Source organism: Musca vetustissima, unplaced genomic scaffold, assembly GCF_032173495.1.
Source record: "Musca vetustissima isolate MV318-11 ecotype Yass unplaced genomic scaffold, APGP_CSIRO_Mvet_v1 utg8489, whole genome shotgun sequence".
NCBI classification, from domain to species: domain Eukaryota; kingdom Metazoa; phylum Arthropoda; class Insecta; order Diptera; family Muscidae; genus Musca; species Musca vetustissima.
In genome coordinates, this window is record NW_026876674.1 from 12967 (window position 1) to 85055 (window position 72089).

General features: G+C 35.8%; 3 protein-coding genes across 3 annotated transcripts; 1 reads left to right on the forward strand and 2 right to left on the reverse strand.

Annotated features, from left to right (window-relative positions):
• Nucleotides 1–12428: 12428 nt before the first annotated feature.
• LOC133321242 (probable cytochrome P450 28d1) lies at nt 12429–18198 on the reverse strand. Its single transcript, XM_061530330.1, has 8 exons — nt 18005–18198; nt 15145–15283; nt 14973–15080; nt 13757–13861; nt 13644–13670; nt 13070–13193; nt 12682–12951; nt 12429–12595 (listed from the first exon to the last, which is right to left on the reverse strand). The coding sequence occupies exons 1-8, from the start codon at nt 18196–18198 to the stop codon at nt 12429–12431; spliced, it is 1134 nt and encodes a 377-aa protein (XP_061386314.1).
• Nucleotides 18199–27941: 9743 nt separating this feature from the next.
• On the forward strand, nt 27942–40053 carry LOC133321245 (probable cytochrome P450 28d1). The gene is made up of 7 exons (XM_061530332.1): nt 27942–28129; nt 28280–28418; nt 33052–33252; nt 33304–33714; nt 39297–39420; nt 39551–39826; nt 39887–40053. The coding sequence occupies exons 1-7, from the start codon at nt 27942–27944 to the stop codon at nt 40051–40053; spliced, it is 1506 nt and encodes a 501-aa protein (XP_061386316.1).
• A 13322-nt stretch (nt 40054–53375) lies between these two features.
• Nucleotides 53376–58189, reverse strand: LOC133321246 (uncharacterized). The gene is made up of 4 exons (XM_061530333.1): nt 58185–58189; nt 57918–58107; nt 55118–57815; nt 53376–53743 (listed from the first exon to the last, which is right to left on the reverse strand). Exons 1-4 carry the CDS (start codon nt 58187–58189, stop codon nt 53376–53378), a joined length of 3261 nt encoding a protein of 1086 aa, XP_061386317.1.
• Between the last annotated feature and the right edge of the window lie 13900 nt (nt 58190–72089).

The window sequence follows — 72089 nt, forward strand, 5'->3', positions numbered from 1 at the left end:
TGGAGTGCCATTATATGGAGGCTTTTCCGAAGCTTGCACAATTTTTTAAGGAACATTTTCTGCTCAATGATCATGTAATATATAAAATTAAATGAAGGGATTACCTGGATACTTGCCAATATTGATAATTTTAAGTACAGATATTCTGTTGTAAACCGTGCCCAAGATCTTCAAAATATGGAATGTTTATTGCTACCGTTATATGGGCAGTACTCTGAAATATGTGCCAATATTGATAATATTTGGTACGGATATTTTCTGTTCAATTACAACCCATTCTGTTGAAAAATCGTCAAAACTTCTCATATTGCGAGGTACGGTTATATGGCTACCCTAAATAGTGAACCTAGGAGTAGTAGCAATGTATGTGCAAATTTCAGAGCACTATCTCAAATCGTGGAGGGTAGAAAAAGCTAACTTATTATTGGCCTATCGTTATGTGAATAATACATCAACAATATTGCTATGCAAGACAACGTTTGCCGGGCCCGCTAGTATATATATATATTTTTTTTTTTTTTTTTTGTCCGATTTAAAGTAAGTGGTGAACCAATGTCCCTATATATCATTCTATTTAAACGAAATTTGGCATACCGTACTGGCAGAAGTCTAGAATGATGTGTGTTAAGTTTCGTGAAAATTGGCTCAGATTTAGATATAGCTTCTATATATATATTCTTCCGATATTTTATAAATTGTGCACTAAAGACTCAGCGTTTTTCCGATTAGCACAATTTTTTTGCAATGTACTGCTATAAATCGATTTACTCAAATTTGTCCCATTGTACACAAACGACTCTAAGTCTGCCCGAATGAAATGAAATATAACATAGGTTGCAGAAAGGCATGTGTATGGATTGATGAAAGTCGGTTCACGTATATCCCTACGGTCAATAACCGGGTACATTTGTACCTTTTTTCGAATAAAATGCTGTAAAATGTTCAATAGTGGAGACATTTGGATCAAATTTTGAGGAATCATTGTTGAGGTATTTTCACCCATAATTGAAGAAAAAAAATGTAAATATTTTCCATATATATAATTTTTTTAAAGTTATTACCTACGTAGATCAATAACCGTGCCATATTTGTACCCACCTAAAGATAACGCTGTAATTTATTAATAATCGCTTGTCGTGGGGTTTTTATACCCTTCACCACACTGTGGTACAGGGTATTATGCCATTGTCCATATGTTTGTAACAGGCAATATTTGCTTTTGAGAATATGCATAGAATCGCTTTCTGAGTCGATTTATGCATGTCCGTCCGTCCGTTGGTGTTAAATTGTAAACAAAGTACAGGTCGCAATTATAATCCGATTTGGATGAAATTTGGCACAGCTCATTTGTTTGGCCCAAGGACGAACCCTATTGAAATTGGGAAAAATCGGTTCAGATTTAGATATAGCTCCCATATATATTTTCGTCCAATTTTATGTAAATGGTGCACCAAAGTCCCTATATATCTTTCGATTTGCACGAAATTTGGCATAACGTACTGAATTGAGCTTAGAGTGATGTCTGCTAAGTTTCGTGAAAATCGGCCCAGATTTAGATATAGCTCCCATACATATTTTCGTCCGATTTTAGGTAAATGATGCACCAAAGTCCCTATATATCTTTCGATTTGCCTAGAGTGCTTTATGGCAAGTGTCGTAAAAATCGGACCAGATTTAGATATAGTTTCTATATACAGTTTCGTCCGATTTTATGTTAAATATTCACCAAAGTCCCTATAAATCTTTCGATTTGTACGAAATTTTTAATGGCATACTGGATTGAGCCTGGAATGATGTGTGCAGAGTTTCGTAAACATCGGTTCAGATTAAGATATATAGGGGAGAGGGGGGCACCTTTGAACTGCGCTCTTAGAATCTCGGTTTAAAATTGAACACTTCGACTTCGTCCATTAAAAGAGTAATAAAATATATTTATCAAGCTTAAAGTATGTTATATGTATATTCATTTTAAAGGCTACATATGTACCTATTAGTTAAAATTTATAAGAAAGCAAAAATTATGAAATAAAAAATTTTATAAGGCTTGAAAGAAAAAAGTGTTCAAAGGTACCCCCCTCTCCACTAGATATATATTTTTCCGTCAGATTTAAGTAAATAACGTACCAAAGTTCAAATATTGCATAGATCGACTGATTTTATGTAATTGACGCACCAAGGAACCAATATATGGTTGATAGGAACAAAACGTACTGAAATTAGAAATTGAAATCGTTTTCGTCCGATTTTAAGTAAACGGTGCAAATGCTGTTTGTCAGATTGACATTAAATTTTGTACAACGTACAAAATTGAGCATAGAATAACGTAGTTGCGTTTTATAGAAGTACAGACATAGCCCAACAGCCCAACATTTGTCCCATTGTAACAAACGAATGACATTGATTCACATTTAGATAAATATCACATATTTTATTTCATCCAACTTCATGTTAGTAGTCCTGTTTAATATACCCATAGTGGTCAAGGGTATCATATAGTCGGCCCCGTCCGACTTTACTACTTTCCTTACTGGTTTTTTATTGGTGCAGATGCAAACATAGCTTCCATATATATTTCAAACGGGTGTCTGATTGAGATTAAATTTTGAACATTTCGGCATTCCGAATAGCGTGTATCAAGTGTGCTATAAATCGATTTACATAAATTTGTCCCATTGTAGGCAAACGAATCTAAATCTCCGCGAGTGAAATTATATTTAGCATAGGTTGCAAGAAAGCATGTGTATGGATTGACGTAATTCGGTCCACTTATAGATAAAAATTACATATTTAACACTAGATTGCCGAAGGCAGTCATTTTGACCGTTTTTCAGTTTCAAGTACAAACATTATTGTGTATATTATGACCCAGATTTTTAAAATTTGTGCTATACCTATATTGCCTAAAAGCGGTCATTTTGACCTTTTGTGAAATATTAAATAATCAAACTACTTTTATTATTGTATAAAGTAAATTTCTTATACGACCAGATCAGTACAACAACATCGAAACCCGTTTTCTACTCTAGAAATACAAACGAACGCACAAATCGGGAACAACAAATTGTATATTCCCAGTCGATATCACTCATAGAGTAAAGACTTCCTCTTTTTCGAACATTTTGTCCGCGCTCTTATTTTTTAAAAGGGGAAACTCGAGAGCCCTACCACCGAAAACAAATAATAACAATGTTTTGTATGATTGTAAATAATGTAAAAACTATTAAAAAATTAGTTTAAAAAATTTCTTTACACAATAAAAATTCTTTCAGAATGAGGCCATTTTGACCGATTTTAGGCAATATAGGTATATACAAAATTCCCGTCTTTCTAGTGTTAAATTCATTAAATTGCATGTCAATGTTCCATGGAAGGAAAATTGACATGAAATTTTTAGGATACATATGTAATATATACCCATAGTGGTGAAGGTATCATATTGTCGGCCCAGCCCGACTGTACTACTTTCCTTACTGGTTTAATTAGTGTGATACATTATATATCTTATATATAGGTTGTATTATATTATATAGTCGTCTTCGACCGAATTTTATCCTTTCCATTCTGGTTTTATTTGACAGATAAAAATCCTTTCTATCCAACATTTGTGGAAGTTAGCCTGCCAATGGACGATTTTACCACACATAAAAGAGTATTATTACAAAATTAGTATTGTGGAATAATTTATTTCATTATTATTTAATTAATTATAATAATTCTTATAACAACTAAAAATTCTTTCCCTCTTTGCAAGTTCTTGCATTCACTTTCACACGGCAATTTCTTACATTATTTACAATAGCTGCGTTAGCATGGGTATGAGCAAAACGGATTCCTTTACGAAAACAAACATTACATTAATAAAATCGATCATTTAAAGTTATATGAGAAAATACTTACGCATACCAATTCGTGGTCTATCACCAACACCTACATATTTTCCTTCTTCTCTAAATTTTTTTTACTCCACCCTTTTCCGGTAAAAATTTCTATGGTTATAAAAACAATTTCACCCTTGAGACAGTTTATCGTTTAACATAGGAACGTGTATTCCCAAGACACAAGCATTTACCACTTCTGTGGTTTAACATACAAGAAGCTGTTGGAGAAAATGTGATGAAAAATTCACCTTGTACAATTGTCGTTTAATTCGAACAGGCTGAACTGTTCAGTGCGACACCACTCCAGTGCGTCTTTCCTTCCATACCTCTTCCTTTAAGATGACAGAGTTATTTGCAACAATTGCATCGGATTTTTCATTAAACTAATTAATGGGAAAAAATCAATAACATACATTTTCTTGTGGATCTTTATAATAATTACCGTATCACCAATGGCCTTGTCATGAAAATGTTTAAAATCATTATCACGAATTCGATGCACAAGCTCTGGATCCAATACAAACAATTGAGGTTCTCTACCATTGTAGATACCAAGAAATTTATTAGTTTTGCGATATTTTCTAAAGAAAAAAATTAAATAAGAATTTCTTTCAATTAGTACATTCAACTGAAATTTAATATATATTTAAAAAAAGCCCGAAAATGGAGCGGCAGGTATTAAAACCAACGGAGCAGTATATTCGAACGGAGCCGACCATATAATACGCTACACAACAACCTCAGAAGTCTAACTTTCTGGGGAGCTATATTCCGAGCGTGGGAATATTTCTCGATATTTGCACCCTTTTGACAGATTAGAGGTCATTAGTTATTCTTCCTTATCCTGGCATATGTTCATGTATTGTTTTTACTGAATATTATGAAAACAGCTCTTTAAATTAGTTGGACAGATTCATGCGTTATGTTGTAATGTTTCGTCCCTTTTATTTGATCTCCACCGAACCTCTAAACGTCATCCTTGACCATAACCGGAATTTAATATAAAGTTTCTCAACAGTGAAAAGAGTCATTCTTATTCTCCATATAAAATTTGTTGATGTTCGGGTCATAATTGTGGCTTCTAATGCGCCCAGAAATACAAGTACCTTGAAGAGTTTTATGTGAGTACCTGCCAATAGGCCTACCTCACAGTGGCTAAGCCACAGGCGGAAAAGCGCCCACCAGCGCACCAGCACCGAAGCACTGTACCAATTGGAGAGCATGCAGAAGGCACACTCTCCCCCTTGGTGAGGGGCGAAAACACAACCCCCGCGAAGCTCCCCAGGGGGCCACACCAACTGACACCCGCGGTACGGAAAACCTCCGCTCAGGCTCGAGACCGAAGGCTCTCCCAATTTGACGCACGTCCGGGCTGGTATCCCAAAACAACAATAAGAAACGGCAATAACCGCAAGTGGCAAGGAAAAACCTGGCCACAAGCAGTGACAAATACACAAATCACAAACAATTAACATACTGTCCTCACGGACTGCACAAAGGGCCCAAAGGACCGCGGCAACGGACATCACAACACAAACAATGAACAAAACTGTCCTCACGGACAGCCTACACTACATCCACACGACGAATGAATCACATGAAGTGGAAACCACGAACCACCCACGATGCACAGACAACCGCAGGAAGCACGTACACCACCTACAACTGCCAACAACCGCCGATAGCCGCACCAAGACCAGCACCGCCACCCGGTGCACCTACCCACCACCACCCGGTGCAACCGACCAAACCCAACTGCAAGGGGGCTATGTACGAGGGTCACCTCCACTAAGTACTGTCCTTCTCCTAAATGCTTCACGAGCAAAACTACTTAAACAACTAAAGGTCAGACCGTCTTCAAGTGCCCTACTGAAATCCCACCCCGCCCCTCCATTCGATATACCCATACTTGCTAAATCTCTAATGTCATCATAGTAACAGCCGAGATATTTAACAGTACACGAATACCTTATGCCGCGTTCACCAGCTCGAATGCAGGGAGGACGACTGCCTGCCAATCTGCCTTTCAGCAGCATCAGCACCGTATTCTCGGTAGCCACCTCCACTCCAACTCGGTCACTCCAAGCCTTCACAATCTGCATAGCTTGCTCACCACGATTTTCCAGTTCAAGGCGACTACGGACATCCGCATACGGACAGACCTTGAAGGAGGCAGCTAGCTCCTGCAATAGGGGATATATCATAAGATTCCATATGCATGGACCACAAATGGAACCTTGTGAGCAAACCCCGCTGCACATCCCTCCAGACCGAAGCACTGGCTCCCACGACACAAGCCTTCCTATCCCGAAAATAACTTGCCCAAAGAGCGATCTCCCTACACCCAACCTCTGACAACCACGCTATCCCATAAAAGGAAGTCAAATGCGCCTTTAAAGTCCACGAATATGCCAAGGACATATTTGAAATTTGACCCGCTCAGGCTATCTTGCACATGCCGCCACGCCTCCACAGTACCTCTACCCTCGGTAAAACCGAACTGATACAAGGACGTACCTTCACGGCAGCAATCCTTAAGCCGTGCCACCATAATCCTCTCCAGCACTTTTCCAAGCACTGGAAGAAGACTTATGCCCCGATACGAGCGAGGATCACTCCTAACCCGATCAGGCGACTTAAGCAAGACCACAACTCGGACACACTTCCAAGTACGCGGGAAGTATCCATGACGAATGCAGCTGGGGAAAACGGACTCGATATATTCCGGCATAACCTTCCATATGGCTTTCACCATCCTTCCAGTCATACCATCAATACCTGGCGAAATACAGATAATTTTTGTCCGTTTCATCTTCTAAATATTAGCCGATCATTACCAAAAATAGCCAGAACCTTTCCTACATGCAAAATTTCGTTCCGATTGGTACATAACTGTGGCCTGTGTATTGTTTACAAATTATAATGGAAAAACGGACGGATACACATGGCTAGATCGATTCAGCTAGTCGAGATATGACGATCGGTATATTAAAAGGTGAGTCCAGGAGCAATATTTTGCAGCGATACAAATCTATATGATACCCTGACAACATAGTTCATAAATATATCCCCCACCTTCCGGATACCCACGTTTCTTCCAACTGCTTAAGTTCCATATTAGAAATGCATAGAAAGCTCCCAGAGCACCAATAAAGAGACTCAGTATTACGAGCCAAGAATCCATAATAACTCGATGGGATTTTTCGACGTAATTTAATAACAAAAACAACACACGCGACGCAATTGCAATTTATTTAAATGAGAACAATGCGTTTGTTCAATTAAATAACCGGCAACCTCAGACAGTTTATATGAAATGAATGCTGCACCCTGAATTTTTAGATCTATTTAAATACATCTCTCATCTGTTTGTGTGACACCGAATTTTTACTCTCCTATCTGGTTTATTATTCTCTTCAATTCAAATTGAATGAAATGTGACGCACATAATGTATGTGGGGTATTCCGTTATCAGCTAATGTTATTTAATGACTAGCCTTAAGGTTATGGCTTCTGGACTATGTGTACAAAGCATATCTGTTTTTGCTTTCTATTTATTTTTGTTTGGCATTTTTCACATCGGATATTGCAATTTATTGCTGGTGCGTCCAATAACTCTCGAAGGGTGCAATCGATTTTTATTAAAACTGTCCATATCACCACATTCATTTAATCTTTATATTAAAATCATTGGTTCAATATGAAATTTTTCATTGTATATCTAACTCATGATGGAGGTTAGGAAAATTCCGGCCAGGTCGAACGAACATAACTCGTTTGTTTTGAACCGATCCAAGTTTATTTATATATTTTGATACCTGCCAACATAAGGTAGAGTACACTCCATTATATAATATTTGTTATTCCGTTTGCAATACCTCAAATATTGGCCTTAGACCCGATAAAGTACAAATGTATATTCCTGATCAAAATAAAAATTCTATGTCGATTTAGCCAAATCCACCCGTCTGTTAAAATTATGATAGAGCTCGCAATATTTATACCCTTCACCACACTGTGGTACAGGGTATTATGTGTTTGTGCATATGTGTGTAACAGGCAAAAGGAAACGGGATAGACACATGGTTCCTTTTGAGATCCGTTGATAAAATCACAAACCTTTTGCATAGAATCACTTTCTGAGTCGATTTATGTATGTCCGTCCGTCCGTCTGTTGATGTTAAATTGTAAACAAAGTACAGGTCGCATTTATAATCCGATTTGGATGAAATTTGGCACAAGTAACTTATTTGGCCCAAGGACGAACCCTATTGAAATTGGGAAAAATCGGTTCAGATTTAGATATAGCTCCCATATATATTTTTGTCCGATTTAAGGTAAATGGGGCACCAAAATCCCTCTATATCTTTAGATTTGCATGAAATTTGGCGTAGAGTACTGAATTAGGACAGAATGATGTGTGCCAAGTTTCGAGAAATTCGGGTCAGATTTAGATATAGCTCCCGTATATATTTTTGTCCGATTTAAGGTAAATGAGGCACCAAAGTCCCTCTATATCTTTCGATTTGCATGAAATTTGGCACAGAGTACTGAATTAAGTCTAGAGTGATGTATGCTAAGTTTCGCGGAAATCGGTCCAAATTTAGATATAGCTCCCGTATATATTTTCGTCCGATTTAATGTAAATGGGGCACCAAAGTCCCTATATAGCTTTCGATTTGCACGAAATTTGGCATAAAGTACTGAATTAGGTCAATAATTATGTGTGCCAAGTTTCGTGAAAATTGGGTCAGATTTATATATAGCTCCCATATATATTTTCGTCCGATTTAAAGTAAATGAGTCTCCAAAGTCCCTATATATCTTTCGATTTGCACGAAATTTGGCATAGGGCACTGAATTGGATCCAGAATGATGTGTGCTAAGTTTCGTGAAAAACTGTTCAGATTTAGATATAGCTCCAATATATATTTTCGTCCGATTTAATGTAAATTGTGCACTAATGAACCAAAGATTGGCCGACCAGCACACAATTTTGCACAATGTACTGACGTTACTATAACCTTGTGTGTGTCAAGTTTTCTTGAAATTGGTTCAGATTTGCATATAGCTCTTATATATACTTTCGTCCGATTTTAAGTAAATGGTGTACTAAAGACTCATAGCTATGCCGATTGGCAACACGTACTGAAATTAGTATAAATTCATGTTGATTGTAAACCAGTAGTAAACTGGTACGTAGTAAATTTTCACACTTGAAATTATTAATATTGACCCACTTCTTATGGTAGGCCCCATATAACGAACCATCCCGAATTTCAGTATTTTTAGGAATGTGGTTTTTAACCAAATCGTCGGTAATTTAACAATTTGGGTTCTCAATGAGTAGAAAACCTCCCTATCAAAAACAAGTGAGCGATATACTACACAACTCACTCGGAACTCTAACTTTCTGCGAATGTTTACTCCGAGCCTGGGCAATATTTCGTGATATTTACACCCTCTTTCCCGATTAGAGGTCAAAAACACCTCTTCCTTACACTTAAATTTTTTCCGAATATTACCAATATTCGTACAGCCCTTCTAATTAATTGTCCAGATTCCCTTGTTGTGTTTCGATGTTCGGCTTATAATTGTGACCTATAGATAGACTCGAAAAAGCACAAAAAATTAAGTTTTCGGTCCACTTCATCCCAATATTATAATAGGAACCTTTTGGAAAATTTCAAAGCGATCAGCGCTATATTTCTGTCCTCTAGTGTGATAATGGGTTACTAAATAAAATCTGAGTACATAAGCACCTGTAAATACGTAAGTGTACCTCCCACATCCGAGTACATACGATAATATAGTTTGTATCAAATTTAAAGGTCAACCACTCCTCTTAGGTGTACTGTCAACTTCTCGGGTCTATGTCCTTCAGTAGTAAATATATACGCCATAGAATACAAATTTTGTAATTTTTCACACAAAAGTCAGGGTCCATTTGACCCGCTACATATTGCTCTTTATCAAAACCGCTCTTTATCAAAACCGGCATGCTTATTCTTTGGCCCGATCCCTTCTGCATGTAATATTTCGCGATTTTCGGGCCTTAATTGCGGTCCCTGGAGCAACCAGAAAAAACGACAAAAATTAAGTTTTTGGTCCATTTCATCCTCTAAATATTTACCGACCTTTACCGATAACAATAGGGATCTTCATTGGGCAGAACCCATCCTACATGCAAAATGTCATGAAGATTGGTCCATAACTGTGTATCGTGTTTACAAAATATAATGGACAGACGGACGGACACATATATCTAGATCGACTCAGCCAGTCGAGATATAACGATCGGTATACTTAAAGTTAGGACCAATATTTCGCGGCTTTACAAACTCTTGGGACCGCACAAAGCTATAATACCCTGACAAAATAGTTGTGTAGGATAAAATTATTTATTTTTTGGCCCAAGTTTCAGGGTAGCCATCATATAATACTAACCCCATTTAAAAAATTCACTCAAATTTGATTTTTAAAGTTCTCATGCGGTGTCAAATCTTATATAATTACGGCATATAATGTTATCGACCCATTTTTGTAATTTGGTATAAAGGCTTCTCGAAGGCTGACATACACAAACAATTCTCAATTTATGTTCATGTTTTGACATGGTCCCTATATATAGGTTGCACACTATTTTCGGTATTACTAAGTTTGTGGCCCAAGTGGCCATAAATGACAAATTTCATTCCCGATATTATTCAATATAAATTAATGCTTTAAAATGGTCTCTATGTAAAAGTCAGATTTAATTATACCCTACACAACTACGTTGTCAGGGTATTATAGCTTTGTGCAGGTCCAAGAGTTTGTAACGCCGCGAAATATTGGTCCTAGACCCACATTCAATTATACCGATCGTCATATCTCGACTAAGTGAGTCGATCTGGACATGTGTGTCCGTCTGTCCATTATAAATTGTAAACACGATACATGCCACAGTTATGCACCAATCTTCACGAAATTTTGCATGTAGTATGGGTTCTGGTCAATGAAGACCCCTATTGTTGGTAAAGATCGGTTAATATTTAGGGGATGAAATGGACCAAATACTATTTTTTTTAGGTTTTTCTGGTCGCTCCAGAGGCCGCAATTATGGCCCGAACATCGTGAAATTTTACATGGCCAAAGAATGAGCATGCCTGTTTTGATAAAGATCAGTCAATATTTAGCGGGTCAAATGGACCCTGACTTTTGTGTGAAAAATTACAAAATTTGTACTCTATGGCGTATATATTAACTTCCGAAGGACATAGACCCGAAAAGATGATCGTTTATCCAAGAGGAGTGGTTCACCTTTAAATTGATACCAATTATATGGTCGTATATATTCAGATGTGGGAGTTACACTTAAATATTTACGGGTGCTTAGTAACCCATTACGGACGGAAATGTAGCTTTGATCGCTTTGAAATTTTCTATGAGGATCCATGTATGGTCAAGGACAACGCCTATATTTTCGGTGATGATCGGATAACGATTTTGGGATGAACTGGGCCGAGAACTTAATTTTTTGCTTTATGTCGAGTCGATCTATAGGCCACAATTGAAAGCCGAACATCGCAACACAACCAACGGTGAAAGGAATATGACCAAGAAATTAGAAGGGTTGTACTGCATATTAGTAATATTGCTTGACCTATAATCGGCCAAGAGTGTGCAAATATCGCAAATATTGCGCAAGCTCAGAATATAGAACCACAGAAAGTTACATTTTCGTGGAAGTTGTGTAGGGTATCATATGGTCTGCCCCGTCTGACTATACTGCTCCGCCCACTAGTTTTCAGTATATTGAAGTCCAACCCCATATAGTCGGCTCATCCGATTTTGATTTTTTATAACCTTTCCCACACTGTGGTACAGGGTATTATGTCTTTGTGCATATGTTTGTAACAGGCAAAAGGAAACGACATAGACCCATGGTTCCTTTAGAGAATATGCATAAAATCACTTTCTGAGTCGATTTATGCATGTCCGCCCGCATTTATTATCCAAAGGAGATGAAACTTGGCACATATAATTTATTTGCCCCAAGGATGAACCCTATTGAAACTGATGATAATCGTTTCAGATTTAGATATAGCTCCCATATGTATTTTCGTCCAATTTTTATCAAATGGTGCATCAAAGGGTCAAATTTAGTCCAATTTGCAAGAAAATTTTGCACAACATACTGAAGTTAGGATAGCCTAACGTGTACCAAGTTTTATTGAAATTGGTTCAGATTTAGATATAGCTCCAATATATATTTTCCTCCGATTTTATATATATATATATATATATATCGGTTCAGATTTAGATATAGCTCCCATATATATTTTCCTCCGATTTTAGGTGAATGATGCATCAAATTCTTCATGTTTGTTCGATGGACACCAAATTTTGCACAACTTTCTAAAGTTAGTATAGCCTAACATGTGTTAAGTGCAAATATTTAGTTATCCTGCCAACCGACGACTTAGAATTTTACCGCACATAAAAGAGTATTGTTGTCAAAATGTGTATTATTGAATAAATTATTTAATTTTTTTACTATTTAATAAATTAGTTAATTGGTGTAAAATCCAACCAAATGCCACCATCCAAAACGGCAACAATTTCATGTTTATCTAATAAATTGTCATTGCTAGTTTTTGAATTTACTTTCACATGGAAATTTCTTATAATTTCCACAATAGCTGCCTTAGCTTGGGTAGCACCAAAACGCATTCCTTTAAGAAAAAAAAAAAAACATTTTTAAAAAATAATAATTCATAAATATTTATTTATTTTTTAAGTTCTATAAACAATTTCTTACCCATGCAAATTCGTGGTCCATCACCAAAACCTAAATATTTGCCCTCCTCTCTAAATTTCTTGACACCACCATTTTCGGGTAAAAATCTCTCCGGTATATATTCTTCGGGATTCTTATAATATCGCTCGTCATGATGTATGCTACGATATGATATAAAAACGATTTCACCCTTTTTCATTTGGAAAGATGTTCCATCGGAATTTACGAATTCATATGGTTGGGTGCACAGTTTTGTATTTGCGGATAATGGGGAGAATAGACGAATGGCCTCTATAAACGTGAGGAACGGAGTTAGGTGATTAATAATAAGGAATGTTACATTCAGATTATAACTATTAATAACATAAACCTTCCCCCCTCGTATTTAATATTTTCCGTAAATACCTACCATTAAAGCAAGCATCCAAGTATGGCATCTCCGAAAGACTTTCAAAACTTACAAAACCCTCCTCATTAATGTTGCTCAGAATTTCCTCACGTAATTTCTCTTGAGCCCTGGGATTTCTAGCCAACTGAAGAAAAAAATTAATATTTACAAAAAATTCGACCTCTAACCTCAATTTCATTACACTTACCCCCAACAAACAATGAGCGATACTTTGCGATGTGGTCAAAAATCCATCCGTCAAGAATGTCATTGCATGTGCCGTTAAAATTAAGTTATTATAATTTTTCTTCTCCTTTAATTGTAGTAAAAAATTCAAAAAATCTGCACGCTGACTATGGCCTTCTTTTTGTCGCAGTGCAATTGAATCGGACATTAAATTCAAGAAATATTGAGCATTAGTTGTGATAAAGAATTTCGTTTTTAGTATCTTCTTGAGGCTGGGAATAAACGCAATAGCGATTTGATACATAATCTGCGATGGTGTTAAATGGAATAGATTTTTGATTCTGTCAAGAAAACTGGACGGTTCATTGTTCAAAGTTCCAACATGAATTCCCAAGACACAATCACTCACCACTTCTGTGGTGTAACGCAGAAATAGCTAATGGGAGAAATGTAATTGGAAATTATTAGATACTTATTTTTAGGAAAGCTGATTGCAACATGTTCTGCAACAACTCTATTTACCTCATAGGCTCCAATACCATTGTTGTTCTGTTCTCCAGCCTGTTGCCTTATGAAATCTGTTAAACGTTTACATATCTCCAGTGTTACGGGATAGACATTTTTTATCTGAAAATTTGGAATAAATAATTAAAACCAGTGAGTGGAGTAGTATAGTCGGACGGGGCCGACCATACGATACCCTACACAACTACCACGGAACTCGGATGTTTATTCCGAGCCTTGGCAATATTTCGTGATATTAACCCCGACTTGCGCGATTAGAAGTCAACAGCATGAACATGTAAGGAAGATGTCCTTACATATTCCGAATATTACAAATATTCAGTACAGCCCGTCTACTTACTTGCCCAGATTCCCTTCACGGTGGGTTGAGTTGTGATGTTCGGCTTATATTCGACTAGAAAACACACAGAAAGAAATTAAGTTTTCGGTCCACTCATCCCAAAATGTTATTCTGATCATCACCGAAAATTATAGGCGTTGACCATAATATTTCCGCCCTCTAATATGGTAATGGGTTACTAAATAATATCTAAATACGTAAGCACCTGAAAATATTTAAGTGTAACTCCCATATCCGAATAGATACATACAATATATTTGGTATCAATTTAAAGGTTAACCACTCCTCTTTGATATACTATCAACTTATCGGCTCTATATCCTTCAGGAGTAAATATATAAGCCATAGAATTCAAATTTTGTAATTTTTCACACAAAAGTCAGAGTCCATTTGACACGCTAAATATTGACCGATCTTTATAAAAACAGACATGCTTATTCTTTGGCCCGATCCCTTTCTCCATGTAAAATTTCGCGATGTTCGGGCCATAATTGCAGCCTCTGGAGCGACCAGAAAAACTGACAAAAATTAAGTATTTGGTCCATTTCATCCCCTAAATAATAACCGATCTTTACCAAAAACAATATGGGACTTCATTGGTCAGAGCCCATCTTACATGCAAAATTTCGTAACGATTGGTCCATAACTGTGGCCTGTATCGTGTTTACAAATTATAATGAACAGACGGACGGACACACATGTCTATATCGAGTCAGCTAGTCGAGATATGACGATCGGTATACTTAAATTTGGGTCTAGGACCAATATTTCGCGGCGTTACAAACTCTTGGGGCTGCACAAAGCTATAACACCCTGACAACATAGTTGTGTAGGGTATAATTACAGATAATTTCAAATAGTAATGTGATTTACCCGATTTGGTGACATTCCTGGCACCAATTCATTACGTCTTTCCTTCCATTCCTCCCCTCTTAAGAAGAACGGATTGTTGCCAACAATTGCATCGGATTTTTCATCAATCTGTTATATTGGAAATTAAAATTCATTTAATTTGAAATTATTTCAGAGTCTTTATAACACTTACCGTATCGCTAAGGGCGTTGTCATGAAAATGTTTAAAATCATTGACATGAATTCGATGCACAAGATCAGGATCCAATATAAACAGCTGTGGTTCTCTGCCATTGTAGACACCAACGAATTTATTTGTGCTGCGGTATTGTCTAATGAAATGAATAGAATAATTTCATTAAATTTACTTATGGAAATTATCGAATATAGACAACGTTAAAAAATTTAAATGGTTTTTATGGAAATATGTTCCCAATATGAATTGAACATTAAAATACCTTAAATTCATCGGAAGCCCTATATACAGGGTGAGATGAAAAACTACAACCAACTTCGGACTGCTGTCATTTCTAAGCCACTCGTCCGACAGCTGTTAAAATTATTCCAGTGTTTACCATCTTACAAAAGCATTTTGGTGAGAATTTTCCAGAAAAAGTTATTCGTGATGGAATTCAAGCGTCATAGTAAGATTTCTTTATATTTGGCTAGAAAACCAAAGTGTCTATCTTTAGAGCTCTCAATCATTTAAATTTGCATAAATCTTTTGTGCCTCGTACCATCGCTAGTTACCGTGATACTGGTAGCGTAGCCCCCCCGTCAAGGAAGTGGACGGAAGAAAACAGCAACATCAGCAGAAATGGTTCGAAAAGTAAAGAAGCGACTGAACGAAACCCACGTTGCAGTGGCCGAAAAATGACTCCTGAGCTGAACATATCGCAATAATGCATTCGGCAAATACTGAAAAATTAGCTCGGGGTAAAGCCATTGAAATTCCAAAAAGTGCAAGAACTTACACCGCAACAGAAAGAAAATAGACTCAAAAGAGCTAAAGAGTTGCTTCGCTTGGCCGAGTGTAGTGAACTGCCGAATTTGGTTTTCCCCGATGAGAAAACATTCGCTTTCCAGCAGTTTGTAAACAAACAAAATGATCGTATTTACTTGCTAAAGAGGTCAGATGAAAATGTACATCTTCGGTTAGCCACCAGAACTCAAGCGGCGGCCATGGCGACGATGTGGACCGCCATAACAGCCGATGATTGCTCTCCGCTCGTATTAATCGACCGTAGCATCACAATAAATGCCAAATATTATCACGAAAATATTCTGGAGGATATATTAAAGCCTTGGGCACGCAAACATCTTGGCCGCAAACCTTGGACATTCCAACAGGACTCCGTACCATCGCATTCAGCACGCGCTATCCAAGAATGGTTATTCGGTAGCGCGTGTCTGGGGTATCTTCATTGTGTCTGGGGTATATTGGAATGCAAGGTTGACACTAAAAAATACCAAAGTGCCGATCACCTCAATAAAGCGCTTCGCCGGGAATGGACTAATTGTATAACATATCTCCGTACCACAAATTATTAATATTGGGTCAATTTTCAGGGTATCCTCCATATGAACCCCAGTACCCCCAGTACTTAGTATTCTAGAGATTTCGGATGCGTTTTCCAACCGAAATGTCTGTAACTTGATATTTTGTGTTCTCATTTGCTGTAAAATCTCACCACCAAACAATTGTAAGATTGGTCTCCGTTTTATTATAGCTCCAGATAACGGTAGCCCCACTATAAAATATTTTGAGAATTTCATCTTTTTCTCAAGTATTTTCGGTATGTTCAAGGTATTATCATAGCATGATTTTTCTCCTAGAACCCCCCTTAATTTTAGATATCTTAATTGTCGTCCTCATGGTGAAGGGTATGAAAAATTCGACGGGGCCGAACTTAGCATCGTTCTTCCTTATTAAACCCTACATAGCTATGTTGTCAGGGTTTTAAAGCTTTGTGCAGCCCCAAGAGATTATAACGCTCCGAAGACCACTCTTTAAGTATACCGGTCGTATCTCGAGTAGCTTTGTCGATATAGACATGTATGTCCGTCCGTCTATTATAATTTGTAGGCCACAATTATGGACATGGGTTATGGTAACCCCTATTGTTTTTGGAAATGAAATACTTAATTTTCGCCAATTTTGGGATCAGACCAAAGAATAAGCGTGGCTGTTTTTATAAAGATCGGCCAAGATTTAGCGTAAATTGATACCAATTATATGGCTGTATGTACTCGGATAATGGAGTTATACGTAAATAATTAAGGTGGTCTTCGTATTCTGATATTGTTTAGTATTACCATTAATATACTAGGGGCGGAAATATAAAACAACAACATTTCCCAGACATCAGCGAGGAAATGTTGGGAAATGGGGAAAATGATCTGACCAACAAATTCGAATGTATGTTACGATGATGAACGGTCAAATGGAACTGTTGGCAAATATGACATACAGATGAATTTTTGTGGGGGTGATCTTATGCAATATGAACCCTTTTTTTAGGACACTTTCAACCAAGTGAGAAACCAAAATATCAAATTATAGTCAAATCGATTTCACAATTTTGGCTGTTCCATGTTAAGGGAGTTAAGCATATATCGATGACAGATATAGCCCACCTTCGAAGCTGTCCGCAACGCACACAAAAGACATCTCGCTGCTAATTTTCACCACTCCATCTCAATCCCTTTGGAATATTGCGTGATTATAGATATATACCATCTAACTCGATTTTTCCACAAACAACACCAATACGTTGAGGATGGAGAGGCTTCGCAAAAAACAGAGTTGAAAAATTGATTTAAAAATCCGCATATTTTTAAATGGTTATTTATACTCTTTCGAGTCGAGCTTGATGATCTAAGTTTTTGCAATGAAAAGGAAAGCCAGGAGAAGAACCTACGTACCCACCATTATTCGATGCGTTTCGCCGTTGGTTAAGCGGCTCATCAGGCATATTGGGCTATGTGGCTTAAATTCGAATAGCTTAAATTCGTATAGTAAAATAAAAAACTTATAAACCGCACTACTGTACCTGTAAACTTCATCATAATCGTAGACAACGTTGCGTTTTTGGGTAAACAACGATGGGAATGTTCCAATTCCTGGATATGATTTAGCCTCCGGAACACCACGTTTCTTCCAACTACCTAAATTCCATATTAGAAATATATAAAAGGCTCCAAGAGCTCCAACAAATAGACTTAAAGTCACAAGCCACGAATCCATAATCATTCAGTAAATTAATTTTTCTTTTATTTCAACGTAAATAAATTACAAAGCGCACATGACCGCACGCAATTACGATTACGCGAATGTGAAATAAAGCTTTCACTAAATTAAACGACCGGCAACCTTAAACACTTTGTATGAACTGAAATCTGCACTCGGAATATATAGAGCTATTTAAACACTACTCACATCTGTTTACTGGGGGGGCAGAGTTGACACGAAGATTTGATTTCCCTATCTTGTTTTTATTATCATCGTCAATTGTTATTGAATGACATGTAGTGGACACAAACGTTTCTTATCTCCCATACGATGTATATGGGGTATTCCGTTATCAGTTAGTGTTATTTAATGACACACAATGTTCAGTGTGAAAAAGATCAATACGAGGGCTACACTATATTTTTTCTGAACTGATAATTCATTATGGCCCTGCCACTGCGAGTTAGACACATCTAATTTGACAACAGCTCCAAAAAATGTTTGTATCGATTGGTGCAAAAAAATTTAAAGCATGCGATAGTCACAGAAGCCTTTCATCGATCCATGCGTTTGAGTCCGAGACAGAAATCGTCAGACAGATAATGGCCTTCAAACGATTTTTTTTTTGCGAAAATTAAATCAAATGATGGGACCCACCTGGAAAAAATAGCGATCAAAGATCCGAGTTAATGTACTAATTGTAAACTAATTGTAGTTGCACTGTGTGAGATATAGTATGAATTATTTCCATGGAATATCCCATAAAAAATTATTACCAAAAATGTCATATGCAATACTGACATAAAATTTCATTGTGAAAACTCTAAAGTCAAATATAAACAAACAAATCTATAATTAACTAATTTAATTCAAATTCAAGAGTATCAACACTTGATATGTATTACCGGTGAATACTTGTCATAAAAATTGAACAATAAAATTTTGTTACCAACACAGGGTATATTAAATAGGGTAGGGAGATTAGGGTATCATATATTTTAAATGGGATGCGTATTTATAAATTGTACAAGTGGCAATTAGTAAATATTTCATTTATATTGTGAAATAAGATGTCAGAATTAATATCTCAATTTCAGTGATCTCCCTTTTAGGGGTACTCGTAACAAGAAGTGTTATTTGAAATTACCCGGTATTTCGGTTGCTAAAATTCGTGCAAATCGAATGATTTTTAGGGACTTTGCACAATTTACCTAAAATCGGACGAATATACATATGGGAGCTATACTAAATCTGAACCGCTTTTCTCCAATTTCAATAGGGTTCGTCCTTGGGCCAAACCAATGGGCTGTGCCAAAATTCATCCAATTCGGATCATAAATGCGACCTGTACTTTGCTCACAAAAATACATTGACGGACGGACAGACGGATATGCATAAATCGACTCAGAAAGTGATTCTATGCATATTCTCAAAAGGAACCATGGGTCTATCTCGATCCCTTTTGCCTGTTACACACATATGCACAAACGCATAATACCACAGTGTGATGAAGGGTATAAAAAATGTCGGTAACGACGTAGCGGGCCTATGCTAGTATATTATATTATGTTTCTATCGATTCACCCAAAATTCAAATTGTACAAAATTTAGTACGGATTTTGCACACATAAGTACGAACATCCAAAACTACGTACATAACTCCATTCCACACTCCAACAGTAATCTTACTTACTTAGCTGGTTTATTACAGAACGGTTGTTCCATAAGCCGAGTTTAAAAAAGATTTCCAAGCGCGTCGGTCTTGTGCGCAAATCCAGCAATTTGGAAGACCACGTTCCAAGATGTTGTTTTCTACTTGGTCTTTCCATCTAATTCGTGGCCTTCCCCTTCTACGGGAACCATCAGTAGGCTCGTTTTTATATGCCGCACAACATGGCCTAGCCACAGTAGTCGCTGCAGCTCAATACGACTGACTATGTCGATGTCCGCGTATAAATTGTAAAGCTCGTGGTTCATTCGACGCCGATATTCACCGTCGACGCAAATCGGCCCGTAGATCTTTCGGAGAAATTTTCTCTCAAACAGCCCAAGAGCTGCCTCATCTGCTTGCGCAAGTACCCATGCTTCAGGTCCATATAATAGCACGGGTAGTATCAACGTCTTGTAAAGAGTGAGTTTGGTCTGGCGGGACGTGGCCTTGTTTCTAAACTGCTTACTTAGACCATAGTAGCATCTGTTGGCCATAACAATCCTTCTCCGAATTTCGAATCTGATGTCATTCATTTTATTAATGGCGGTACCAAGGTATATAAAGTCTTTGACTACCTCGAAGCTGTAGTTCTCAAGTTCCACAGTTGGTCCGAGTCTACTGTGTGTCTTGCCGGTGATACCATTAGCTTGGTCTTCTCTCCGTTTACTGCCATATCCACTTTGGCAGACTCCTTTTCGATTTGTTCAAAGGTGGCTGTCACCGCTCGCAATGTTCGACCCATTACATCGATGTCATCGGCGAAGGCGAGTAACTGGTGTTGTTTGGTGTACAGAGTGCCATTTCTGTTTACCTTTGCGTCTCGTATGACCTTTTCCAGCAGGATGTTAAAAAGATCACACGACAAACTGTCACCTTGTCTGAATCCTCGTTCGGTATTGAAGGGCTCCGATAGGTCCTTTCCTACTTTAACTTCTGACCTTGTGCCACTTAAAGTTATCCTGCATAGCCGTATTAATTTTGCAGGAATGCCGAACGGCTTTAAACACCTCTGAACGGATAGGGCTGTCGAATGCGGCTTTATAGTCGACAAATAGGTGGTATTTGTCGATGTGTTTTTGTGGGTCTTTTCCAGGATTGAAAATTTGAGGGAAAATCTCAATGGTGGATTTGCCAGGTCTGAAGCCGCACTGGTATGGTCCGATGATGCCATTGACCATATATATGATGTCATTGACCTATATGTAAATATGGACCTAATGGAGCAACCGTTGCATACACCATTTGATTTTTGCAACTTCAATACACATCACTCTAAACTCAATTTTATACCCTTTGCCAAAATGCAAAATTTTATCTCAATCGAATAAATATTGGGAGCATAATGGTACTCCAACCATTGACATAAAATCGGACGAAACTATACATGGGAGCTATATCTAATTCTGAACCGATTTCAACAAAACTTCGCATACATCAGTCTAATTCAGTACGCTGGGCAAAATTTTGTCTCAATCGGAGAAATATTGGAACTTTGTGCATCATTCACATAAAATCGCACGAAAAAATATATGGGAGCTATATCTAAATTGAACCGATTTCAACGCAAAGGGTGCCCTTCTTTGGTGCTATATTTAAATCTGAACCGATTTCAACGAAACTGCGCATACATAACTTGGACCTAAAAAATTTTGTCTCAATCGGACAAATGTTAAGTGTTTGGTACACTATTTAGATAAAATCGGAAACGATCAAGACAGCCATACTATTTCTGAAAAAATCGGAAAGCCATATTTGCTTTCACAGAAGCTGTGCATTGGAATACGACTAAGGGAAGAAATAATATGTTCTCGGATGAGAAGAAGAAGTGAGAAGATCAAATAATTAAAGGCTCAAGCCTCAGTATTGCAAGGGTACTTGGAATCATGGAGTGGGGTCAATAATGGTATGGGGTGTTTATACCCTTCACCACACCGTGGTACAGGGTATTATGTCTTTGAGCATATGTTTGTAACGGGCAAAAGGAATCGAGATAGACCCATGGTTCCTTTTGAGAATATGCATAGAATCACTTTCTGAGTCGATATATGCATGTCTGTCCGTCCGTCCGTCCATGTATTTTTCTTAACAAAGTACAGGTCGCATTTATGATCCGATTTATATGAAATTTGGCACAGTTCACTTATTTGGCCCAAGGATGAACCCTATTGAAATTGGAGAAAATCGGTCAAGATTTATTTATAGCTCCCATATATAGTTTCGCCCGATTTCATGTAAATGGTGCACCACAGTCCCTATATATCATTCGATTTGCATGAAATTTGGCATAACGTACTGAAATGAGCCTAGAGTGATGTCTGCTAAGTTTCCTGTAAATCGGTCCAGATTTAGATATAGCTCCCATATATAGTTTCGCCCAATTTCATGTAAATGGTGCACCAAAGTCCCTATATATCATTCGATTTGCACGAAATTTAGCATGGCATACAAAATTCAACCTGGAGTGATGTCTGCCAAGTTTCGTGAAAATCGGTCCAGATTTAGATATAGCTCCCATATATATTTTCGTCCGATTTAATGTAGGAGGTACATCAAAATCCCTATATATTTTTAGATTTGCACGAAATTTGGCATAGCGTACTGAATTGAGTCTGGAATGATGTGTGCTGAGTTTCGTGAAAATCCCATTGTAATAAACGAATGACATCCTTATGGATTGTTTTAAGTCGTTTAACATTTAGATAAATATCACATATTTTAGTTCATCCAATTTCATAATAATAGTCCTGTTTAATATACTCATAGTGGTGAAGGGTATCATATAGTCGGCCCGTCCGACTTTACTACTTTACTACTTTCCTTACTGGTTTTCTATATATGGAGTTCGATATATTTACGAGATTTATAATATAATGCATTGGATTGCTTATACACATGTATAGGAAAGCGATACAGTTTCCTTGCTGAAGAAAATATACCCTTTGACTGGGTGTCTGAGGATGAAATTAACCTCTAAACATACATCGATAGAAAATATTTGGAGTATCATAGAAAGCAAAATCAAAAGAGTTCCACAAATACAAAGGTTCCTAAAGGCTCAGGATGCAAGGAATAGAACACCCAAGGATCAAATTGAGCATTTTATTGATGTAATGTCTCTTAGGTATGCTGACGTAATGAACAATAATGATTATGCTGTCGATTACTATCAAAAAATACATATTTATAAGAAAAAAATCCAAAAGTTTTTTAGCTTTGACAAAGCAAAAATTGGGTCAATTTAGTTTTCCGTAGAATACGTTTTATTTCAAAATAAATTTTGCGTTCATATTTTTTGTTTTTAAAAAGTAAAAAAGTTACAGGAAATTTATTCTGTTTGCAACTTCAATTGCTTTAGTTTTGGCCACCAGTGTAAGGGATCTATCCTGAAACTTGGTTCAATATTGAAAGTGTTTGGTACGGATATGTGTTATTCAATGGGAACCCAAAATACTTAATTGCAGACAATTCGGTTGGAAAATGTGTCTAAAATCTCCAAAATACAGAATGTTGGAGAGTCGTTATGTGGAGGCTACACTGAAACATCGGTCAATATTAATAATTTTTGGTGAGGATATGTGCTATACAACGAGAACCCAAAATACCAAATTACTGTCAATTTGATTTGAAAACGTATCCAAAATCCCCAATATTCGTTATTTTGGACAACGAGTGGTACAATATTTGGTACAATTTGATTATGTGAACGGATAGAGCTTGACTCCAGAATTTGGGAATTAAAATTACTGAAATTTTGATTTAAAATTACAAATTACAGTTGGAAAATTTAGTTTTGTGTGAACGGATAGAGCTGAATTCCTGGTTTTTGGAATAAATATCCCTGTTGGTATGTGGGATTGTTGTAGTTTCGGAAATTCGTATTTATGGGTAATTCCAAAAATATTGGAAATTTTTTGCATAGAAATTGCCCAGTACTTTTTCCGCAAACTGTATAAAAGTAACATAAAACTTAATTTCGAGCATAGCTTCAAAGAATGAAATATATGTTTAAATTCAATATTTTTTCAAAAATTTACAGTATCAAATTAATAATTTTGGTAACAAATTCTTGACTTCAGTAAGTGTCAAACACCCTGCCGAAATGTGTCAAAATCTTCAATAAGACTGCATCTTAGGAGTATTTCGTCAAAGTCAAAATTCTTCTACATGAAATTTCACTTTTGGTTACAAAAGAAAAGAATTTTGTAAACAGGATATTTATTTGTAAAAAAATATCCCTAATTTGGATATATACAGCAAATTTTCTATTTTGATCAAGTTTCGCACTATTCCTAAATAAATTGAAGCAAATATGCAAATTTCATCCAATTCGGATCATAAATGCGACCTGAACTTTGTATACAATTTAAAATGGGCAGAAAGACGGACGGCCTAACGGACATGCATAAATCGACTCAGAAAGTGTTTTGATGTATATTGTCATAACTAACCCTGGGTCTATTTCGTTTCCTTTTGCCTGTGATGTGATGGTGATGGGAATAACATTATAGCACCCAATATTATTCCACAAAGTATTAACTTAGAATAATTATCAACAACATTTTAAACCAATACGACTCTACCGTCAAACACGAATACTAAACTACTATAGCATCCACATTTCTTCAGCACAATTTTCTGTTACAACCGTTATTGCTGAATAGCACAGCCCACAACCACACAACAATGTGATGCATACTTTAGGGGTTACATAAAAAGTCTCAGTCTAAAAATCACTGCACCATAAGGTGAAGTGTATATTTAATTTGTTATTCCGTTTGCCTCATATTGCGAGTTCGTTGGGGACCCCATAGGAATATATATTCATGATTATAATAAAATACTATATCAATTTTGTAGCAGAATTTTCCAACGGAAAACACTTAAACACATTATTACAAATCGAATTTTTGACATAACCCCATATAAAGGTCCTTTCCACTTTTCGGTATTTTGAGGGTTCTAACCGTATGTATCAACCAAAATGAATCGATTTAGGTATGTCCCTCTGTTGAAATCACGATGGAGATCGCCATACTTAAGACAGAGCTCTGAAATTTTGCACAGAGATTGCTACTACTCATAATATGTATGGTCCATGTTTTGGTGTAGCCTCCATATAATGGTACACCCCCCCCCCCCCCCCTATCGATATTTTGGGAATTTTTGACAGGGTTTTCCACCGAATTGGCTGTAATTTAGTATTTTTGGGTTCTAATTCAATAAAACATATCCGTACCAAAAATTATTAATATTGACCCAAGTTTCAAGGTAGCCCCATATTCGGTATTTTGGGGGATTTTGGACAGGTTTTTCCACCGAATTGGCTGTAGATTGGTATTTTGGGTTCTCATTGAAAAACACATCTACGCACCAAAAATTATTAGACCCAAGATTATTTTAAATATTTTGATTGTCATCCTCATAGTAGATGGTATAAGTGGTTCGGCCGGGTATAAAAGGTTTCTGATGAAGTCAAGAGAAATACTGCTCCGGTCTATGTCTTTCCGAATTAAATATATAGCAAAATTTCTAATTTTTCACACAAAAGTGTTGTTCCATTCGACGTGAAAACAAATTCTGCCCTATTTTTATATCCTTCACCACACTGTGGTACAGGGTATTATGTCTTTGTGCATATGTTTGTAACAGGCAAAAGTAAACGAGAGAATCACTTTTTAAGTCGATATATGCATGTCCGTCCGTCCGTCCATGTATTTTTGTTAACAAAGTACAGGTCGCATTTTATTTGGCCCAAGGACGAAACCTATTGAAATTGGGAAAAATCGGTTCAGATTTGGATATATCTCCCATATATATTTTCGTCCGATTTAATGTAAATGGTGCACCATAGTCCCTATATATCCTTCGATTTGTACGAAATTTGGCACAGCGTAATGAATTAGGTCTAGAATGATGTGTGTTAAGTTTCGTGAAAATCGGTTCAGATTTAGATATAGCTCCCATATATATTTTCATCCGATTTAATGTAAATGGTGCACCAATAGGCAAAAGGAATCGAGATTGACCCATGGTTCCTTTCGAGAATATGCATAGAATCACTTTCTGAGTCGTTTTACGCATGTCCGTCCATGTATTTTTGTGAACAAAGTACAGTCACATTTATGATCCGATTTGGTTGAAATACTGCACAGTTCACTTATTTGGCCCAAGGAGGAACCCTATTAAAATTGGAGAAAATCTGTTCAGATTTAGATATAGCTCCACTATATAGTTTCGTCCGATTTTATGTAAATGACGAAAAATGGGACAATATTTTGCACAGCGCACTGAATCAGGTTCATACTTATGTATACGAATTTTTTGTGATTGATACACCAAACTCCCAATATTTGTCCGATTGGGACAATGTTTTGCACAGAGTACTGAATTAGGTCCATTCTGAAGTCTGCAAAGTTTTGTAAAAATCGGTCCAGATTTAGATATCGCTCCCATCTATATAATTTCGTTCGAATTTATATGAATGATGCACCAAACTCTCAATATTTGTCCGATTGGGACAAAATTCTGCCCAGGGTTCTGAATTAGATCCAGACTGATATCGGCTAAGTTTTTTTTTTTTAAATCGGGTTAGATTTAGATATAGCTCCCATATATAGTTTGTTCCGATTTTTGTTGCGAATAATATACCAAACTCCCGATATTTGTCCGATTGGAACAAAATTTTGCACCGAGTACTGAATTACCAAACTCCCGATATGTGTCCGATTGGAACAAAATTTTGCACAGAATACTGAATTAGGTCCATGCTGAAGTCTGCAAAGTTTTGTTAAAATCGGTTCAGATTTAGATATAGCGCCCATCTATATAATTTCGTCCGAATTTATATGAATGATGCACCAAACTCCCAATATTTGTCCGATTGGGACAAAATTCTGCACAGGGTTCTGAATTAGATCCAGACTGATGTCTGCTAAGTTTTTTAAAAATCGGTTTAGATTTAGATATAGCTCCCATATATAATATACCAAACTCCCAATATTTGTCCGATTGGAACAAAATTTTGCACAGAGTACTGAATTAGGTCCATGCTAAAGACTGCAAAGTTTTTTTTTTAAATCGGTTCAGATTTATATATAGCTCTCATATATTGTGTTGTCCTATTTTTTGTGAACGATACACCAAACTCCCAATATTTGTCCGATTGATCAAAATTTTGCATAGCGAATGCAATTGAGGGAAAAATAATGTGTGATAAGGTTTGTTGAAATCGGTTCAGATTTTCATTTGGGTCTTATATATATTTTCGTTCGATTTTATGTAATTGGTGCACCGAAGGGCCTATGTTTGTTCGATTTACACGAAATTTGACCGATGGTATTAAATTGAATATAGAGTAATAACAAAAAAAAAAAAAACAAATGGTGTATGCAACGTTTGCTCAATTAGGTCCATGTGTTTATATATAGCTCATATACATAATTTTACTCGATTTCATACAAATTGTACACCAAAGAATCCAAGTCTGCCCCTTTGACATGCAATTTTTCATTTTATAACATGCATTTTATAACATTTACCGGATTTCCGATAAATGCACTTAACAAATCGTATACTAAAGATGAGTTTAAAAAATTGAAATTATCAAATCAAATATTTGTTTTATTAGACAGTTCCAAGCGGTAAACGTTTGTAAACATGCAATTGCGAGGAAACTAGTAAACGATTACTCATTGTACGCTATATATACAAAGTTAAACCAAATCCATAAATTAAACAAAAATTGATAGGCAAACGTATCAACAATTTAGTTCAGGATGACTCTAGCTTTTTTACCTGACATTGCATATTTTTTATAAGCGAATATTTTTGTAATCCATTTGATGCGCTAACCTTTAATTTATTTTTAACTCAGCATTTTTTATTCGCCCATTTCCTAATATAGGGTATTTAAATTTTCATTTTCAATTGATGTTAGATTCGAATCCAAGCATGCGAAACTGAGAATATTAGTTGCTATAAAACTCTGTTCCAAGTCGGTTTAGCGGAAAGAAACATTTCGATCGGAAAAAACTATATGATTTGAAAAATGTTTTATTTTCTCTTAATAACGTTATTAATTTTTGGTTCTCTTATTTACTTCTATCTCACGTGGAATTTTGATTATTGGCAGAAGAGAAGTGTTAACGGTCCGAAACCTTACCCTCTTCTCGGTTCATATCCCAACCTGTTGCTACGACGTCAACACTTTGGTGATGATTTACATGACATTTACAAGTTAAGTGACAGCTGATAAATGTTGATAAATTATCAAATGAATAAATGATTTAATAATGTCCAATTTGTCCCAACTGAATGGTTTATTTTGCGCCACATAATGTTAATCAATGGAGATGTTCGTTTGACTTTTTTTCTCCCTCATTTTAGATGCTACAAAATGACCGACAACTATGTGGGAACCTTTTTGTTGCGCACGCCAACTTTACTGGTCATCGATCCACAAATTGTACACGAGATCTTCGTAACGGCATTTAGACATTTCGATGATAATGACGTCGGCAAGTTGGTGGGTAATAAATTGTACTAGGTTAAGTATTTTATTTATTATTTATAGTTTTATTAAATTTTTTATTAGCATATAATGAAATATTTGCGTGTTGTGTAGAAAATAGTCATATTACTTATTAATATAATTCAATAAGTATTTATATTAATATTATTTTGAATTGAGAAGTCTGTAGTTTGAGCAATATATTATTTGCATGTAGATCATGAATTTGAATAGATAGTTGTATAATTTACTAGATTATATTTAAAAAACAGTAAGGAAAGCTCAAAAGTCGGACGGGGCCAACTATATGATACTCTTCACCACTATGGGAACATACAAGAGATGCTGATATATACAATATCCTTTATATAGAATAGAAATAGCACCTTTGGAGAACCATTGAAATGGAATCGGACGAATTAATATATATGGGAACTATATCTAAATCTCAACCTTTTTCAACAAACGGATGTCAACCTTAGTAACTTCAATACGGTATGCAAAATGTTGTCTTAACCTTACGGTCAATAACCGGGTACATTTGTACCTTTTTAATAAAAATGCTGTAAAATTTTTAATAATGGAGATATTTGGATCAAATTTTAGCGGAATCATTCTTGAGGTATTTTCACACATAATCGAAGAAAAAATTATAAATATTTTCAACATATATAATTTTTACAATTTTTTTAAGTTATTACCTACGTAGATCAATAACCGAGGTACATTTGTACCCATCCAAAGATACAGAGCTATCTCATTAAAAAATTGGACTATCGTGAGGTTTTTATTTTAAATTAGTCTATACGGATCTGATCTAGATATAGGAACTCAAAATTAGTTTCTGATTTCCACGAGTCGCCCTGATGGCCCCGTGTTGTCTAGGGCCATAAAAATTTGCAGAGGAGTTGAGGAACACCTAAATAAGATCCCAACAAAAAATCTTAACACATTCGAAAGCTATAAGGAATTTACTATGATTGTTTTAGATAGATTATCATTTAAGCAAGGATTTAAATATATATTATTTTAATGTATATATAATTTTGAGTTCCTACATCTAGATCAGATCCGTATAGACCAATTTCAAACAAAAAAACCTTATGATAGTCCAATTTTTTAATCAGTTACAGAGCTATCTTTGGATGGATACAAATTTACCACGGTTATGGATCTACGTATACTTTTTTTGTTATTGACCGTAGGGTTAATCTGAAAACATTGACCTACGGGGCTTCATTTACATAAAAACTTTATATGAGCGCTATATCTACATCTAAACCGATTCCAACACAACTTCGCACACATCAATCAGGACCTAATTCAGTGCTCTGTGCTAAATTTTGTCTTAATTGCACAAATATTCGGTGTTTGTATCAATGTATCAATCTAGACTTAATTCAGTACTCTGTGCAAAATTTTGTCACAATCGTACAAATATTGGGAGTTTGGTGCACCATTTTCAAAAAATCGGACGAAACTATATATGAGAGCTATATCTAAATCAGAACCAATTTCAACATGACTTCATGCACATCAATCTGGACCTAATCCAGTACGCTGTGCAAAATTGTATGCCAATCGCTTTTAAATTTGACTCTCTGGTGCTCAATTTACATAAAATCGGACGAAACTATATATGGGAACTATATCTAAATCTGAAGCGATTTCAACAAAACTTTGCATACATCAATCTGGATCCAATTCAGTATGCTGTGCAAAACTCTGTCTCAATCGGACCAATATTGGCAGTGTGGTGCTCCATTTACATAAAATCGGATGAAACTATATATCTAAATCTGAACCGATTTTAACAAAACTTGGGGTATATCAATCTAGACCTATTTCAATACTTTTTGCAAAATTTTGTCTCAATCGGATCAATATCTGGAGTTTGGTGCACAAAAAATCGGACGAAACTGTATATAGGAGCTATATCTAAATATGAACGGATTTTCTCCAATTTCAATAGGGTTCGTCTTTGGGCCAAATAAGTGACATGTGCCAACTTTCATCCAAATCGGAGCTCAAAAGCACATAGACGGACGGACATGCATAAATCAACTCAGAAAGTGATTCTATGCATATTCTCAAATGGAACCATGGGTATATCTCGATTACTTTTGCCTGTTACAAACATATGCACAAGAAATCCATTATTTTTTCGTCAGACGGCTGTACTGATAGATTTCTCGTAAAGTATCTAACAAAAAATTTCAGATTTATGGAAAGGTGACATTTCGCAGTAAAAAAAAAAAATTATTTTGCTGTTTTTATTTGGTTCATTCAGTTGTGAGTAACAGGGTTTTAAAAATGGAAGTGTACAAAGAGAAAATTCGGTACATTTTAAAGTTCTTCTTTGACAAAGGCGAAAATGCAAGCCATGCGGCTAAAATTGTGAATGGTGTTTAGGGTTCCGATACTGTAACAGCCAATTATGTGCAATATTGGTTTTCGTAGATTCCATTCAGGAATTTTTGATGTTAAAGATGCACCTCGCATAGATAGGCCGGTCGTCGAAAATGTCGATAAAATCGGATAAATGATCGAAGTTGACCGGCATGTTAACAGACATCGTCCAGGAGCTAAAAATCGACCATAAAACTGTTTTAAATCATTTTCAATTGACCAGAAACGGTCAGAATCGGCCAACAGGAGAGGTGCCGTGTTCCACCAGGACAACGCTAGGCCACACACATCTACAGTGACTCGCCAGAAACTTCGGGAGCTTGGTTGGGAAGTTTTAATGCATCCGCCCGTCCGGACTTGGCACCAAACGATTATCATATTTTTCTTGCATTGCAAAATTTCTTTAATGATAAAAAATTGGTATCTAGGGAGGATTGTGAAAATCGACTACTAGAGTTTTTTGCAAGTAGAGATCAGGACGTTTATGAGAGAGGCATTATGAAGTTACCTTTAAAATGACAACAAATCATACCATAAAACGGTGCATATTTGACCCAAATCGGACATTCCGAAGCATGTTAAATGAAGTCCTTTAGTTCATATAAAAATAATGGATTTCATTTTCTCCAACCAATATATCAAAACGTCAAACCAAACTTCTTTCAAATTCTATACTCTATTTTGACTATTGCGAGCTCTATCGCGATTACAAAACAATTTTTTTTATTTAATAGCCAGAGCTGGGAATTTCTTTGAAAACGTCAATAAACTTCAGAATGCCGAAGCTATTGATAGGTAAAAGCCTTTTTGAGACAATTTTCGATAAAGGTCAATTTATAACCCCCATAAAAGTTCCTACACCATTTTCGTGTTTTTATGCTGTAGGCGTTCTGTAGATGGTCTGTAATTTAACATTCCACGATCTTGGAGGGTGAAAACCAAAAGGTGTGGATTTTTTTAGATTAATTTCGAGAAGCAATAAGGCGTGAATTTTTTTTTTTAATAAGCCAAACATTTTATAAAGTTTTTATACCCTTTGAAAATCGGTTCAGATTTACAGTTAGCTCCCACATATACTTTCGTCCGATTTTTAGCATATGGTGCACCAAAGAGTCAATTTTAGGCCAATTGGCATAACATAATGCAGTTAGGATCGCCTAACGTGTGCCAAGTTTTATTGAAATCTGTTTAGATTTAGATATAGCTCTCATAGATATGTTTTGTAAATATATATATATATATATATATATATATATATGTTTATTGGGTATATATGTTTATAGGCCTCCATACCCTCCATACTATAGTGGAGGGTATAAAATGGTACAAATATACCCGGTGATTGATCGTAGGGCAAACATATAGACACAGATTTTTAATTAAGTCAAATTTCATGTCAATGGTTCTTCAAAAATCCGAGGTCTGTTAGGATGTATATCTTGAATATAGCCGAAGTGGTAAAGGGTATCCTATAGTCGGGCCCGTCCGACTTTACTACTTTCCTTAATTGTTTTTTTTCGAGAAGATGAATTTTGAAACATTTTTTAACAGACATAATTCTTAACGAATTATTATACTAAATATGTAATGAGGGTTTTGAGCGCGTTTGTTTTTTCTTGTCCTCTAAATTGCAGTATTTTGAGGATTTTATACACATGTTTCACCCTAGCATGCTTTTATAATAGTTTTGAGATTTTAGGAAAACCCGATTAAAATGTCTGCAATTTTTTGGTATGTTGAATATGTTTTCATTTCAAGTATCTGTCATTATTCCTATGGTGGGGGTATCCAAAGTTCGGCCCGGGCGAACTTAACGCTTTTTTGCACTTGGTGTTTTTATTGAATATGGTATAGTTCCCAAATAAGGTACCCCGTTAATATTTTGACACGTTTTGCAACCCAATAGGCTGAAATTTTATATTTTGGGACCTCATTGGACTGTCTAACAAAGCTATCAATATTAGTCCAATTTTTAGTATTATTATATAATCATCCCATTATTTTACTGTATTAATTATTAAACCCTCTCCCACAAGGGTCAACATAAATTTAGTAGTGTTAATGATTTTCTTACATCAAATGTGTTTTATTTATTTGTTTAGATAATAGAAAATTGTCAGGTATTTCTCAAATCCCAATATTTGTGTAGCAGAAAAAGTGGTATTTATAGAACAGGATACAAATCCGACCCGCCTTCTCAATTGTTTATGCTTTAAAAAGTTGATTTACTTATTTACAGATCGATACAGCAAAGGATCCGCTGATATCAAAAAATCCCTTCATATTAATCGGCGATGAATGGCAATTACAGCGCTCGTTAATAACTCCAGCTATGACCAGTTCTCGACTTAAACAATCCTATCACGACATGTCTGATATTTGTCAACAAATGGCAAAATTTATTGGCCAAAAAGGTTTTCAGGAAATCAATGGAAAAGAGGTATTTACATTTCAGAAAAAATATTCCACGTATTCATCATTTCATTTACAGCTGGCATTGCGATTCACAGCCGAAAGTTTAAGTAGCTGTGTTTTGGGTATAAAAGCCAATAGTTTTACAGATCATCCACTACCGATTTCCGAAAATGTTAATAAATTTGCCAGCGAAAATATAGCATTTACCATATTTACCCTACTGACCGGTCTAATGCCAATTATTTTGCGTATTTATAAAATGAAATTTTTTCCAAAAGATTGTGAACGATTTTTTATAAATCTAATGGAACGTGCATATAAGTTACGCAAAGCGGAATCAAATGGTGCAACGGATATTTTGGAATATTTAATGAAAATTCAAGAATTACAAAAACTCAAGGATGTGGATTTATATTCGCACACAATGACATTTTTAATCGATGGTTTGGATACAACGGCAACTGTAATTTCGCACTGTTTATTGATGGTGAGTGGTGAAAATTATAATTTAGTTTGAAATTGCGGGATGTAAAAACCTCCATCATGAGTGAGTATTTGAAAAGGTTAAAATCGGTAGGGACATTTATATGGGTACTTTGTCGATATAAAGGGAATATGAGAAAGTATTTTATCCTCTGAGAAAATGATGATTACACATCACCTGGGTATTTGTTAAATTTATTGAAACATTCCGAATATCAGGTGGGAGTTTTTTTTTTTATGCCAACATATTGGCTAATATTAAGCATTGTCCAAAACGTGATGAAAACCTAAAATGTCTGAAAAATAAAGCCATAAAAATACCTAAGAGTCCGAAATGAAAAACCTTTAAAATAGAAATCAAAACAAAAAACCAGTAAGGAAAGTAGTAAAGTCGGACGGGGCCGACTATATGATATCCTTTTCTTTTTTGGCTATATTCAAGAAATACATCCTTACAGACCTTGAATTTTTGAATGGTCCATTGATATGAAATTCGACTAAGTTAAATATATGATCTGTATCTATATGAACCCACTTAACTCAACGATATATAACCGGGTATATTTGTATAAAGTATAGCTGAACCCGTGGCGCTTCGCTGCCCATACTAAAGTTATTAATATAGGATAGTTAACGTCGAAAACTATTTGTAGGTATTTCGTAGTGTAATATCAGTAATAATTTCGGTCTATGTATTATTATATTTGATTCTATTCAATAGATTACAAATACATTTTTAAATAATCTTTGAATAACGGCGGTAGCATTAAAAACAAATTTAGCTTGACTTTTCTAATTAGTTGTAATAGTACCATACACAAATACATTTTCTCCAATATGTACATGTTTCTCACTATTCGTTCCAAGACCACTAAAAATCTTCATATGTAGTTTCGCCCGATTTTAGGTAAATGGTCTACAAATGTCCCCATATATCTTGCACGATATTTGGTATAGCGTACTGAATTGAGTCTAGAATAGTGTGTATTAAGTTTCGTGAAAATCTGTTCAGATTTAGATATAGTTTCCATATATAGTTTCGCCCGATTTTAGGTAATCGAGCACCAAAGTCCCTGCTAATCTTTTGATTGGCACGAATTTTGGCATAGCGTGTTCAATTAAGTCTAGAATGATGTGTACACCTCCTATATATATTTTCGTCCGATTTTAAATAAATTGTGAGATTAAATTTTAAACAGTGCTGCATACCGAATAGCGTGTGTCAAGTTTGCTTTAAATCGATTTACACAAATCTGCCCCACTGTGCGCAAACGACTATAAACTTGCCCAAATGAAATGAAATTTATCATAGGTTCCAGAAAGACATAAAAATCACATACTTAAGTTCGTTCAATTTCATGTCAAAATTCCTTCAAAAAGCGACGTCTTTTCGGATTTTTCGGATACAAATGTAGAATATACCCAAAGTGGTGAGGGGTATCATATAGTCGGCCCAGTCCGACTTGATTACTTTCCTTGCTGGTTTTAATTGTTTCATTGCCAAAAAATTCACAATAATGCATTACCACATCATAATATTTTTACCGAACCTAGATATAGTATTGTTATTCTTAAGAAACCATGATCCTCGAACTATATCGATCCTCGAAATATATCAGCTGTAATGATAAGCCACCACAGATTTCGGACTTTTATAACTTTTATTCCACAATCAGTATTTCTCTCTGGATATCTTCCATATTGAATTCATAGCCTTTTTCTTCAATGGCAGTTGAATTTTTAAAATTAAAAATCCAAATTTTATTTTTTTTCACAAATTGACAAAATGTAAAAATTAAAATGTCAAAAAATTTTCATTTTACACAAATTTTATTGCAATATGTAGATAATGGAGAGATGAAAAACAGCAGACGTTAGCGGATTTATTGAACTGGTGGTTTTTATCATAACTGATAGTAACATAAAAGGACCAAAAATGTTGAGTCGAACATTATCGATTTGGACCAATTTTGTTAATTGCTGATTACTTAAGATTAGTATGTAATTATCTGCGTGTCATTGAAATTTGTATGAGCCGATTTATTTAAGATATTCAAATATATGCATAGAAAATGAATATTATTCAGAGGTATGATTACTATTGATGCTATAATTTATCGTCATCGTGGAATTATCGAAGTTTTTCTTGGCATGACTTACTGTGAAAATTTCAGTAAAATCTATTTAGCGGTTTTTGTGTCAACAACCAAAAGAATTTCCATTTTCTACATTTAAATTAATTAAATGCAGTGAGGAGTACATTTTCCCCTATTGTACCACGCCAATTTTTATAGGAATGATGCATATTTGCTACCATGTTACTCAGACAAATTTTGAAGTGGGAATCTTTAACCCTTCTTAAGATATAAGCTTAGAAAATGAATATTAGTTCAGATGTATTATTACTTTCGATGCGATAACTCCACATCCACGCGAAATTTTGGAAGTTTATATAGCTTATATTGTTTCCCTCGGATGATATGATGTGCGGTAAAAATCTCAGTAAAATCTGTTCAACGGTTTTTGAGTCTAGAAACAAAACATTTTTTATTTTCTACATGTAGATTATTTAAGTGTAACGGAGAGTGCATTTCCACCGATATTATCTCGTTCATATTTTTATGAATAATGTGTATTCACACCTACGATATACAGATAAATTTTGAAGGCGTTATCTGTAACCGTTCTTAAGATAAACGCATATTACATGTTCAGAAATTTTGAGGTATGTTTACTATTGATGCAATAACTCCGCATCTACGCGGAATTTTAAAAGTTTATATAGCCTATGTTACTTTCAGGGCATGCCCCGACATACAGTGTAAATCTCATTAAGATCTGTTCAACGGTTTTGGCGTCTATCGGTAACATACAAACAAACTAATTTTTTTCTATTTTATATATATAGATATATATTTTCTTGATCAGCGTAAAATGAAGATTTATGCAGGTCCGTCTTTCTGTTGTAATCACTCTAGCGTCTAAACGAATTGAGATAAATCGCTAAACGTTTGCATAAAGTTATCTTATCTGCAGGTCCGAAGATGAGCTTTATCGGACCACGTACCAAATGTCTCCACTAAAAATTAATAATATCGGTGCACTTTTTCGGGTAGTAGCCATATAACGGTTAAACCAGACCCATTTCGATACGTTGCGCGTAATGTTGAGCCAATCGGACACACTTTAAATCTTTGGTGCACCGAAAAATCGGACGACCATATATATGAAAGCTGTATCTAAATCTGAACGGATTTCAATAAAAGTTGGCACACGTTATTCTATCCTAACTTCGGTGCGTTGTACAAAATTACATGCCAATCGGCCTAAATTTGACTCACCAGTTGCTAAAAATTGGACGAAAATCTGAACCGATTTCAATAAAAGTTGGCACACGTTAGTCTATCCCAACTTTGGTACGTTGTGCACGATTTGCTAATTTGGTACACCATTTGCTAAAAATCGGACGAAAATATATATGGGAGCTATATCTAAATCTGAATCGATTTTTCCCAATTTCAATAGGGTTTGCCCCTGGGCCAAAAAAAAATGATCTGCGCCAAATTTCATCTCATTCGGATAATAAATGCAACCTGCACTTTGTTGACAATTTAACATGGACAGACGGATGGACAGACATGCATAAATCGACTCAGAAAGTGAATCTATACATATTCTCAAATGGAACCATGGGTCTATCTCGTTTCCTTTTGGGGTTAAAACCTTCAAAACACCAAAAATGGGCCGGAACCTTTATATGGAAACTATGTCAAAATACGCAGTGACAAATTACTGCAATATCGACTGGAAAATGCGGATAAAATCTACAAAACACCAAAAAAGAGACGGGACCTTTATATGGAGGTTACGCCAAAACATGGACACATATTAGCATTTTCCTGCAAAGAGGGTTTTTACACACTAAGAACCCGTAATGAGAAATTACAGCCACTTTGGATGGATAATGCGTCTATAACAATGAAAATACATGAAATAGGGCGGGACCTTTATACGAATACAGACCAAAACGTTGCCAAATTACAGCCACTTCAGTAGTAGTTTTTGTATTTTGAAGGCTTTAATGTTCCAAATACAAAACATGTGTCAGAACCTTTATATGGGGACTGTGTCAAAATGTGGTTCTACATTGAAAATTTTATAAAAATATCTGTTCACCCTCCACAGAACCCGAATCCACTTCGGTGAATTGGTCGGGATCTTTATATGGGGTCTATATCAAAACTTAGGCTTATTTTTACAATATTCTACAATGATGTTTGTCGCTTTCAAAAAAATCTCAGGTTGCCAAATTAAAGTAATTTCCGTTAAAAAATGTGGCTAAATCCTTCAAAATATCTTAAATGGAGCAGTACCGTTCTATCGGGCTATACCAAAAAGTTGGACTGATAAATCCCCGCTACCACGACAGGGGGGGTCTACGATCTGAAACGACCCGAGTCTTACTCGGCCAACGTCTGTCACCTCAGCCCATTATGTAAAAACAATAGGCCTGCTACAACAACAACAATCGATATATCCCAATAAAAATAAAAAAACATCCTAGGAGTAGTAGTAGGGTGTGGAAAATTGGAAAGTTCTATCTTCAATATAACATCCCAACTTGTTTACAAAAATTTTATACAAAAATCTAAGTATTTTCTAAATTTCAGCTAGCATTGGAACCGAAATGCCAGGATATATTATTTCAAGAAGTATGCCGCAGTGTCAAATTACTGCAATATCGACTGGAAAATGCGGATAAAACCTACAAAACACCGAAAAACAGACTGGCCTTTTATATGGAGGTTACGCCAAAACATGGACCCATATTAGCATTTTCCTGCAAAGAGGGTTTTTACACACTAAGAACCCGTAATGAGAAATTACAGCCACTTTGGATGGATAATGCGTCTATAACAATGAAAATACATGAAATAGGGCGGGATCTTTATACGGATACAGTTTTTGTATTTTGAAGGCTTTAATGTTCCAAATACAAAACATGTGTCAGAACCTTTATATGGGGATTCTAAATTGATGTGGTTCTAAATTGAAAATTTTATAAAAATATCTGTTCACCCTCCACAGAACCCGAATGCAAAATTACAGCCACTTCGGTGAATTGGTCGGGATCTTTATATGGGGTCTATATCAAAACTTGGGCTTATTTTTACAATATTCTACAATGATGTTTGTCGCTTTCAAAAAAATCTCAGGTTGCCAAATTAAAGTAATTTCCGTTAAAAAATGTGGCTAAATCCTTCAAAATATCTTAAATGGAGCAGTACCGTTCTATCGGGCTATACCAAAAAGTTGGACTGATAAATCCCCGCTACCACGACAGGGGGGGTCTACGATCTGAAACGACCCGAGTCTTACTCGGCCAACGTCTGTCACCTCAACCCATTATGTAAAAGCAATAGGCCTGCTACAACAACAACAATCGATATATCCCAATAAAAATAAAAAAAACATCCTAAGAGTAGTAGTAGGGTGTGGAAAATTGGAAAGTTCTATCTTCAATATAACATCCCAACTTGTTTACAAAAATTTTATACAAAAATCTAAGTATTTTCTAAATTTCAGCTAGCATTGGAACCGAAATGCCAGGATATATTATTTCAAGAAGTATGTCGATCTGCAGATAATAATGGAGAAATCACATTTGCGAAACTGAATGAAATGCCTTACTTAGAGGCTTGTATTCATGGTAAGTAACCACTAACCCCTCAAAAAAACAGCTTTTGTATGTTAATCGCCAGAATCGGCAAATTGTGGATATGTGCACCCCTTACAAATATTAATGGACCTCAAAATAACATGTTTTCACAATTTTTCAGAATCCCTGCGGATCTATCCACCCGGCTTATGGTCAACAAAATGTTGTACACGACCCTATCAATTTCGAAATAAGGATGGCAGTATTCTCTGTCTTGAGAAAGGTGATTCTCTCATAATCCCCATTTATGCCCTTCATCATGACAAGGAATATTATGACGAACCGCATAAATTTAAACCGGAACGATTTCTAAATGAAAATGGTGAATGTGATGTAAAACATTATCGAGATCATGGTGTATTTCTGGGTTTTGGTGATGGACCACGTACATGTTCGGGTAAGAAGCAGACAATTTCGAATATCTATTGTTTGTAATATTTCCATTATACTTTTGTAGGTATGCGTTTTGCTTTGGTCCAGTGTAAGGCAGCTATATCGTCATTGGTTAAAACTTTTCACATTAAATTAAATGCGAAAACTCGTAAAGAATTTAAATTAGATCCGACAAATTTTCTAGCACTACATGCGGGAGGAGTGTGGCTGGACTTTGAACGGCGTGCATAATGTGTCAATTGATGTAAATAAATAAAAAAAATCATTATAAATCCTCACAAATGTCGTATTGTAAAGGGTTTTCTACATTTTTCTTATTTCTGCACAAGAGATTTAACTAGTTTTCCCATCATATAAATAGCTTGTAGATGACATCCATTAGATTTCTAAGATACAACGTAGGACTTTTATTGATGATTATTGTAATAAGTTCTGAAAATCAAGCAGTAGACGGAGCAGTCTAGTCCACCCTACACAACTACTCGACTTCAATTTTCCCAATATACCCAATATGGAGGATATACCAATGACCCCAAAAAGTACGATATTCTATCTCAGAATAAAATTCTATTTCCATTTTGCAATGTCCGCCTGTTGAAAAGGCAGAGCTCTCAATATGTATGATATAGCTTTGAAATTCTGCACATTCATTTCTACTATTCATAGGATGTTCGGTATTTAAAATGGTATATATCATTTTAAATACGGAGGAAGGTATACAAATATGGTGGTGTTTCAGAAGATCGTTATAGATGAAGAATCAGGGATCTATCCGAATGAACTTGAAACAAATATCTAGTAGTATTCGTATTAGTATAGCTTTACCGAAACATATTCAGTATTTATCCTATTTTCTATATTGTGATAAACGGAAGTCATTCATCCAGTGTTTTAGACGTTCGCTCGATCCGTGGAACGAATATCGATTCGGACCATTACTTTGTAGCAGCCAAGGTTCGCAATCGTCTTTATACAGCAGCAAAGAAAACTCGACGTCGAAAAGCTGCAAACACAACAGCTATCACAAGCCTATTCCGCACAACTTACCCACCTGATTGACAAAAACACTTCTTGTCGCGATAATAATATACAAGCGCAATGGCAAAGAATTGCCCACTCCCTACAAACTGCAGCAAAAGGAACATTTGACTACCAAGAAATAGGTCAACCCTGTAGACAGGAGCAACACGTAATGTAAGGGATAATTAACGGGAGAAAAGTAAAAATAATAAAAAAACAAACAAAAAACGCGAACGTGAACAAATCGAGATGTATAGGGGGAGTTCGAAGATTAAAAGCTTGTGACTAGAGATGGGCAGTGGGTAAATACCCAAAGGGTAAATACCCGGTAAATTGGGTAAATACCCATTTGTGGGTATTTATTTGGGTATTTACTATATTGAATCGGTAATACAACATCTTGCACCCTATTTCCGGGTTTCTGTTATCAAATCGATTTAGAATGAATAGTTTTACGATACTTTAAAGACGTGGGTAAAAACATGGGTAAATACCCGAGTTTTTACCCAAAAATTGGGTATAAACTCATTAACTGCCGAACCACTTGACATAGGCGGCCAAAATTTTGCACACATGTTTCTAATAACAAAGCAAATATAGAAATCCAACATGGGGTCCCAGGGTCCAAGTTTTGATATAGCCCCTATATAACCGTATCTCCCGATTTAAGGTATTTTTTGCCTATTAGACACATTTTACAACCAAATTGGCTGTAATTTGGCACAGAGTGTTCTTTTTGGGTACCAAATGTCCATGCAAAATTTTATGTATATAGGTCCACGTTTACTGGTAGCCCCCATACAAAGGTACCCCTATTTTGAGTATTTATCCAAAAATTGGGTATAAACTCACTAACTGCCGAACCACTTGACATAGGCGGCCAAAATTTTGCACACATGTTTCTAATGACAAAGCAAATATAGAAATCCAACATGGGGTCCCTGGGTCCAAGTTTTGATATAGCCCCCATATAACCGTATCTCCCGATTTAAGGTATTTTTAGCCTATTAGACACATTTTGAGGCCAAATTGGCTGTAATTTGGCACAGAGTGTTCTTTTTGGGTACCAAATGTCCATGCAAAATTTTATGTATATAGGTCCACGTTTACTGGTAGCCCCCATACAAAGGTACCCCTATTTTGAGTATTTACCCAAAAATTGGGTATAAACTCACTAACTGCCGAACCACTTGACATAAGCGGCCAAAATTTTGCACACATGGTTCTAATGACAAAGCAAATATAGAAATCCAACATGGGGTCCCTGGGTCCAAGTTTTGATATAGCCCCCATATAACCGTATCTCCCGATTTAATGTATTTTTTGCCTATTAGACACATTTTACAACCAAATTGGCTGTAATTTGGCACAGAATGTTCTTTTTGGGTACCAAATGTCCATGCAAAATTTTATGTATGTAGGTCCACGTTTACTGGTAGCCCCCATACAAAGGTACCCCTATTTTGAGTATTTACCCAAAAATTGGGTATAAACTCACTAACTGCCGAACCACTTGACATAGGCGGCCAAAATTTTGCACACATGTTTCTAATGACAAAGCAAATATAGAAATCCAACATGGGGTCCCTGGGTCCAAGTTTTGATATAGCCCCCATATAACCGTATCTCCCGATTTAAGGTATTTTTAGCCTATTAGACACATTTTGAGGCCAAATTGGCTGTAATTTGGCACAGAATGTTCTTTTTGGGTACCAAATGTCCATGCAAAATTTTATGTATATAGGTCCACGTTTACTGGTAGCCCCCATACAAAGGTACCCCTATTTTGAGTATTTACCCAAAAATTGGGTATAAACTCACTAACTGCCGAACCACTTGACATAGGCTGCCAAAATTTTGCACACATGTTTCTAATGACAAAGCAAATATATATTTATATATTTTTGGGTAAATTTGTATTTACCCAATTTTTGGGTAAATACTCAAAATAGGGGTACCTTTGTATGGGGGCTACCAGTAAACGTGGACCTATATACATAAAATTTTGCATGGACATTTGGTACCCAAAAAGAACACTCTGTGCCAAATTACAGCCAATTTGGTTGTAAAATATGTCTAATAGGCAAAAAATACCTTAAATCGGGAGATACGGTTATATAGGGGCAATATCAAAACTTGGACCCAGGGACCCCATGTTGGATTTCTATATTTGCTTTGTTATTAGAAACATGTGTGCAAAATTTTGGCCGCCTATGTCAAGTGGTTCGGCAGTTAATGAGTTTATACCCAATTTTTGGGTAAAAACTCGGGTATTTACCCATGTTTTTACCCACGTCTTTAAAGTATCGTAAAACTATTCATTCTAAATCGATTTGATAACAGAAACCCGGAAATAGGGTGCAAGATGTTGTATTACCGATTCAATATAGTAAATACCCAAATAAATACCCACAAATGGGTATTTACCCAATTTACCGGGTATTTACCCAATTTACCGGGTATTTACCCTTTGGGTATTTACCCACTGCCCATCTCTAACAATACATGGTGTACGAATGAAGAAAATGCTAAATCAATGATTCAATTACTGATATTTAGTAGTTTAGTATTATTAATTGAATATAGACATCGATCATAAATAGTACGCCAAGAGATATCCACACAAAGTGATGAGACAGCTATCCAAACAGTAATTTGACTCATTATATTTCATCAGTCTTCTAAACATACAGATCTTCCTACCCATTTTTATAAAGATATTTAGGTTCACAACAATTTTATTGAGATCATTGTAAGAGCAGAGCTATAGAATCGACAAGGTTGTTAAATACTCAATACGTAGGCTTTATTTGTTTAATAAAGCGGTAAGCCTAATGTTAATAAATCATATTTTTATTATTCATATTAAAATTTACCACTTTATATTGTCATCTCTTTTTACAGATTTTGACTTTAAAATATATCAAACAACAAAAACATAAATATTTTTGAAAATTAAAAAAAAATACATTCGATACAAAAAATACGAAACATACATACCTCACAATAATAACAGCGATTAATTTCCAATAAAAATGTCAAATTTTGTTGAACTACAAACCATTTGTATAGGGTTGAAAACCCACAATCACCAAGTCAAAATATTATTTCGTTTTTTTTTTTTTTTTTTTTTGTGGATAGACAGACAACTCATTTCCAATGAATGGGACTGAAGATCTGAGACATGCATATATTAATATAATAATTAATAAAACGATTGTGAGTTTATTAACCCATTTTTATAACGTTAGTTGTTGTTGCCAATGATAATGCTATTCAAAATTCAAATATTTTAAAACAAAAAAAAATATTGATTTATTTGCATTCAATAAAAAAGGGTCAATGTTAAGACTTACAGCAAAATGCGAAAAAAAAACACAAATCTCGTGAAGAGGCTTTAACTTTAAACATAGGCAGATGAAGAGCATTTATGGTGGAGGCATTTTGAGATATTCGCTATCACATGTATACCCTCCACCATAACATGGAGTGTATATTAAATTTGGCATTCCGTTTGCAAAAGTTCGAAATATTGACGGTTTTATTTATTCTTGATCACAATAAAATTCTATGTATATTTATGCATATCCGTCTGTTGATAGAGTCCAGAATATTTTATGTAGACCTTGAAATTTTGTTCAAACCTTGTTATTACTCCTAGGATGTTTGGTATATGAAAATGGGATATATCCTAACCTAGCCCCATATTACGGCGCCTCCAAATATTCGTTATTTTGAGGATTTTTTGCATCTTGACCAAATAAAATTCTACAAGGTATTATGTACTTGTGCATATGTTTGCTATAGGCAAAAGGAAACGAGATGGACTTATGGTTCCTTTTGAGAATATGCATTGAATCACTTTCTGAGTCGATTTATTTCTCCGTCAGTCTGTCCATGTTAAATTGTAAACAAAGGCACTGCTCATTTACTTGACCGAAGGGCGAACTCTATTGAAATTGGGAAAAATCAGTTCAGATTTATGTATAGCTCCCATATATATTTTCGTCCGATTTAAAGTCCCTTTTTATCGAAAGACATTGGGGTACCATCCAAAGTCCCTATTTATCTTTCGATTTGCCCGATATTTGTGCAGTGTAGTGAATTAAGTCTAGAATGATGCGTGTAAATATATATATCTTAATATATAAAAGAACTTAGTGTTAAGTGAGTGAGTGACTGACTGACAGATCATCGCCCAGACGAAACGGCTGAAGCTAGAAGATTGAAATTTTGAGTGTGGGTTGTTGTTGGTGTGTAGGCGTGAGATAAGGCTGGGTTTTGGAAATTCGAACTAGAAGGGTACGAAATGTACCAAATAAATTTGTATTGGGGAATTCTGAAATTTGGAATGTGGGTCACTGATGAAAAGTTAGAAAGGTGTACAAAAGTTTACTGAAAGTACTAAAAATTACTAAATTTAGTTCTAATTGTATATATACTGAACATACATAGCTAGAATCTTGAAACTTTATATGGAATACTGATTGGGAAGTGGTGTTTATGTATGGAAATTGTTTAGGAAATTCGTACTTTTGTGTATAAAATGGTACTAAATTTGGTACTATTTGCATTTAGATGAGTGTATAGAGATGGAATCCTGAAAATATGAACTAGGGCTACTATTGGAGTACAGGATTGAGGCAGCTTTAAAAAATCTTACTTATGTGTATGAAAAGTACTAAGTGGTACCAAATTTGGTGCATGTTGGATTTAGGTGAACAGATAGAGCTGGTGTCTTAAAATTGGGAATTAAAATGACTATTGGAGTGTAGGATTGAGATAGTTTACGAAATTCGTACTTATTGGTACGAAAAGTACTAAATTTAGTACAATTTGGATATTGCTTAAAAGGATAGAGCTGAAAAACTGAAATTTGAAATTAAGATTACTGTTGAAGATTGAGCTTTGGAAATTCATAGTTATGTGTACGAAAAGTACTAAACGGCACTAGATTTGGTACAATTTGGATTTGGGTGAAGGAGAGAGCTGGAAAACCTAAAATTTTGGAATAATGGTTGCTGTTGGAATATAGAAGTGAGATATGTGGACATAGTACTTATGTGTACTAAATGGTACTATATTTGGTACAACTTGATTATGTTTGAACGTATAAAGCTGCACTCGAGAATTTCGGAATGTATGATTGAGGTAGTTTAGGAAATTGTTAATTATAGAAACAAAAAGTACTAAATGGTACCAAATAGTTTACAAATTGTTTTTGTGTGAAGGGATAGGGTTGAAATCCTGAAATTTTGAATTAATATTACAGATTGAGTTTTGAAAATTATGTGTACTAAATGGTACTAAATTTGGTGCAACTTATATTAGAGTGAACGAATAGAAAAAAATAAATATGGATTAATGGTTAAGGCAGTATTGGAATTTCGTACTTATTGATACGAGAAGAACTAAATGGTACTAAATATGGTACAATTTGTTTTGTGTGAGCGGGAATCCTAAAATTTGGAATTAAAATTAAAGTTGGAGTGTAGGATTGAGACATGGATGTAGTTTTGAAAGTACTAAATGGTACTTAGTTTAGTACAATTTTATTTGAAGGATAGAGATGGAAAACTTATATTTGAAAATAAAATTACTATTAGAGTACAGGATTGAGACATTGTTGGACATTCAAACTCAAAAATACGAAAAGTACTAAGTGGTACTAAATATGGTATAATTTGGATCTATGTGAACGGGAAGGGCAGGGATCCTGAAATTTATGATTAAAATTACAGATGGATTGTGGAATTGAGGAAGTTTTAGAATATCGTACTTACGTCTACGAAAAGTAAAAAATGGTACTAAATTTGGTACAAATTGGATGTTGGTGAACGGATAGAGCTGAATTCCTTAAATGTGGGCTTAAGGTTATTAATGGAGTGCATGACTGGGGTAGTTTTGGAAATTCGTAGTTATGGGTACGAAAAGGACAAAATTTGGTACAATTTGGACCTTGGTGAACTGGTAGAATTCGAATCCTGCAAGTTGCAACTTAGGTTACTGTGGGAGTGTAGGATTGATATAGGATTGGAATATGGGTACATAATGTACAGAATGGTACCAAATCTGGTACAATTTGGTTTTCGGTGAACAGACAGAGCTGAAATTTTTAACTTTGGACTTACGATTACTATTCGAAAGCAGGACTGAGGTACCTTTGGAAATTCGTACTTACGAGTACGAAAAGTACTAAATTTGGTACAATTTGGACTTTGGTGGAATTGAGATTACTGTTAGAGTAAAGGATTGATATAGTTTTAGACATATGTACTTACTTATGAGTATGAAAAGTACTAAATGGTACTAAATTGGGTTGAATCCTGATATTTGGAATTTGTAGTAGAAGTGTAGTATTGAGCTATGAAGATAGTTTTAGAAACTCGAATTTACGTGTACGAATAGTAAATAGAACGGAGAGAGCTGGAAATCTAAAAATTGGTATGTGGGTCGCTGACGGAGAGTTAGAAAGAAGTACCAAAGGGTTTTTGGTACTAACTGGTACTAAATTTAGTGGTGGTATGGAAGTAGTTTTGAAAATGTGTACTTATGTGTTTGAAATGTGCTAAATGGAACTAAATGTGGAATCTGTACATATTTGATAAAATATATTCCTGTTTCGCATACCAAGTAGCGGGCATTTTGCTAGTATATATATATATATATATATATATATATTTTCGTCCAATTTAATGTAAATGGTGCCCCAAAGTCTCTATTTACCGTTCGATTTTCGTCCGATTAAATATTAATGATGTACCAAAGTCCCTATATATCTTGCGATTTGCACAAAATTTAACCGTTTCTCCGATCGAAATAAATTTCGGACTGCACACTGTGCTGCAGTATACCAAATGGTTGCTCAAATACGTCCAGATTTGCGTATAGCTCCCATACACAATTTTGCTCGGTTCTTTGGTACATCAAAGAACCCTAGTCCCCCCGATTGACATGCTATTTTTCATAGATTTCAGAAATGTATGTGTATAGGTTGGATAGTTCAAATATCAATGTAGTCCACACATTTAATTTCATCATGTCTACAGGATATTATACATATGGGCCTCTCTTGTATTCACTAGCAGTGGTGAAGGGTATCATATAGTCGGCTACGTCCGACTTTACTACCTCCCTTGCTGGTTTATTTTGGGTTCTCATTCTTGTATTAAAAATTATTAATATTGATCCAAGTTTAAGTGTAGTCCCCATTTAACGGTACCATCTCATTTCTTTACTAATAATTATTTCACTACCTAAAATGATAAATATTAATCATAATATGAGTTTTCTCCTAGAAGCCCCCATTAATTTTACATATTTTCAATGTCATCCTCATAGTTCGGCCCAGACTGTCTTAACAACGTTTTAATTTGTTGGTAATGATCGGTTAATATTAAGGAGATGAAATAGACCAAAAACTTTATTTTAGTCTTTTCTTTGTCGCCCCAGAGACCAAAATGTTGACCCGAAAATCACAAAATTTTACACAGAGAAAGATCGGTCAACACTTAATGGGTCAAATGCGCGCGGACTTTTATGTGAAAATTGACAAAACTTCTATTATATATGTCGTATATATTGACTCCCGAAGAACATAAACCCGAGAAGTTGATAGGGACGATACCTACAAATTTCGATGATGGTCAGATGATATTGAGGAGAGGGAATGGACCAAAAACATTTTCTATATATTTTTCTAGTCGCTCTAGTGGCCACTATTGTGAGCCGAACATGACAAATTTTACACGGGAAAATGATCTGGCCAGCTATTTATTTAGAGTCAAGTGAACCAAGAATTTTGTGTGTGTAAAATACCCAATTTGAATCGTATGGTGTAAATGTTTACTCCGGGAATACATGATTTGTAGAATATGCCAGGGAAAGAAAGAGGAGTTCCTGTCCTCTAATCGATTGAGAGTATGGAATATAGATCTGCAGAAAATTAGAGTTCGGTGGTAGGGTATCACACATTTTATATATTTTCGATTCTCGTGGGATTTCAAATCTTCTTCCCACTAAAAAATTTTAATATCTGTCCATGTTTGATGTAGCTTCCATATAACGGTACCATCCCATTTTCAGTGCTTTGTAGGATTTCACTTTTTCCGTTATGCAAGTATATGTAATTTAGCGGGTCAAAATATATTTTATTGTAAGATTTGTCTAACAAAATAATAATCATTATACGCTAATGTGTTTATTATGACAGTTAAGGTTATTATATAATTAAAATCCGTTGTAGCAACTAGACCACAACGTTATGCAAAAAAAATGTTCACTTAACTCGTATTGCAAACTCGTTATAGGCATTTTAAATATTAATAACAATAATTCTCTTTATAATGGGATTACAAATTGAACAACAAGTTCATGTATCGAAATATTAAATTAATTCTAAAACGTAAATACATATAAATTATATATATCAAACAACAGTTCAGCGAAGAATTCCAATTATAGCAGTTCAATAAATTACAATAACGAAATGGCAATGATTTCTTTATGACAATAACAATAATCAAAAGAATTTCTCAAAAATTTTACAATTTGAATGTTTTGTGCGTTTTAAAAAATAAAGCAATATATTTTACCGTTATATGGGGCTAACCGAAAAAATTAACCTATATTTATAATTTTCAGTGGAGAGATTTTTTATCCTGTAAGAACTCAAAGTATTAAATTACAGTGAATTCGGTCGAAAAAATCACACAAAAATGGGGGATTAATCGAAAAAATATATATACACATACAAGGTGAAAGGAAACCAGTAAGGAAAGTAGTAAAGTCGAATTGGGCCGACAATATGATACCCTTCACCACTTTGGATATATTCAACATATGTATCCTAACAGACGTCGTCGGAATACAAATTTCAGTACGTTGTGTCAAGCAATTTACATTAAATAGGAATAAAATATATATGGGAGCTATAACTAAATCTGAAGCGATTTTCGCGATACTTATAACACTTCACTCTTGACCTAATTCATTACCCTATGCCAAATTTCGTGTAAATCGATAGATATATAAAGACTTTGGTCCACCATTTACATAAAATCGGACGAAACTATATTTGGGAGCATAATCTCAACCGGAACCGATTTTTACGAAACTTATAACACTTCATTCTTGACCTAATTCATTACCCTGTGCAAAATTTCGTTCAAATCGAATGTTATATAGGGACTTCGGGGCACCATTTACATAAAATCGGACGAAACTATATATGGGAGCTGTATCTAAATATGAACCGATTTGCACGAAACTAATCACACGTCATTCTACACTTAATTCAGTACGCCATGCCAAAATTCGTGCAAATCTAATGATTGTCAGGGCCTTTGGTGCACCATTTACCTAAAATCGGACGAAAATATATATGGGAGCTATATCTAAATCTGAACCGATTTTCTCCTATTTCCATAGGGTTCGTCCTTGGGCCAAACCAATGGGCTGTGCCAAATTTCATACAATTCGGATCATAAATGGGACCTGTACTTTGCTCACAAAAATACATGGACGGACGGACAGACTGACGGAGATGCATAAATCGACTCAGAAAGTGATTCTATGCATATTCTCAAAAGGAACCATGTGTGTCAAAGACATACCCTGTACCACAGTGTGGTGAAGGGTATAAAAACTGCAATCAACTTCAGACTGCTGTCATTTCTAAGACACTCGTGCGACAGCTGGTAAAATGATTCCAGTTACAGCTCATTATATTGTTTACATGCGTACAAAAGCATTCGGAAAATATTGAAAAATGAGCTCGGAGTAAAGCCATTGAAATTCTAAAAAGTGCACCACAACAGAAAGAAACCAGTGAGCGGAGCAGTATAGTCGGACGGGGCCGACCATACGATACCCTACACAACTACCACGGAACTCAAATTTTCTGCGGATGTTTATTTCGAGCCTGGGCAATATTTCGTGATATTTGCACCCTCTTGCCCGCTTAGAGGTAAACAGCACCTCTTCCTCACACTGACATATTTTCCGTATATTACGAGTATTCGGTACAGCCATTGTCCAGATTCCCTTCACCGTGGGTTGTGTTGTGATCTCGGCTTTCATTTGTGGTCTATAGATAGACTCGAAAATATAACAAAAAATTAAGTTTTCGGTCCACTTCATTCCAAAATTATTATCTGATCATCACTGAAAATTATAGGCGTTGTCCTTGACCATACCTGGAACCTCATGGAACATTTCAAAGCGATCAGCGTTATAGTTCCGATCTCTAGAGTGATAATGGGCTACAATATAATATACGAATACGCAGAGACCTGTAAATATTTAGGTGTAACTCCCACATCCGAGCACATACAGCAATATAATTGGTCTTAAATTAAAGGTCAACCCCTCCTCTTGGATATAATATCAACTTCTCGGGTCTATGTCCTTCAGTGGTAAATATATACGCCATAGAATACAAATTTTGTCATTTTTCACACAAAAGTCATGGTTCATTTGACCCGCTAAATATTGACCGATCTTTATCAAAACAGGCATGCTTATTCTTTGACCCGATCCCCTTCTCCAAGCAAAATTTCACGAAGTTCGGGCCATTATTGGGGCATATGGAACGACCAGAAAAACCTACAAAAAATTAGTATTTGGTCCATTTCATCCCCTAAATATTAACCGATCTTTCCCAAAAACAATAGGGGTCTTCATTGGCCAGAACCCGTCCTACATGCACACATTTCGTAAAGATTGGTCCATAACTGTGGCCTGTATCGTGTTTACAAATTATAATGGACAGACGGACGGACGGACACACATGTCTAGATCGACTCAGCTAGTCGAGATATGACTATCGGTATACTTAAAGGTGGGTCTAGGATCAATATTTCGCGGCGTTACAAACTTTTGGGGCTGCACAAAGCTATAATACCCTGACAACATAGTTGTGTAGGGTATAAATAGACTCAAAAGAGCTAAAGAGTTGCTTCGCTTGGCCGAAAGTGGTGAACTGAAGAATTTGGTTTTCTCAAGCGCCGGCCATGGTGATGGTGTGAGCGCCATCGCATTTAGCACGCGCCACCCAAGAATAGTTACAAAATGAGGCTCCTCGCTTTCAAGCGCACAATGGCCATCTAAATCTCCGGATACCAATCCGTTAGACTATTGTGCCTGGAATATTTTGGAAAGCAAGGTTGGCACTAAAAAATACCAAAGTGTCGATCCCCTCAAGCAAGCGCTTTGCCGGGAATGGGCCAAAATACCGCCGAGCAACATTCGGACAGCGTCTGACGGTTTCATTGGCCGTTTGAAGGCCATAATTCGAGCCAAAGGTGACCAATTCGAACAAATCTAAACTTATTCTTAAATGTGATGCTGTTTCCGACATTTTTTGCTTTCGTTCATTAAAATAAAAAAAAAAAACAGTGAGTGGAGCAGAATAGTCGGACAGGGCCGACCATATGATGCCCTACACAACTACCCCGAAAATCTAACTTTCTGCGGTTCTATATTCTGAGCCTGGGCAATATTCCGCTATATTTGTACTCTCTTGACCGACTAGAGGTCAACAAATAGTACTAATATTTAGTACGTCCTTCTAATTATTTGTCTATATTCCTTTTACCGAGGGTTTTGTTGTGATGTTCGGCTTATAATTGTGGCCTATAGATCAATTAAAAAAAAAAACACACAAAAAATACGTTTTCGGTCCACTTCATCACCGAAAATTATAGGCGTTGTCCTTGACCATAACTGGAACCTCATAGAACATTTTAAAGCGATCAGTGCTATATTTCCGCCCTCTGATGTGGTAATGGGTTACTAAGGACCCGTAAATATTTAAGAGTAACTCCCACATCCGAGTACATAGGACAATATATTTAAAGGTCACCCACCCACTCCCCTTGGATGTACTATCAACTTCCCGGGTCTATGTCCTTCAGGGGTGAATATATACGCTATAGAATACAAATTTTGTAATTTTTCACCCGCTAAATATTGACCAATCTTTTTCAAAACAGGCATGCTTAGTCTTTGTTCTGACCCCTTTCTCAATGTAAAAATTTGCTATGTTTTTCATCTCCTAAATATTAACCGATCTGTATCAAAAACAATAGGAGTCTTCATTGGGCAGAACCCATCCTATATGGAAAATTTCATGAAGATTGGTCCATAACTGTGGCCTATATCGTGTTTACAAATTATAATGGACAGACGGACGGACGGGCGGACACACATATCTAGATCGACTCAGCTTGTCAAGATATGACGATCGGTTACAAACTCTTGAAGCTGCACAAAGCTATAATAGCCCGACAACATAGTTGTGTAGGGTATACTTATGGCGTTTGACTTTCTTGCAGTTTTTTATCTCACCCTGTATGTTCGATTTTACGTAAATGGTAGTGCCTATGTAAATGTAGGGCCTTACTGGAAAATTTCGTCCGACGTATATTGGTATATATAAAAAGCTTATGAAGAGTACTATACTCTAACATCGAGAAAATGATTCCAAGTTGGGATAAATTCCACAGTATTTGGCCATTCCTGGTCTATATCCTTTAAATAGGATCCAATTTTGCCATAAATTGTTGTCTAACTGGTGGCAAATAACAAGGCGACTGATATGTGGTCACGGTTCTTGCATCCACTTGCCTACCAACACCACTAGAGGAAACTTGAAGATGTACATGTACCGTAACTTCTTGGTTATTAATGTCGCATTTGTTCGTAGAGGTGTTGGTATTATCATCCGGTAAAGTGTGCAATTCATTGATGGCGGCCTCCACGTTTTCAGGCTTTAAAATATCATAGCCTGGCGGTAATACTCCATAGGGCGTATACACATTTGCAACGACTTTTTGTTGTGCGGAACTTCCCTGAGGTGGTAAATATTGTGGAGCCTTAAATGAACTAGTTGGTGGTGGTCCTTTGAAGGGATTGTTACACGGAGTTTGACCATTTGACGTTATTGTTTGGGATGGACCTCTATTCTAGTTAGCAAGGGGTGGTAAATAACCAGGACCCTTAAATGGTGTATGTGGTGCACCCAATTCGTAAAAATTGTCCCATTGCGAGAAAATTTTTATAACGCCTGCTTAAAATCGTTCCCGATTTACATATGAACAATTGTCGAATTTCATATAAATACACACTAAGAAACACGCCACAGCCTACCACGTTTTAACACCTTTCCTAATTAAAATTCAATATTTTTTTCTTTCAACAGAAACTACCTACCCGATATCGTAGATTTAGTTAATAATCTAAATTTGTCAGACAATAAATAAGGTCAAAGGTATCCGGTTTCTTGGATCATTCTACAATCAATGACAATTTATATTTTCATTTTGGAAGAACCCATTCCAATTCTACATTTGATCTAATAATCATCTACGATGACCTTGAGCCATTGTGACCAATTTCGATGGGCTTTAAAAAAAATATTCAAACCACAGAAATAAAAACCCCCCCAATAACCTAAATTCCCACATAAATAAAATGGAGCTGCAGAAGTTACAACTACAACAACAAGAAAAAGACCATAAGAGTTGAATTTTTTCATTTTTTTAATTTATTCGTTAAAATTATAATTTTTTATGAATATGGCTAATATGAGAGTATGTGCGCGTGTGTGTATTCGTTTTGTTTGAGATAAAGAAAAAAAAACAATTTACATACAATTCGAAATAATAATAAAAAAATAACAGAAAGAAGCAATAACAATAAAATGTAACAAACAAAACAAATGAATGATAATAACAAAATGGCAAACAAACACAACTAAAATGAGGTGAATTTTTGAATAATGGGGCAAGATGATCGGCACTGGTGCTGACTAACTGACTGACTGGCTGACTGATGCAAACTGACTGGCGTTTACAACAATTAGCCAATCTTAAGGGGAAAATATTAATGACTTTTTTGGCCAGATGATGAAACTATGCGAATTATCTCCACACAAAAAAAAAAACCGAAGATGGTGGGAACAATTTTTGCAGCAATTAATTGGTCCCTAATGAACCATAGCCATAACTGATGATTGTTTCCCATAGTAGGCTTACGAAAGCCGCACAGGTGAGTAATTAGGTGAAGAGTTGCCGTAATTCAGTTGAGGTTGTGACTAAAGCTAATCAGTGCTATAACGTGTTGCCAAAAACGCAACACGACATTTGAAGGGATGGGTGCAGGGTGGCAGTTTACAATGATAAGCATGGAGGTGATGGTCCAATGTTGGTGTAACGGAAATACCACTCAACAACACTGTCGAGAGAATTTCCTCCTCCTTAATGTTTCACAATACGTTTACGACCTCGGGGTGTGACTTTTTTGTGATTACGCTTCTGACGTGGTGGCAAATAGCCACGAGACTCTCCGCTACTACTTTGATGCTCCGATACATCCTGATGATCATTGAAGATTTTCACAGTTTGCACTTCGTGTTTGTGGCCAGTTACAACTTTGACAACACGATGTTCACCCATGGGTTCCTCATTGCTGGTACCTAGAATTTTAATGGTCTTAACACCACTGTGATCCAAGGATTCCAAAACTTTGAGAGTTTTCACAGCATTTGTATTGACAATTTGTACGGTACGTATTTTAGCGGAAGCTGTTGGAGCACCAGCTACCTTTGGAGTTGGTGTAGAAGAAATGCCAACATTGGAGTGACCCGTGGAGATTTCTTGTCGCAAATCTTTGGGCATAAAAGCTTGCAAGGCTTGACGTGTTTGCGGATTAAGGGCAGAACTGCTAACCTCATGGGACCTATAAGCCTGGGTACTGATTGTATTTTGGGCATAGGACATGGCGGGAGCATAATATTGAGGTCTGGTGGCAGGTTCTTTATACATGGGAGCAACGTCATTGGTATTTATGGCCACTGCTGTTGCTGCTGCCGCCGCCGGTGGTGGTCCATATTGGGCAAATGGTTTTCTGGTACTGCCATAACGTTCATAGGGCTGAACACTGGTCATATAGCTGCTCAAGGGATGCATATAACTTGCCTGGCTTTGGGCTGAGTTCACAAATGGCGGCAAATAGCCTGGACCTTGGAATGTTGAGGGTAAGGCATATGAGGGTCTTGGTTCATTGGAGGTGGGTGGTAAATACGCCGGAGCCTTGAAACCAGAGGGAGTCAAAAAGCCGGCTGCCTGTAGTGTCGGGGTTGAAACTTGAGATCCCGAGCTGGATGTTACTACTCCCGAAGATTGTTCGGCATTATTTGTGGGTGGTAAATACTCTGGACCCTTAAATGGTGGTTCACTAACGGGTGGTAAATAGCTGGGAGCCTTGAAATTATTATTACCAACAATGGTTGTTTGTTGAACGGTCTGGCTTTGAGTGTTTGGTGCCTGCTGAATTTCTGCTTCCACAGGTTTTTGGAAATCATAACCAGGTGGCAAGTAACCAGTTGTGGCTTGCTTAAATTTATTGTTGATATTGGCAACAACATTTGTTTGTTGTGTTATTTGTGGTTGTGGCTGTTCATCGGTTTTTTGGAAATCATAGCCGGGTGGTAAATAACGAGGTTCCCCCTCCACTTTGTGTTGGGCGCCATTTGTATTGACTTGGGCAGGGCTTGGTGGCAAATAACCAGGAGCCTGATAGGATCCTCCCTGAGATTGTTGTTGTGGGACTGGTGGTAAATAAGCAGGGGCCTGATATGTTACACTTTGGGTTTGATGTGTCTGTTGAGAAGAAACTTGGGCCTGATAGGTTACACCTGGGATCTGTTGTGACTGTTGAGAAGAAACTGGCGCCTGATAGGTTACACTCTGGGTTTGTTGAGTAGAAACTGGTGGCAAATATGGAGGAGCCTGATAAGATTCGCCCTGTGTTTGTGGCTGTTGGGGAGAAGCTGGTGGCAAATATCCTGGAGCCTGGTAAGAGCCACCCTGAGGTTGTGATTGTTGACCTGCTAATGACCCAGCAGTCTGATATACTGAAACTCCAGCTGTGGGACTTACGGGACCATTTCCCGGTTTTGCAGTTCCATAGATAATATCGGAGGATTGTTGTCTAACCGGTGGCAAATAACCAGGAGCCTGATATGTACCCACGTTTCTTGCTTCCACTTGACCCCCAGAGGAAACTTGCAGATGTGCCTGTACCGTAACTTCTTGATTATTAATATTGTTGTTGGTGTTCGAGAAAGTGTTGGTATCATCATCCGGTAAAGTGTGCAATTCATTGATGGCGGCCTCTGCATTTTCAGGCTTAACAAAATCATAGCCTGGTGGTAATACCCCAGAGGGGATATACACATTTTCCACGACACTCTGTTGTGTGGCACTTACCTGAGGTGGTAAATATTCAGGACCCTTAAATGAATTACTTGGTGGTGGTGGTAAATAATCTGGTCCCTTGAAGGGAGTGTTATAAGGAGTTTGACCATTTGACGTAATTGATTGGGATGAAGCAGCATTTGTGTTCGCCAGGGGTGGTAAATAATCAGGACCCTTAAATGGTGTATTTGTTTGATATTGAACTTGATTGCTGGCACCTCCGCTCACACTTGGCTGGGGTGGTAAATAATCGGGACCCTTGAATGGTGTATTGGTGGGTGGCAAATATTCTGGAGCCTTGTATTGTTGCTGATTATTGGAGACTACGCCTTGGGATGTAGTTTCCTGATATGATCCTTGTTGATTAACACCACCAGTTGGTGGTAAATATTCTGGAGCCTTATATTGCTGACCACTTGCTTGTGGTGGTGGCAAATAATCGGGTCCTTTAAATTGATTATTCGATGGGAAGGGGTTTGGATTATTTGATACTCCGCCATTGGGTGGCAAATAATCTGGACCCTTAAAGGCTCTATTTTCATTACTGGTTTGGGGAGGTAAATATTCGGAACCTTTAAATACTACACCGGAATTTTCACTACTACCCGATACGGGTGGTAAATAGGGACTACCCTGATATGGGGTTTCCTGTTTTGGTGGCAAATAATCGGGAGCTTTATAGGAATTCACAAATGCCGTTTGTTGTTGTTGTTGCTGCTGACGCTCATTGTAATTATTTTTCTTAGAGAATTTCTCCGGAAATTCATGACGATAATTTGAGGGAAAGGGTATGGGAATCTTTTCATTATTCCCAACAACTTCGTTTTCTTCAACGCGGGAATGTTTGTTCTCCGTTGTGGCACCTCCATCACTAACAATTCTCAATAAGGTGGCATCTAAATTTGGATCATCCAAGGGAAAACCTGGTGGAGCATTAATGTGTTGTATACGAATCTCTTGAGTCCGACCCGAACTAGATCCAGCATCGCCAGCTGGAGTATTGAAGCTATTATGCACCTCATACACTTGATATTTAGAGTTACCATATTTTGATTCTTCGAATTGTTGTTGTTCATTTCCTACTGCATCTTCTGAATGGCTGGGTGGTAGATATTGATTTTGTTGAAGTTGTTGTTCTTTCAATTTCAAGGAAATATCTGCAGCGGCCAAGCCCAATAAAAGTAATCCAACAAAATGGGCAAGAAGCTGGATGGCGTCACATGGTATCAAAAACAAGAAATACAGAAAAATTATAAGAAATATTAAAATTTATATTTTGTTACTGTTGTTGTTGTTGTTCGGGGGACTGAGCGGTAATCCACAGTTTGCTCGTTTTGCCCCCACAGAGTTATGTTTATATTTGTTGTGTTTTTACTGACTTACCTTCATCTTGATGTTGGTCTTGTGTGTATCTATCGAGGTTCCAACATGCAATGTTACTACTAACTGACCTATCCACACATTTTATATCAATCTAATCTTCCAATAAACGCGTCTAAGCGTTATTCGTCTCTTCTTGTTTCATTCATAAAATGTTTCATCTCCTCAAAACACTTTTTTCGAATCTTAAAATATCTCAGCTTCATTGTGTTTTTGTTTGGAGTGGCGCATGCGCAGCTCTTCACGAGTTTGTTTGAATAAATAACAACAACAAATATACAAATTATGAATGTCAGCTCTTGATATGATCTAGTTAGTCGTATATCTGCTAGACAATCAGCTCTTGTTGTTTTACTCACCCGCTGCTAGCACAGTGGGGGCAGAGATTGCTGAATGGTAGTTATCAATTATGAAATTACAGTTAACTGTAATCTGATGACTCAGGGAATCGTTTCCATCGAAAAGAGACACTAAACACCAATACGAGATATTTGCATAAATATTTTAAAAACAGTTCAAAATTGGCCCAAGTTTAATTTTCGGATTAACTATGTTAGAAATATAGACGAATTCCAAATATGTGACGTATTTTTTACAGCCAGTAGTGGAAATATTTATCAAAACAATTAAGCCTATAACGACGTTGAAGGGACCGACGAAATTGGTCCCCATAATCGATACCTTTTAAAAACCGATACTTCATAAACGATTTCGCATATATGTGCCAAACGATCATTGTAAAAGTGATGAAAAAATCTCCAAATTATGTTAACATTTTTAATTTAAAATATTTCTAAAACATGCACATTAATTGATACTTCATTTATCGGTTCGGTACTTCAAGATATACATTATGAAGTATTTTAAATATCTAAGTAACTTTGTAGCAAATTTAAAGTGGACATTGCAAATGAAAAGCGTCTCAACGGCATTGGCTAATTTCTCACACAACTTATTAAAAATGACATTGTATTGAAGAAGTGAGGTGGTCTTGAACAAAACCTCTTGAAGAGCCTCTAAAAATTTTGTTTTTTTTTTTTCTTGGAATTTTGTAACAACATAATTTTGTTCGATTTGTAGTGTATGATTGTGGGAATCACAGAAAATCAATAATTGAAATGACAAAAAGCAGCAGTTGGTAATAGGGATAAGTAATTCGACTTTCGATTAATCGACTTTTTGTATTGAAATGTAAAAAAGTCGAAGTCGACTTTTGATCTTTGAGAAAATCGCAAATTCGACTTTTCAAGATCCACTTTCGATTTTCTTTATAAATATTAGGTTGGGGAAAAAAAAATCCAATTTTATATGAAGTATAGGACTTTATTTAACATGCTTCAGAATGTCCGATTTGGGCCAAATATGCACCGTTTTGTCAAGAAAAAGATTATAAACGTTTAGTGTGGCGGATACATTAAAACTTCCCAACCAAGCTCCCAAAGTTTTTGGCGAGTCACTGTAGATGTGTGTAGTCTAGCGTTATCCTGGTGGAACACGACACCTCTTCTGCATAGGAGAACCTTCCTGGCCGTTAGTCCTGGTTTGAGGTGCTTTACCGCTCTTTGACCACGATCGTTTTCGCACAGAGTTATGGTATGTGATCCATTTCTCATCTCCAGTCACCATCCGTTTAAGAAATGGGTCTATCTCATTCCGTTTGGTCAAGGCCTTGCAGATGGAAATTCGATCAATCCTATTTTTATACCCTTCACCACACTGTGGTACAAGGTATTATGTATTTGTGCATATGTTAGTAACAGGCAAAAAGAAACGAGATAGACATATAGCTTATATAGCCAAAGTCCCATATATCATTCGATTTGCATGAAAGTTGGCATAGAGTACTGAATTAGGTGCAGAATGATGTGTGCCAAGTTTCTAGAAAATCGGTTCCGATTTAGATATAGCTCCCATATATAATTTCGTCCGATTTAAGGTAAATGCTACACCAAAGTCCCTATATATCCTAATACTTGGTTTATAATCCCCTAGGCCCAAATTGTTCAAAAATTACACAATCCGGGACTTTATTTAAACTGTCGAAATTTATATAAGTTGAAAATCGGGTTTGAACAGTTTGGACAAAATCGAATAGTCTGAAAGTCGACTTTAGCGCTCGACTACGTATCCCTAGTTTATAATAGAAAATTGAAACTGGCTTAGCCGCGAATACATTAATTTTCCCAATTTATTTGACATTTCAAAAAGTATAGGACCGATTTAGGAAAATTGTGTCAATCGCACGATACAAAAGGTATATTAAAATTCATACCAAAAATTCAAAATTGTGCAAAAAATTAATTTTATAATATCATCAGAACGGACTATCCTATTTAAACCAAACATTGTACAACCTAATACCTTTACCAAGCGTAGATGAAGTCCGAAGATCGGACTCATTGATCCACTCCTTTTAGGGCCTACCCCACAAAGGGTCAAAATGTTCAATATTTATAAATCCCATATTAGGCGAAAGAAATGTCCGATTTGAACTAAATATTGTACAAGCTATTTTTTACCATGGTGGAACCGATGGTGGAACCAGTAGGCCGTCTCATTTTTGTACCATCCTCAAAAAGGGAGGTATTTTTTGTTATATCATGGCTTTAATAGTTTTGGACGTCCTGTTCTGGAGCTATATTTTGACAATGCCTCCTTTACATTCTCTGAAAACCTCACAAAGATTTACCTACGTCCGTCTATTGAAATCACAATAGAGATCATAATATTTAAGATAGAGCTCTGATATTTTGCACAGACATTTCTAGTACTCCTAGCAGGTTTCGAACTTAACATCGTTTTTATAATGTGACGGGACCGACCGTGTGCAAGTTGCACTGAGCTCTATGTTCTTGCGGATCTATATTCTGACCTGAATAATATTACCCATATTTACACTATATTGGCCGATTAGAGTTTAACAGCTCCTCTGCGACATCTTTTTCGAATAATGGTTTCCCGAGTACACAAATTTACTCAATAATGATGGACGGCTGATAATTGTGACATCTAGCGACTAGAAAACCAGACAAAAATTAACCTTTCGGCCCATTTCATCCCCAAAATATCATTTAATCATCATCGAAATTTATAGACGTGGTCTTGACCATAACATCAATTTCTTAGTCATCAGAGCTTCATATCCGCCCTCTAGTTTAGTAATGGTAATACTAAACAATATCTTAACACCAACTTCTCAACTTCGCCTTCAGCATTTAATATATACGCCATAGAATAAAATGTTTTTAAATTTTCACACAAAGGGGGTCCATTGGACCCGCTAAACATTGACCGATCTTCATCAAAATGGTCGTGGTGTCGGATCATAATTGTGACCTCTAGAGTGACCAGTATAATAGGCAAAATGTAGTTTTTTGCCCATTTCATCCCCTAAATATTAACGGATCAATACTGAAAACAAAATCGGTATTGATCGACTCAGCTAGTCAAGTAAGGCGACCAATATTTTGCCGCGTTACAAACTCTTGGAGCTGCATCAAGCTATAATACTCTGACAACATAGTTGAGTATGGTATAAGAACCCAGACGCTGCGGGTCCTTGAAAAATCACATTCTTTATAAATAACGCAGTATTTGGATAAAACACCCATAAAACACCCATAAAACATCCATTAAAATCAAAACTCAGATTGAATTAAAAAAATCAATAAAACTCGCTCCCTAAGAAATATTACACCTTTGTTTAGAAAATTATTACAAGGTCGATTATGTGCAGAATATTTAATATGTAGGGGAGACTGGGGCACCTTCGGCACTTTTTTTAGAGCTCTATATCTCAGTACTTATTCAACATATATAACAACTTTATGGCTGATTATTTTCCTCTGACACTTAATTATAAAAAATAGTACCAAAAAGATATAAAAAACCAGTGAGCGGAGCAGTATAGTCGGACCGGGCCGACCATATGATACCCTACACAACTACCACGGAACTCTAACTTTCTGCAGATCTATATTCCATGAATGGTCAATATTTCGCGACTTAACCGATTAGAGGCCAATAGCTCCTATTTCTTGTCATGACATCTATTTCGAATTATGTTTTATATCATAATATCCAATTTTTTCATTTTACACAGAATGGTCTTGGTTGACTTGACCCGCTGAATAGTGACAGATCATTACAAAAGCCCATCAAATTAGTTGGCCAAATTCATTTTCTAGTGTAATATTAGGCTTATAAAAACACAATAAAAATAAGTTTCGGTCCACTTCATCCCAAAATTATTATCTGATCATCACCGCGTTGTCCTTGACCATAACCTTAACCTCATGGAAATTTTCACAGCGATCAGCGCTATATTTCCGCCCTACAGTGTGGTAATGGGTTACTGAATAATAGCTGAATACGTAAGCACCTGTAAATATTTAAGTGTAACTCTCATATCCGAGCACATACGACAATATAACTGGTATCAATTTAAAGGCCAAAAACTCCTCTTGGATATACTATCAAATTCTCGGGTCTATGTCCTTCAGGAGTAAATATATATGCTATAGAATACAATTTTTGTAATTTTTTACACAAAAGTGTGAATATGTGCTAAATATTGACCGATCTTTATAATGCTTATTATCATCTTTATCATGCTTATTCTTTGGCCCGATCCCCTTCTCCATGCAAAAATTCGCTATGTTTAAATTGTGGCCTCTGGAGCGACCAGAAAATCAGACAAAAATAAAGCTTTTGGTCCATTTCATCCCCTAAATATTAACCGATATTTTCCAAAAACAATAGGGGTCTTCTTTGGCCAGAACCCATCCTACATGCAAAATTTCGTGGTGATTGGTCCATAACTGTGGTCTGTATCGTGTTTACAAATTATAATGGACATACGGACGGACACACATGTCTAGATCGACTCAACTAGTCGAGATATGACGATCGGTATACTTAAAGGTGGGTCTAGGACCAATATTTCGTGGCGTTACAACATAGTTGTGTAGGGTATAAATAGTATTAGTTAAAAAATTTTTCAGTTTTGTAAAAAAATCAAATTTGCCGAATGTGCCCCAACCCGGGGTAGCTTCGGCATTTGATGCGGCACATTCGGCACCATAGCCATAGCCGGGTAATTGTCATCGCTATCAGTCTGATCCTCTAAAGCCTCTATTTGGTTTTAATACGCCCCACAATGTTTGAATTATAGGGCTTTATTTTCTAGTGGCGGACGTTTACATCTCAAGGTCGCACACACCATCAGAAATAGGGGTTTTCTATCGCATTTTCGACAATACAAGCACGTTTGATCTTATATATGCAATTTCGAGCCATATTAAAGGACTAGTTTTAAAGACAAACTCAAAAACATTTTAAGGAAATAATACTGCACAATGTGTATATGGCCGAATGTGCCCCACTTTAAAATGCCGAATGTACCCCGAGTGTACTTTTTATAGTTTTTTCATTTTTTTATCAGTTTTGTAAAAACATTATATTTTTGAATATTTTTATAATAATACACATCGTAGTTAACCACTTTTTAATAATATTGTCTTAAAAATTTAACAAGTTTTATATACGAAATACTTACGAAATGGAATTGAAATATTACAGAAACATCTATAAAAATACAAAAACCTGTGTATCTAAATAAGCTTATTAGCTAGAAATTTCAAACTTTGTGTCAGTTATTTATTTCGATATTCGAAACTTATGTATCGAAACTAGTGATGTACGGTGAGAGCTTCATAACGCGATTGCCGAAGGTGCCCCAGTCTCCCCTAATTAGAAATATCAACCACTTTAGTCCCCACTGTGCTTTATACTATCTAATTACTACTTTACTATCATAATAATTCATCTCTCGCAGCATCTTAACATTTATTTGTAGTGCCGTTTTAATTTGTTAAAATTTGCAATACGGTTGTTTGGCAATTAATGAATAGGGCTAAGAGATTATTGCCAAAAATACACACGTTTCTTCATGTGAATCTTTTTTTGATAAAGCTGTTCCTTTCCCCCTGCTGAAATCGAGACAGTGTATCAATATTGTGATTGTCGATGTTGGTCTGGTAATTTTGTTAATAAAAAATGATGCTGCATCTGTATAATCATGTTGTTTTTTCTTTTTGTTTAATTCTATCATTATTTTGATTAATGTCTGTCTACTTTTCGCTTCATTTCGATAAAATGAACTGCCCGAATGGGAAAAAAACATTTCAAAATTAAATCACAGAAGCAGTTGTGAGCCAAAAACACAATAAAATATGAATTTATTGCGAATTTAAATTGATTTGTTTTTAAATTATGGTTTTTGATTCGACGGAGACAATCGAAATATTTGAATAGATAGGTAGCCACGCTGCTGGAAATGGAGACAAATGGCCACAGATATTTTGCCCCAAAGCGCCAAAAAGTAAAAGGGTGCTGACAAAATATAATTATTAAAAATAAAATATGTCTTTGTTTTATATTCAACATGTTTATTTTTGGAATCAAACAAAATATTACTTCTTTTAATAACTAAACATAAACTAGATTTGTATCGGGATTTAAATTTAAATAAAATTCTGAAGGTTAAGACCCAACACCTTATTTATCTTCTTTGGAACATACATTCTCAGCAAGATTTCTGTTTTGTGGGTAGGAATTCCCAAAAAGTTACGACACACCTTTCTAATTACGATACAATCCACTGCAGATACATCCATTGGATTGGACACATATGGTGAATGGTGTTGACTTTGAACTCAATAGCCAGTTCACCGAAAAAAAAACTGTACTATGTCATCCTTCAATATCTCGATAATAATAACATGCAAATAAAATGGATTGGCAAAAGTTCACTCAAAGTTGTGTCAGGTCTTTTAACTTCTATCCGATGCACATGTAGCACATTTGCATAATACATACATTTATTTTGTATATTCCAACTTTTAAATCATTCGGACATTTGTAGATTTTGTTTTGTATAATTTCTAGATAACAAAATTAATATGCAATTCATTAAATAAATTGTGGATACATGACATGTGTTACGTTATATTTTTTATGTTTGTTGTTTTCTAATTAAAAAATATGGTTATGATGATGATGACAAGGGATATTTTTAATAGAACTTCCTATTTGATGAACTAATAAAAAAATGATTCCTTATTACCTAAAACATGAAGACACACCTTTTATAATAAGAAATTACCTGGATGTTGCCGTTCAAGACTTCAATTTTTATAATCGGCCTAAACAAAGTAATATCAACGAACGTCCTCCATTAATTACCTAGGCATTTCCTAGTTGTCGGATGAATTCAATGGAGTACGTTCAAGTGTTGGAAAACAATTTATAGCCATTTTGGAAAAGCAGAACAATGATGGACTCCATATTCTGCATTACAAGCCGTAAGTTTTTATGAACTGACTGTCGCCATACTCAAGAATGGTTAAAATCCAAAAATATTCAAACTTCCCATTAGAATACGATCGAGAACATATCGAGAGTCTTGACTCGTCGCGTCTATGCAGAAAACCGCCAATACCAAACTGTGTTTAACCCCAAAGGAGGTATTTTTTGAACTCGTACTTATGTGTACTAAATGATACTAAATATTGTACAATTTGATTTTGTAATTTGGAGTTAGGGGTGTAGGATTGGGATATGTCTTCCACTTGATCTTTCCATCTTATTCGTGGTCTGCGTGAACCATCAAATGATTCGCTTTAATATGTCTTTTGAGCCGTGGCATCTTCATCCATTCTCACAACATGACCTAGCCAACGTAGTCGCTGCAGCTCAATACGTCTAACAATGCCGATATCCGAGAATAGCTGGAACCGTTAACGCAGATCGACCTATAGATCTTTCGGAGAATTTTTCTCTCAAACCCTCTAAGAACTGCCTCATCTGCTTGCATAAGTACCCATGCTTCAGATCCATATAACCGCACGGATAGTATCAGCGTCTTGTAGAGTGTGAGTTTGGTCTGGCGGGAGGTGGCCTTGCTTTTAAGTTGCTTACTCAGACCATAGTAGCATCTGTTGACCAACACTATCCTTCTCCGAATTTCAAAGGTATATAAACTCTTTGACTACCTCCAAGCTGTAGTTCTGAAGTTCTACAGTTGGTCCAAGTATACTGGACGTCTTGCGCGTTGATACCATGAGCTTGGTCTTCTCGCCGTTTACTGCCAGACCTACTTTGATAGACTCCTTCTCAATTTGTCCAAAGGTGGCTGTTACCGCTCTCAATGTTCGACCCATTATGTCGATGTCATCGTCGTAGGCGAGCAACATGTGTTGTTTTGCGTACACAGTGCAATTTCTGTTCACTTTTGCCTCTCGTATGACCTTTTCCAGCAGGATGTTAGAAAGGTCACACGACAAACTGTCACCTTGTCTGAATTCTTCAGTATTGTGGCAGTTAGGGTTATTCTGCATAGCCGTATTAATTTCGCAGTAATGCCAACGCAGACAAGGCATTCGACAGCCCTATCCCTCTGAACGGATAGGGCTGTCGAATGCCGTTTTATAGTCGACGAATAGGTGGAATGTGCCGATGTATTTTACGTGTTTTTTTTCCAGGATTTTGCGCAAAGTGAAAATCTGGTCAATGGTGGATTTTCCAGGTCTGAAGCCGCATTGGTATGGTTCAATAATGTCATTGACCATTAACTTCAGTGGTTCACACAGCACGATGCATAGCACTTTATATGCGATGGGAAGGAGACTTATTCCTCTATATTGGTTGCTGCAACAAATGGCGAAAATCCAAAACTAAGTGAGCCTAAACACGTTTAAATCGTAGAGAAATATCTGAAACAATTCAAAGAGTATATTGGAGAGTACCATTATATGGGGGTTACCTGGAAAATTAAACCGATATATCAAGCATCTTAGGAGTAGATACTGCATTTCAAAACTGTATCTTCAGTATTGCGATTTCTTATTGTTTTTCGGACCAAATATGTCCGAAAGGTCCAAAAACGGCAACAATGCACACATGTTTGAATAGACTATGTTAGTAGAGATATGATTATTGGTATATTGAAAAGAGGGTCTAGGACCAATATTTCGCGGCGTAACAAACTCTTTGGACCACATGACCAATAAGGAAAGTAGTATAGTCGGACTGGACGGATTGTATGATAACCTTCACCAATTTTGAGTATATTCAACATGTGTATCCTAACAGACATAGTCTTTTGGATGGAACATTGACATGAATATGTGATCTTTATCTATAAGTGAACCGACTAACATCAATCGGACGAAAATATATTTGGGAGCTATATCTAAATCTGAACCGATTTTCACGAAGCTAGCAAACATCATTCTAGACTCAATTCAGTTCATTATGCTAAATTTCGTACAAATCGAAAGATATATAAGGACTTTGGTTCACAATTTACATAAAATCGGACGAATATGGTAGGTATAACTAAATCTGAACCAATTTTCAGGAAACTTAACACAATTCATTCTAGACTTATGTAAGTACGCTATGCCAAATTTCGTGCAAATCGGAAGATATATAGGGACTTTAATACACCATTTACATTAAATCGGACGAAAATATATATGGCAGCTATATCTAAATCTGAACCGATTTTCAGGAATCTTAACACACATCAATCTAGACTTAATTCAGTACGCTATGCTAAATTTCGTGCAAATCGAATGATATATAGGGACTTTGGTACACCATATACATTAAATCGGACAAAAATATATATGTGAGCTATATTTAAATCTGATCCGACTTTCACGAAACTTAACACACATCCTTCCAGACTTAATACAGTACGCTATACCAAATTTCGTGCAAATCGAAAGATATATAGGGACTTTGGGAGCTGTTCAAAATACTTTGAACAGAATTTTATGTTACAGAAGATTTGATCGTTGGAGTGTTTTAAGATAAGAGTCTAAAATCCCACATGCAACGCTGATAAAACTGTTGTTGTTGGTTGTTGAGATTTTATAACGCACACTATGGATAAACTCTCCACAGATCAAATTCTATTATTAGAACAAATATTTTATTGATAAGTATTTTGTGTTTGAGAATAGGCTAGGCAAGAGTAGTTTAAGTAGTACCTAAGGATAAATAATTTACAATAAAATTAGTGACTTACAACCGCTCAAATAGAACGGTCGGGAGCTGCGTGTTTCATATATTTTTTATACAGATGAGGCTGTCTGTATATTTGTAATAGGAGCTATATCTGAATCGATTTTTCCCAATTCCTTGGGCCAAATAAATGAGCCGTGCCAAATTTCATCAAAATCGGATTGTAAATGCATATTCTCAAAACGAACCATCGATTCTATCTCGATTCCTTTTGTCTGTTACAAACATATGCACAATGATATACTACACTGTACCACAGTGTGGTGAATGGTATAAAAACATAGTTGTTTTTTTTTTTTCTTTGTAGAAGAATTATGTTAAACTTGACGTGCTTTACTAGTAAATCGAAAATCTATTGTTTCTCAAAAGAATAGAAATATGTAATCCGGTTCAGATCATTCCTGCAATCACAAAAACCACCCAATAAAAAATCTATATTATTAAGAGTCCAAATAATATTGTAAAGCATTGTATTACAATATTTTCACATTGACAAAAGAACTTGAAAACTGGTTTCATAGAAAACTCCAAAATGCAGTGATTCTATAAATAAAATATTTGTTCCTTGTTCATATATACACGCTTTTTTGAATATTATGTACCAGATATTAAAAAAGAATGACCTCCATATTAAAATTAATCTTCAACACGTAATTAACATATAAAAGAGTCAAACAAAAAACAAATCTTTTACATCGACAGTGACAGTGAGATAATTCGATGTATTCATAGAGACACAATCGAAACAATTATTTGTTTGCAAATCTAGACAATGGGTAGCCAATTCAGCCTCCACCACTAAAACCGTGCAAAATCTTTTTCACTTCAAATCTTTGGGAATATATTCATATTTGTTTTCTCAAATCAAGATAATCTTGATTTGGCAGTTTACAATTCACAGCTGATTTTGTTTGGTCAATAAATAAAAATGCTAATTATTTGTTAGCTCTTTGTTTATTTATTTCAGTGTATTGTTGTTATTGTTGTTAGAGTTTTCAACGCTGCATTTATAAAATGGCGGGGAATAACAATAGTTCGAATCGGTTATGGTTTCATTAATGACTATTGGAAATATTTATTGGATGACCAGCAAAACGGATAGGGTGACTTTGCGTCACTAATGTGAATTTGTATTTCTAATCATTGTATTTCTAACTCATTAATAGAGAGTTTCGAATATATGACTTTTAATAAAATTTATTGTTCAAAATTACTACCCGGGTAGATGTGGTAAAGGACTATAAAACATACTTATATCGATTTCTCGTCCTTGGGGATCCAATCTAAAATCATATGAGCTCACATTTTTGTAGAATTCCGGCCCAACCGAACTTATCCTTTTTCTATTTAAATGACAGAATAACGTATATTCGTATCTCTCATGGTGTTCTATATATAGAATTTTTCATTGTTTTTATCTCTATAAATGATAGATATATGTTCTTCTATGAAATATATAAAATGTTATTTCTCTATTGAAGACAGCGTTTTTATACCCTTCCCCTCACTGTGCTACAGGGTATTATGTCATTGTGCATATGTTTGTAACAGGCAAAATGAATGAAGATAGACCCATGGCTCCTTTTGAGAATATGCATAGAATCACATTCCGAATCGATTCATGCATGTCCGTCCACCCGTCTGTTGGTGTTAAATTGTAAAGAAAGTACAGGTCGCATTTATAATTCGATTTGGATGAAATTTGGTACAGCTCATTTATATGGCCCAAGGACGAACCCTATTGAAATTGGTAAAAATCGATTCCGATTTAGATATAGTCCCCATATATATTTTTTCGTCCAATTGTATTGCAGGAAATTTGGCATAGCGTACTGAAATGAGTCTAGAATGATGTTTGCTAATTTTTGTGAAAATCGGTTCAGATTTAGATATAGCTGCCATATATATTTTCGTCCGATTTTATGTAAATGGTGTGTCAAAACCGTTATATATCCATATTTCCACGAAATTTGACATAGCGTAATGAATTAAGTCTACAATGATGTGTGTTAAGTTTCCTGAAAATCGGTTCAGATTTAGATATAGCTTCCATATATATTTTCGTCCAATTTATGGTAAGTGGTGTACCAAATCCCCATATATCTTTCGATTTGCACGAAATTTGGCACAGCGTAATGAATTAGGTCTAGAATAATGTGTGTTAAGTTTCGCGAAAATCGGTTCAGATTTAGATATAGCTTCCATATATATCCCCAATATTTGTCCGATTGACCAAAATTTTGTTAGCAAATGCAATTGAAGAAAAAATGAGGTATGATAAGGTTTGTTTAAATCGGTTCAGATTTTAATATAGATCTTATATATATTTTTTTTTTCGTTCGATTTTATGTAAATGGTGCACCGAAATGCCTATGTTTGTTCGATTTACACGGAATTTGGCAGAGGGTATTAAATTGAATATAGAGTGATAACAAAAACAAATGATGTATGGAACGGTTGCTCAATTAGGTCCATGTATTTACATATAGCTTCCTTACATAATATTACTCGATTTCATACAAATGGTACACCAAAGATTCCAAGTCTGCCCGTTTGACATTCAATTTTTCATTGATTTCAGAATGGTCTGTATATGGGGTTTTTTCTATTGGTTCAAATATCTATCTATATAACCCATTTAATTTCGCCCAAATACATCTCTATGGTTCTTCAAAGATTCTGTGTTTGTTCTATCTACAGGATATTGTAGATATTAAAATCTCTTGTATGTACCCAAAGTGGTGAAGGGTATCATATAGTCGGCCCCGTCATACTTTTGAACTTTTCTATACTGGTTTTTGTTGTGCAGAAGTTCGAAAATTTCAATTCACATGAGAAGCAGAGCAGGAGGTAACTTCTGAGGGGAAGTGTATGTGTGAAGTGTAAAAAACTCACAGTGTGTTCCAGAACATACCTGATTATTTTGAGGGGTACGTTTTTCTACCGAATTGCCAAATTTGGTCTAACCATTTGAGGCGCAGTCGCGGTCATCATTGAAAATAAAAATTGCATGATATTTTTTCCAAATTTTACGTGTTTTAAAAAAGATAATCTATGAAAGAGTAACATGTTGTAGGATTTTCAATATTTATTTTTATATTCCCACCATCGACATACCAAAATATTAATTTTAACAAATTTGAACATCTTGTACAAGTTAGCAAACATAAAAAAAAATATACATGATATCAATAATCAGCGGAAACTGCATAACACCATTAATTAAGGTTTAAAAATTTAATTGCATTTTCAAATACTCCAAACGAACCAAAAATTTACAGCTAAGTTATGCAGGTCATTCGATCATCGATGACGGACTGACAGAAGAAATTCAAAAGGGATTGAAAAAAAGTAAATAATTTTCCTATTCCAGATGTTAGTGGCATAACGTTGTTGGCAAGCGCGAAATCTAGTAAATCATCCTCATACATCATCATCCAACGTCGCTACCATAATTGGCTTTACCAAATCAGTTAATGGTTTGTAATTAATGAAATCAACACCAAAACATCGACG

What these genes read in the sequence shown, in the direction of transcription:
- LOC133321246 (XM_061530333.1), bottom strand. An exon ending in GCGTTGAAGAAAACGAAGTT is followed by an intron (nt 57,816 to 57,917) that starts GTTGGGAATAAT and finishes GAGCGTCAGCAG; the next exon opens with CAACAACAACAACAAACGGC. An exon ending in CACACCCCGAGGTCGTAAAC is followed by an intron (nt 53,744 to 55,117) that starts GTATTGTGAAAC and finishes ATCCCTTCAAAG; the next exon opens with GACCACCACCAACTAGTTCA.
- LOC133321242 (XM_061530330.1), bottom strand. Translation starts at nt 18,198, where the DNA reads ATGGATTCGTGGCTTGTGACTTTAAGTCTATTTGTTGGAGCTCTTGGA. An exon ending in ATGGTATTGGAGCCTATGAG is followed by an intron (nt 13,671 to 13,756) that starts GTAAATAGAGTT and finishes TTCTCCCATTAG; the next exon opens with CTATTTCTGCGTTACACCAC. An exon ending in TGCGTTACACCACAGAAGTG is followed by an intron (nt 13,194 to 13,643) that starts GTGAGTGATTGT and finishes TTTTTTCTTCAG; the next exon opens with TTGGCTAGAAATCCCAGGGC.
- LOC133321245 (XM_061530332.1), top strand. Translation starts at nt 27,942, where the DNA reads ATGTTTTATTTTCTCTTAATAACGTTATTAATTTTTGGTTCTCTTATT. An exon ending in GATTTACATGACATTTACAA is followed by an intron (nt 28,130 to 28,279) that starts GTTAAGTGACAG and finishes CCCTCATTTTAG; the next exon opens with ATGCTACAAAATGACCGACA. An exon ending in AGGAAATCAATGGAAAAGAG is followed by an intron (nt 33,253 to 33,303) that starts GTATTTACATTT and finishes TTTCATTTACAG; the next exon opens with CTGGCATTGCGATTCACAGC.